Raw genomic sequence first — 72,089 nt, forward strand, 5'->3', positions numbered from 1 at the left:
CTACATATTTCCTACTCCTTTTTTTATTGCAATCCTAAAATGGGGTTTGCAATTAAGTAAATCATGCTATGAGCTGTAATTTGCAACATCCTTGTTGGACCACATGTGGCAAGCTTGTCCATCTGTCCGCCTGTCTTTCTGTCTGTCTGTCTGTCTGTCTGTCTGTGTGATTGTTCAACCGAATGCTTTCTACTACTTTCTGTGCACAAGCGTGCAGAACTTTCGGCAATGAACTTCGAGCGGGAAGCGGATCGAAGAGAGCGGAGATGGAGGCGGAGGCTAGCCTAACATATCCTGGCCAGGATATGCACATGAGTGGCAACTTCTTTACTTCAGCGTGCGTGTCTGTGAGCTTGAGCATTTTGTAAAGCTTTTGTGCCTGCTTAATTGTGCGCAAGGACAACAGCATGGTTAGAAGGGAGGGAGGAGGGAGGGGCGAAGGATGGTTGCTCTTGCATAATTTTTGCAATTGTCGCTAGGCAGAGAGCCGCAACCCATAACATAACTTGCTGCCAGGCAGACAACTACGACAACTTGCAACAAGCAGCATAGCTTTGTCCTTGCCCAGGTGCACATTGCTTGCCGGCTGCTTGCCACAGCAACAACTTCATTTGTGCCAACGTGCAACGTGCAATGTGCAACTGGCAACTTGGCAAAACTTTTGAGTGTAAATAATTGTCAGAGCTCGAGCTCTCTCTTTCTCTTCCCTCTCTCTCTCCATCTCCATTTCCCAAGCTAAAAAGAAATACAACCGCAAAAATTCTGCAGCAGGTTTTTAGCCATTTTATGGTGCAATGTGTGTGTGTGTGTGTGTGGAAAGTGTTTCCTTTTTCTTCTGGGGTGCTCAGCATTTATGGATATTTATATGCTCTGTGGCGACAGCACCTTGCTCTCCTTGCTCCTTTTTGTTGAGCTGTGCTGCAGCTCCAATTAGTCGCGTTGTGGATAAACGTCGTCATGTCAGACTTTTCCCTTTCTCTCTCTCTCTCTCGCTCTCTCTCTCTCTTTCTTGCTCTCTTTCTGGCCATCTGTGACCATCAGACGCAAAACTTGGCCAGCAATTCAATTGTTGTTGCCCACACAGCAGCTGCGTGTGCTTGTTGTGGTATTTGTTATCGAAATGACAGCGAACTGTGCTTTGCAACACTCTTTGCCAAATTATACCACACTGCCAACAGCATAATATGTAAACGTATACCCTATGTGGCTTAACAAGATCTAAAGGGTAGTTTGTGTACATAGTTTTGTAGTTCAATAAGTTGTCTTCAAGCTTACTCTATCGATAAAGCTAAGTAAATTAACTTCAATTTAAAGACACTTATTAGGGTAAAACATCTAAAATAAATACAAAAATTCATCAGGCTTACAAAATATATATATACAAAACTAACAAGTTTTACATTTTATGAGTATTTAAAGAATATGTTAGCTTTTAAATATGGCATAAAAGAAGCAATTAAAATAGTTTAAGAATAAGAAAGTCGAGTGTTCTTGTTTGTAAATAAAATCGGCCCTAAAATATACCAAATGATATACCGCAAAAGTACTAAAATATACCGAAGGTCATAGTTGGTTTATAAATAAATTACCACATACGAAGTATACCATAGAGGTCAAAATATACTGAATTGTCGGCTAAGACGATGCGTAATTTGCCATTCACAAGTTTTTCTTTATCGCAACTTAATTTAAAAAAAAATAGAAATACTATCGTTATTATTGACTGTCAAAATATTTGCAGCTCTAGCTTTAAATTAACGATTGAAATTTGAATTTTATGGTTTTGCGGGGGCGGCAGTGGGCGTGGCAAAATTTGAAACAAACTTGATCAGCGTTCAAACATAACAAATGCTGTCGAAAAAGAATTCTAGCTCTATCTATTATAGTCTCTGAGATCTAGGTGTTTAAACGGACGGACAGACAGACAGACGGATAGACAGATCAAGAATATATACACTTTATGGGATCGGGGATGCCTCCTTTAGCTTGTTACATACATCACAAAGTTATAAAACCCTTTTTCTCTATGGGTAGCGGGTATAAAAATGATTTGCATTGAAATAAAGGAAAAATATAACAAAATTGAAAATACACTATTAAATTAAGATATATTATATATTTTTTGTAGCCTGTAGAAGTCGGGGATTTCTTGGCAACATAACGCTCGATGTCGATTAAGTTTTCTCGAGTTCTCGTTTTACCAAACCCAAAAAAAAACTTTAAAATATTCTATAAAAATAATTTACTTATTTATGTTCAATGTTATCTAGTTATTGATGAAATAAAATTGTTTTAAGCGTATTTGATATGATGATATTAATCGCCTCTTCAGATAAATCTATTTCTTTTTCCAAAATTGAAATATAAAATGCATTCAATTGTCTCATCTCTAAATGAGTATATACTATCTTCGATTATTCATTGACAACCTTTAAAGTTTCTCAGTTTGACAATTGGAATGAAATTAGTTTATTATCGATAAATGACAACAAGACTGCTTTGCTTTTGTTGTCAATTTGTCAAGCGGTGAAAAAATTCTGTTGTGTTTTTTGTCAGGTCGGTGAGATTTTTCGTAATCAGGTCGAAAGATTACTAATTTTCTATAGTGTAGTTCGGGTTTCATTTTTGCCAAATATAATAAAGAATTTGCAATAGCGAATGAAAGTCTGTTCACTTAGTTTTGGTCTCGTAAGTCGTTCAGAAATTGTGTTCGATATCCTAAAAGTTTTTGTCTCTCGTTAAAATCGTAGTTATTTTTTATTGTTTGCATTTTTTTTTTTTTTTTGTACAGTTTTTAGTTGAGTTTTAGTTTTGAGCATTTCAAGAAAAAGTCACCACTCGAAATTCAAGTAACGCAAACAAATTGTTATTTTTGCAGGAGAATTTGCTAAGATTTTTATAAAAAAAAAAAAAAAAAAAACAATACAGAATACACAAGTGAAAGATATCAACGACAATATGGAAGTCAAATGTTCCACACTCAATCCGGAAGCGAAAGTTTTTGAGCCACGCTCTGGCAATGTGTTCACTGATGATGAAACGTGGAAGGATCAGAATGAGGCATTTGATCAGCAGCAACAACAGCAGCAGCAACCACTTGCAATGCAGCCACAAACGCAACCACAATACTTTTGGGTGCCAGTTGATCAGCAATCGGCTATGAATGGCGTCTATTTGCATGTCTATCCAACACTAACAACAGCAGCAGCAACAGCACAGCAATCGCCAACTGGCACCGTTTACTATCCACAGCAATCTGGCGATCAAGTCTTCTATCCACAACAGCAGCAACAACAGCCACAGGTTATCTATCAGCAAGTGGCAGCCCCACAGCCACAGACGGCAGAACCGAATGCTCTGCCAACTTATCAGCAGCAGTGTCCACTGGCCAATGCCTATCAGCAGCAAGAGCAAGAACAACAGAATTTAGCATCGGAAGCAACTCAGCAGGTTTTTCTGCCGCCTTCGTCGACGTCGACGTCTGCGTCAAGCTATCAGCAAGTGCCGCAAGTCTATCAGGCGCTGCCACAGCACATAACCCAACAAATAGCTCAACAGTTGCCCCAAGCATTGCCACAGCAGTTAACACAACAAATGACTCAACAAATACCTCAGCAGTTGCCTCAACAAATGCCTCAACAGTTGCCTCAACAGTTGCCTCAACAAATGCCTCAACAAATGCCTCAACAGTTGCCTCAACAGTTGCCTCAACAATTGCCCCAATCGATGTCACAGCAAGTGCCACAACTATTGCCTATGCAACAGCAATTGCCACAGCAATTAAGTCAACAGTTGCCCCAATCGCTGCCTCAATCAATACCTCAATCAATACCTCAATCGATGCCTCAATCACTGCCTCAATCACTACCTCAATCGCTGCCTCAATCGCTGCCCCAATCGCTGCCTCAATCGCTGCCTCAATCAATGCCACAATCACTACCTCAATCGCTGCCTCAATCGATGCCTCAAGCGCTGCCTCAATCACTACCCCAATCGCTGCCTCAATCGCTGCCCCAATCGCTGCCTCCGACCGTGCCCATCTATCAGAGCATGCCACTGCCTTATGTGGTTGCCCCCACAGCTGATGGAGCTCAGTTGAAGCAAGGCTTTCTCTCCTCATCGAAGCATCGCCAGCAGCCGCCATCGCCGTCAGCTTACGAGCAGCCACAAGTGTTGCAAGTGCCACAACAACAACAACAACCACAGCACTTCTATCAACAGCAGCCGCCATTGCAGACCATTTCGCATGTGTATTGGAACCAGGTGATCTTGTCCACCATGTTGTCCATTCTGTTGGACGAGAGACAACCTCTTTGCTACGCTTACATTCTGCGCAAATTGTCGTTGCGTCTCTGTTGCCACGAGGAGCTGATGAAGCGTCTCGTTCCCTACATCATGTACGAGGCAGCCAGCAAGGGTTATGTGCGTCGTGTCGATGGCAATTTCATTTTGGCCACAAGTCTCCTCGACAACGAGCCAAAGATGCACTAAATAATCCCTTATTTATTTGCAAATGAATGTGATGAATAATAGTAAAAGGCATATTAAAGATCCATTGATTCCAAATAGTTGATTTTTTTAAGTTATGGAATTTTATGGTGGCTATGGCGAGGAAAGAGTCAGCACCACAATGATAGCCTTTTTTTATATATTAATATAAATAATGGATTAGAAATAATTGAGTAAGTAGGTAAGATAATCCCAATAGATTAAGCCTCAACTACAGATATATTTAATAGAGAACAGTAAAAAGTAATTAGTAAGCAGCATATAAAGTTGTATTAGATAATTATTCCCTTAGTACATAATCCCAATTGCTTAAGTATTAATTTTAATTAAGCCGCCGAATTTTCTGATGACTGAGGCAGGGAAAAAAACACCACCTCAAATATTTACCCCACTTGCCTAGTATTAATAATGAAATAGAAAAGTAACCAGTACATAAAGTTGACCTGCTTAATAATTTCTTTACTAAATAACATCCATGTCTGAATCGCTGAATTTTGTGATGACCGCGTCAAGGAAAGAGTCAGCAACTCAATTACAGCCTTTTCTATATAAATAAGAACTACAATTATTTACCTTACTTACTTAGTATTAATAATGAAATTCAATAGTTTAAGCAGTTGATAAATTTAGAGTAGGTATTTATTCTTTTATTAAATTTAATTTATTTGTTATTGAGTAGCTGAATTTTGTGATGACCGCGGCAAGGAACGAGTCAGCACATAAATTACATGCTTCACTAAACTTGTTTTAATAATGAAATGAATTTTTTAAGCAGTAGATAAAGTTAGACTAGGCTCCTTTATTAAACAATTGCCATGGCTGAATTATTTATTTGTATTCAACCGCTGAACTTTTTGTTGACTGGAGCAAGGAAAGAGTCAGCAACTCAATTACAGCCTTTTCTATATAAATAAGAACTAGAGTACAATTATTTATCCTACTTGCTTTGTATTAATAATGAAATTCAATAGTTTAAGCAGTATATAAACTTAGGCGAGGTATTTATTCCTTTATTAAATTTAATTTATTTGTTATTGAGTCGCTGAATTTTGTGATGACCACGGCAAGGAACGAGTCAGCACCTTAATTACATGCCTCACTAAACTTGTATTAATAATGAAAGAAATAGTTTAAGCAGTAGATAAAGTAAGGCTAGGCTCCTTTATTAAAAAATTCCCATGGCTAAATTATTTATTTTTATGGAACCGCTGAATTTTGTGTTGACAGGAGCATAGAAAGGGTCAGCACCTGGATTAAACCCTTAACTATACTACAATTAATTGAGCAATAGGAAAAGTTCAATAAGCAGTAGATAAAGTATGTTAAGATAATTATTCGTTTACTAAATGTCAAGAAAGTTATCTTAGATCCAATCTAGACTCATTAGCGTGTAAAGGTCAACAATTATTTGTGCTTACCCATAATTAGTTTGGCATACGAAATCCTGAAAAGAAAGCAAAATGCATATTAATTGACGTCAACTAGAGTAAAGTTCAAATATAGTATTGATTTAATAAAACTGAGAGACAAACGTAAAATTATTTTATAGCTTTAATACTAAATTTTTGCTTGATTTGTGATAGCCCGCATATTTTGCTCAAATTAACTCGTAAACTTTTCAAGTTATTTAATAAGCAATTTAAGGGAATCTTTTGCCCTTACTTTGTTTACGCCTTCACCCCTTGTCCATGTCATTATGATTAACTAAAGAGTCGCCCAACAAGTTGCTTGGCTGCTTCTTGAGCATCAATCACTTTGCTTAGATACTTTTTCGCAGGTCCTTGGCATTAATTGCAACTGAAATCACTTTGAACTTCATTAAAAAGCAACTTAATCAACTCGAGTCAAAGTTTACCGTGTTCCGCGTGCTTCCGTGACGCACCTGCCAGCAACTCATTCACATTGTTGATTGCTGACTCCAGTTATATTCCCCTCCTCCCCTCACGCCCCCAACACCGCCAACGCCCCCCCGCGAAACTTCATCAATCTGCTGAATGGCCTAAAAATTATTAATTAGCCTCGACGTAGCCAGTTTCCAGTTGTTGCCTACCTTTTGTTTGCTTCTCTCCTGCCGCACCCCAAAAAACAAGATAGCTACTGTCGAGTGTGCTCGACTATGAGATACGCGTTACCCATTTTGGAAAGCAAAACAGCCAGGTATTATTCTTGAAATATACCACAAATAATATTAAAAATATACCCAAAGATATTTTAGGTTTATTGATAGTACGCTCAAAATATACCATAGTGTAAAATATACCAAATTTACATCAACAATTCTAAAAATTTACCGAATTGTGTATTTGAGTACCGGAATCAAAATATACCATCGAGTGAAAAATATACCGAAATTAATATACCGCAAAAATACTAATGCTATACCAAATGGTATATTTGATATATCGATATAGTTTCACATTGAAAATACACCATAAATTTCAAAATATGCCACATTCATATACCACAAAAATACTACAAGTATACTGAAGGCCATATTTGGTATATCGATAATATACAGAACTAAAGATATTTTAGGTTTATTGATAATACATTCAAAATATACCATAGAGTGCAAAATATACCAAATTAATATATCGTAAAAATACTAAGAGTATACCAAATGGTATATTTGGAATTACGTTATAGTATCACATTCAAAATATATCATAGAGTGGAAAATCTACCAAAGTAATATACTGCAAAAATACTAAAAATATTCCGAAAGCTATTTATTCAAAATATACAACTGAGCGCAATATATTCCGAATTAATATACTGTAAAAATACTGAAGATGTACTGAGTGTTTTGTATATCTTTATAGAACTACATTTAAAATATACCAAATAAGGCCAAATATACCTAATTAACATATAACAAATATACTGAAAATATACCAACTACTATTTTAGGTATGTTGATACATTACTTCTTCGACCATTTGTATCTGATGTCAATACAATTCTCAGGAATCATAAGTAGTATATAGTAGTATAATAGTATCATAGTATATTTTATAGGGTCGATGATGCCTCCTTCTACCTCTTACATACATTTCCTGGAGGCACAAAGTTATAATACCCTTCTACCCCATAAGTATGGGGTATAAAAACTTTTTCGCTTGGAGTTGAACGAACGCATGTTGTGGTACCTGGCACTTCTTCATCCCCCACTCCCCTCTCCAATGCCTAGGGGGGGCGACTTTGTTGCTCCCCTCGCAGTCGAGTCGAGTCGAGTTGAGCTCTTAAATATTTCATATTTAATTGCGCGCGTAAGCAACGCAATTCTGTTTTGTTGCCGCCCGTTCAAAATTGGCAACATTAATAAAATTAGCCCGGTCGAGTAGAGCTTGCCACATGCCACATGCCGCATGCCGCCGCACAGCAAGTGTTTTGGGCTTACATTTCTCATTTGATACCCGAGACGCCTTCGTTCGTTTTTGTGTGTTCTATAAATATCCTTTAAAATCTGATTAGCCTCGTCTGATCAAAGCCCGCTTGCTGCCTGCTTGGCCTGCCTGCTTGGCCTGACAAATTGGTGGCGCCTCCAGGTGTCCAAGTGTCGCCGTGTTCCACTCAAGAGCTCCACGCCCGCAGCTACACAAACGCACACACAAAAAAAAGCCATTCCCCTGATGAGGGTTGTGTCTGCCTCAAGTTGGTGTCAAGTGCCTAAACGTTGACAGCGGCAAAAAGCGACAGCCTCAGGGCAACAGAAAGAGAGAGAGGGAGACAGAGCGAAGGCAAAGGCAAGAGACAGCAACAACTCTGGTAATGACTTAAACATCGATTTGAATGGCAATTTTAATTTCCCATTTTATTTTCATCATCACATTTTACAAAGACAACTCAGACGACTGACAACAGCAGCGTATTTAAAGTGAAAATGCTTTAGTTTTCCGCACTTAAATGTCTGTAAATAACTTCTTTATTTCCTACAATAAAAACTCTTTTAAATTTCATTTGATTTGTTTACTTATTATTATTTGGTTTAGTTATTTAGTGATTAACTGAAATCGAATTGGAAATTAAACTTGATTTTGCGACACTTATATATGTTGTTCAATTTTCTTCTTCATTTCTGTAGGAAATATTGTAAAAATAATTGCCGAAGAAAACTAGTAAGAAAGCTGCAGTCGAGTGAGCACGACATTGAGATACTCGCTATCAATTTCCAATAAAAGTATTATTATTAATGAAGTACTAAAACATGATATACCGAAGCGTCCAAAATACACCATATGACGCAAAAATACTAAAACATACCGAAACCTATATATAGTATAGAGTATACATTCAAAATATACTATATATTATAAGCCAATAATGTAGTACATTCAAAAAATAATCTTAAAATATACCGCAAAAATACTTAATGCATACAGAAGGCTATATACATCGATATAACATTGCATACAAAATATACCACAGAGCAAATAATACCAACTCTAAAATATACCACAAATATACTAAAACATGTCGAATGCTGTGTATGGTATATCGATATACTACTAAATTCAAAATATACCACAGAGTGCCAAATATACCAGTTTAAAAATATACCGCAAAAATACTTAAACAGAATGTGTGTAGTATATTGTATGGTACCACTTTTAAAATATATCATTGAGTGCAAAATATACCAGATGTAGTAGGCTTTTTTTTGCCATAAAAAAGTAGTTCTTAGACAAATTGAATTTTATTGGCAAACCCTCTATTGGGAACTGAGCTTTGATTTCTTGTGCGCTTTATTGAGTGCCCACTGTAGTCAGGTCATTTTAATTGCTTTGGGCGCAAAAGCGCATTAGCTGCTAAGGACAAGCTGAGAGGCTCATTTTAATAGAAGAGAAAGAGTAAAAGGCTTTGGCTTTCATAAAATTTGCTGACCACTTTCACACCCACTCAACTGAGTTCGCTCTCTTATCCCTTTCTCTTCTCTCCCCGCTCTTTTTTTTGACTCTCTGATTGTTTGTCTATCTTTATCGCTCAATTTCTCTGCCCAATTTCTTCTCCCTCTCCTACGCTCTACGATCTCTGTGTCGTTGTCACAGCATGTCAATTTCAATTTGACATTTATTGTGTTGTGTGCGTGTGTGTACATATATGTATGTGTGTGTGGGAGTGAATGTGTGTGTGTGTGTGTGTGTGTGTGTGCGTAATAAGCCACATTCGTTTATTTTAAAACCGCTTCAATTGTAACACACACTCGTTGCGATTGAATATCCATTCATCCAGACGATGCCACATCCCTTCTCTATCTCGCCCGTTCCCTCTCACTCTGTCTCTCTTTCTCGCTCTATCTCTGTGTGGTCAGCAATTTGATGTTGCGTATGCCTGGCGCGTATTGTCACCAAGCTGCACCACCCGCTGCATCCACAAGCCTTGTTGCCACGCCACGCAGTCGCTTTTGCCTGCCAGTCCGACGCCAACGACGGCGACAGCAACACAAATAAGCGAAACTACAACCAAGTGTGCTCGACTGCCAAACACTCGCTAACACATTGTGGAGTTGAGCTTTGAAAATGTTTTCATATACAGCAAAAATTGTTATTTGCAATCAAACTCCCAAATATAGTTTGAAGAGCTTGAGAGTATAAACTTGAATAAAATTCGAAACTAGAAATAAATTCTAAAAATTAATTCAAAAATGTACAAAAAAGTGTAAGGAACATACTAAATAAATACTGATACACTTTATACATTTTCTATATTAAGCTATATATATTTAATTTAATATAAATGAATTAAAAAAATGAAAATATAATGGAACATAAAATAAGAAGCATATTTATTCTTAAGAAATAGGAAAAGTTAAAAAATTTAGCATCATAATGATAATGATAATGATAATGATAATGATAATGATAATGATAATGATAATGATAATGATAATGATAATGATAATGATAATGATAATGATAATGATAATGATAATGATAATGATAATGATAATGATAATGATAATGATAATGATAATGATAATGATAATGATAATGATAATGATAATGATAATGATAATGATAATGATAATGATAATGATAATGATAATGATAATGATAATGATAATGATAATGATAATGATAATGATAATGATAATGATAATGATAATGATAATGATAATGATAATGATAATGATAATGATAATGATAATGATAATGATAATGATAATGATAATGATAATGATAATGATAATGATAATGATAATGATAATGATAATGATAATGATAATGATAATGATAATGATAATGATAATGATAATGATAATGATAATGATAATGATAATGATAATGATAATGATAATGATAATGATAATGATAATGATAATGATAATGATAATGATATATATATCTATAACTACATTTCCCTAACTTCTTTACTTCTACTTCTCACTACATCATCACACTCTTTGAAACTTCAGCTACCGGGTATAAACAGCAGCAACAGCAGCAGGCAACACATTTTGTGGTTTTCATAGCTGTTTTCATTGTGGCTGAAATCCTTTTCCGTTCAAGCTTCAGGGATGTGCGGCGACTGTGGTGCAGCGGCTCCAGCTGGGCAGGGAGGCACAGTTCGAGTGGAAGGGGCAGAAACAGGGGCAGGAGGCGTGTGGCACGGTGGCACGCACGACTACATTGTCAAAGTTTTGTGTGTGTCATTATTGTGGCTGTTGGCGGTTGTTGTTGCTGTTGTTGTTGTTGTTGTTGTCCTTCGTTGTCCTCGGACATGTTTGTTGTTGCGGGTTATTAAAAACTTTTACCCAAATACAAGCGGGGGGGGAATGGGGAGGGGCAGGACAGGGATTCAAACCCCGATCCGACCGCTGCACTTGCTCGTTTTCATTTTCATTTTCATTGTGAATGTTAATTACTACAACGCCGACAACTGCCACACAGTCAGTTTTTGTTGCCACCCACACATGACGCTCCCCCTCTTCCCCCCTCTCCACCCACAACTTTCCACACGATGTCGCATAATCAAACTTATTTACTTTATGTGACTTTTATGTGAATTAAGTTGCATGTGGAGCGTCGCTTTGGTGTCGCTGCCTCACTGTGTGGCAGCTTTGTTGATGAGCTTGATTAAGCTGTTGTTGTTGCTGCTGTGGCTGGTGTTGTTACTCTTAATGAGGTGTGACTCATAATCAGCTGCCTATCAGCACCCGCAGCTCATAATTATTATTATTACGCATCGCGTCTCTTTCTCTCTCTCTGCGTCACCTTTCTATGCGCTTCTCAACGAGTTGACATGCAACATGCAACACTCATTTTTAAAGCCAATTAAGATTGATCGGTCAAAGCTTCGACCAGAGAAAATTTGCGTTCTAGAATAACTCAATTTGACAGCGAGTTTGGTGGAGACGTTGTCAATTCTGTGACGAATATTTTCCACATTTTGTTTGATCTTTTTCTCTATATAAAATTTCCCTTTTCACTAGTTTTATATTTCCATTCTTTTCATTCGTTCCTTACTTTGTGAACTTATTAGTTCTATATCGACTTTTTATTGAATTCTACTGTCACTTTTCGGACTTTTCTTTCTTGTTTCTAGCTCTTTCTCTTTAATTCTTGATTTATTTCTCGTGCCTACTTTTAATTTTTGCTTTTTACAGAGCGCTCTTCTTTCTTCTTTATCTTTTCTTCTCTCTCTCTCTCACTCTGTCTCTATTGCTCCTTTCTTCATTTCTTTTTCCATCTCACTCAATCTCGCTATTTTCATTTCTACTTTTCATTTCCTTTTTTATAGAGTGCCTATTCCTTTCTTTCCTTTTCTCTCTCTCTCTCTCTCTTTCTTTCTTCGTTTCTTTCTCGTTTCTACTTTTCATTTCCTCTCTTAAAGCGAGCCTCTTCCTTTCTGTATTACCTTTCATTCTCATTCACTTTCTTTCTCACGACTTCCCATCCCTGAGCATTCTGGCGCCCTGGAATTGAGTTAGTGGCAATCACAAACGCATTTGCATACAGAGCGCTCATTGAACTTGCCCCTGGCAGGGTTCACAATTGCGCTCTGCTCAGTTTCACTTGCCACATGCCACATGCCACTTACCAATTTGCCACACATACGTTTTGGCATGCAGACAACGCAGAAAAGAAAAACAAAGCTTCGTCGGTCGCAGCTGTTTGCTAGCAAATCTCTTGTCACATTGCCAGTGTGCCCATAAGCTGCCAAAGCCAAAGTGGCATCATTCTTTTTCTTTCTGCTTTTGCAGGTGGCAGCGCTCGTCGTCGGTCTTTTGAACGTGTTGTCGACTGGTCACAGCTGCCGCAATGTCTGTTAGCTGTCAGAGTCTACGTTTGCTCTCCCTGTCTCTTTCGGTCTGTCTGTCTCCCTCTCTCCCGCTCTCTCTTTCTCTTTCAATCAATCTTTCTGTCTGTCTCTCTCTCTTTTTTTATCTATGTATCTATCTATCTATCAGTCTGTCTGTTTAGATCTCTTGCTCTATTTTTCTCTATCTTTCTGTCTGTCTGTCTGCCTGTCTCTCTCTCCATCTCACTCTCTTTCTCTCCGTATCTCTCTGTATGTCTCTCCCTCTCTCATTCTCTCTTTCTTTCAACCTCTTTCTCTTTCTTTGTATCTCTCTCTCCTTTCTCTGTATATGTCTCTGCCTCTGTCTCTATCTTTGTCCCTCTCTCTTTAACTTTCTCTCTTTCTTTCTGCCTCTCTCTCTATCTGTCTGTCTCTCTCTCTCTCTCTCTCTATCTATCTATCTTCATATCTGTCTCCCTGCCTGTCAGTCTGTCTCTTTCTCTCTCTCTATATCTTTCTCTCTCTCTATATCTTTCTCTCTCTCTATCTCTTTCTCTCTATATGGCTGTCTATCTTTCTCTCTCTGCCTCTTTCTCTCTCTCATACTCTTGTTCTCTCTTTTTCTCTCGCTCTCTCTCTCTCTCTCAACCACTTTTCCCTCTCTCTCTCTCTCTCTGTCTATTTGCCTCTCTTTCTCTATCGGTCTGTCTCTCTCTCACACTCTATCTCTCTCTCTCTCTGCCTATTCCTCTTTTTCTCTAAGCCTATTTCTCTTTCTCTCTCTGCCTCTTTCTCCCTCTCTGTCTATTTGCCTCTCTGCCTCTTTCTCTCTGTCTATTTCTCTCTGTCTCTGCCTCTTTCTCTCACTCTCTCTCTGTCCCTGTCTCTCTCTTCCTCTCGTTTTCTCTTTACCTGTCTTTCCGTCTCTTCTCTTAACTCTCTTCCCAAACTTTTAGCTTAGTTTGTCAAAACACAAAGTCAATTTATGGCTTAAGACCGCACCGAAGAAGCTTTAACCGCTGAAGCTGAAGACGAAACCATCTTCAGGAAGTGGCTGAGGATACGGCTACGTTCGCGTGTCACATCAGACATTGTCTTCGTTGGTCGTCTGCTTCTACGTCTGTTTTTTCCGGACGTACCGAAAAGTTGAACGCCGTACGCACGTACGAAATAATTATAGCGCAAATACGTGTGCCGCATATGCAATCACATAGCTCAGTCATTGGCTCAGACAGCCCCTCCCCCTCGTCCCACACACACTCCCCCTTTCACCTTCTCTCTTGCTGCTCCTACGCCAAGCTTTCCTTTGACTTTCCTTTCCCAGTTTTGCCATCCACTTCCTTTAGAGTGTGTCCCCATTCTGTTTGCCATATTTATTTTGGAGCAGCCCATTTTTAGGCATATATTTTGTAGCATTCCCGCCCGCACCCTTCCCCTCTGGCCATGCCAAAAAGTTGGCAAGTTTTTTCCCTCGAATTTTGTGCTTTTTCCCTATGTCAAATATTTTGTTGTGTTTTTTTTTTTTTTGAGCCTCCCTCGAGCTGGCATTGTTAACTCTGCTTCTTTTTTTTCTCGTTGTCAAATATTGACGGCTTTTTATTTCGATATTAAGTTCACACACTCACTCATACACACCCACACACACCCACACACACACATGGGGCAACAGTTTCCATTTACTTTTCGGCCTTTTGAAGCAACTTTTTGTTGCCTTTTATAACTTTGCTGTTCTTTTGCCTCGGGCATCATTTGGCTAAGCTGCTGATTACTTAAAGTTTTCAATTCGATTACGCTTAAGCATGATATAATATAGTGTAATATATCATTTGCACAAAGGATATGTGAAATAATGAGAATTTCATTACTAAATATTTCAAATACATCAGTTTTTTTTGGGTCATACTGTAAGCTAATCATTTTACTTTAAATACTCAATATAAATATTTTAAAAAAAAGGTATACATCTTCGCTTTAATACATTTTTAAACCCGCTACCCATAGGGTAGAAGGGTATTATAACGTTGTGCCGGCAGGAAATGTATGTAACAGGTAGAAGGAGGCATCTCCGACCCTATAAAGTATATATATTCTTGATCAGCGTCAACAGCCAGGACAATCTAGCCATGTCCGTCTGTCCGTCCGTCCGTATGAAACACTGGATCTCAGAGACTATAAGAGATAGGGCTATAATTTTTTTACGACAGCATTTGTTATGTTTACACGCAATTTGTTTAAAATTGTTGCCACGCCCACTTCCGCCCCTGCAAATCAAAAAAAATCGAATAACAAGCGTAACTTTAGAGCTACAGCTGCGAATTTTGATATATACAATAATAACTATAGTAGTTTGATTCCTGAAAATTTGATTGCGATCAGATCAAAATTGTCGAATTTATTAAAGAAATACATTTGTATGGGCAAAAAAGCCTACTTACTAGGGGTCTTAGTTGCTTTGGCTGACAATCTGGTATATTATGCCGTCTATGGTATATTTGGAATGCGGTATCGATATATCATTTGGTATATTTTTAGTATTTTTGCACTTTATTGGGCATATTTTGAGAAAAATACCGTCGAGTACACTCGACTTTAGCTTTCTTACTTGTTTTGAAGTGTGATTGCGGGCAAAATATGAAAACAGCGGGCAAGCGGGTATTCTGGCTTTTTGAGCAAATTGAAGCATATTTGTTTTTTAGTTTACTCTTTCTTAAATTTTAGAGATGTTTTCATTGAATTTAATGCCCCTGCAGGCGGTATCGTAGCACGTTCAAGTCGCTCAGCCTGTGAAGAGCTTAGCATATATTCGCTCTGTTCCAGCTTGCACTCGTTGATCACAAGCAGCTGATCCTCGTCCGGTCGAGTTGGTGGCATGCCTAGGGTGTCACTAACACTCCACACCGACTCTTCTTGCAGCTCAGCCACTGGCTGGCTGTTGGCTTGCTCAGACTCAAACTAATGGGTGCTCCATGGATGATAGAACTTCCTAGAAATGGATTGATGACCGTTGGATCTGATGTATGCCACTCGTCTAAGAGCAAAAACAAGTCATATGGCGCTTTTGTAGCAACTATAGATATGAAGTCCTCCACACGATATTTCTCTTCAGTTACTGAGCATATGAAGGGTCAGGAACTGTCTAATCAAATATTAATGAATATGACATGTGCACTAAAGGCATATCGTGAGCATCATGGGAGTTTGTCCGATCGCATTCTCTTTTTCGGCGACTGTGTAGGTGATAGTCAGCTAAATCAAGTACACTTGGTCCTCGCTTAACACGGACTCTTTTAGCACGAACTCGGTCTTACACGGTTACAAATTTGCTCCCATCCCCTTTTAACACGCTAAAAACCTCGATCTTACACGATTTTTTTTGTAAGGAGCCTTCAAAATGAGAAAAATTGTTGAAGTAAACTAACTGTTTTATTCTATGATTGCCACCAAATGCATTTCAAATTTAATATGAATAGAAACATGATCTTCTTTGGAATTTTTTTTCTGTTTTGTTTTCTGTTCTGATAATTGCAAAAATTAACAAATTCGTACGCAAAACCAAAAAATGAACGAATTTATATATTTTATCGTAAAACAGATGAAGTTCCTAAAATCAATCTTAGCTCTAAAAATAGCGCTAATCCAAAGCTTTAAGAATAACCTTCATTTATTTTTCAAATTGTTTTAGTTTATTTTTTTTTCACTGAAAAGCACGCGACATTTACCAGAGAATTACCCATATGAAACTTTATTTTGCGAACGTATTTTGTGTTGAATCCATGTTTCGCTTAACACGATTTCGCTATTTTCGTGTTAAGCGAAGGCCAGGTGTATTCAATATTGAGGAGAAATTCCTCAAAACTCGACTGGACGAGATCTATAAATCGGCGGGAAGAGAGAAAGGTTGCAACTTGGCCTTTATTGTTGTAAAAAAAAGAATTAACACACGTTACTTTGTTAATAAAAAAAAATATCCTGAACCTGGAACCGTCGTCGACGATGGAGTCACTTTGCCCGAGCGTTATGATTTCTATTTGGTTTCACAGGCCATAAAACAAGGTACTGTTTCTCCAACAAACTACAATGTTTTGCATGACAGCATGGGTATGAATGCTGATAAGATACAAATACTAACGTACAAAATGACACATATGTACTACAATTGGTCTGGAACTTGCCGAGTTCCTGTAGTTTGCCAATATGCTAGCTACACAAGTACATCCAACACTAGAACCATTTGAGAATTGCAACAGGCAAATAAGTAAAATTTACTGTTTACGTTTTCAATTTATGTAAACAAACTTGCAAGTATGCCATACAAATTTGTAATTGGAGAACGAAATATTGCATACTTTTAAGCTGATCATGCAAAGAACATGTTGCAGAAATATCTTATGTGGAATATTATAAGAAACGCTACTATAATATTTCACATAAGACATTTCTACATCTTTGTTACTGAATTTAAACATCGGGGATGATTCAAAAGCGACATCATCTACTCGATATGTTTTATTAATGATAAAGGCGCCCTGATAATCATCATGCTCTCGAATGAATTTTTCATATTTCAAACCAATATTTTGATTATTTTGAATTTTTAAGTAATTATAAAAAAAAATTATGCACATTTTTATTAGATTCACGTCCTATTTCTAATAAATTCGATCAATCAATGTGCACAAGCAAGATTCACAAAACCAAGTGACGCATAGAACCCAAAATTTGGGCAATGGAAAACAATTAATGGAAAGCGGATATACATATATATGTAAAATATATATTTTTGCACTTTAAAATAAAATTTGTATATTCAGTATTTCAAAAAAAATGAATAAAGTATATTGTTTGCTCTTTAATATCAAAATTTCAAAAATTTATTATTACGCATTAATATTATACTAAATTTTTATTAAAAATTTGGTTTGCAATGTTTACATTTTCACTGTAAAAGTTGATTTTTTTTAAATTTTTTTCAAAATTAGTTTACACAAAAGAAGTTTATTGACAGCACAGTTTTACAATCTCAAATTGTTTAGAATAATATATGATTAATTTATACTATTATCATATATGTATGTTAATGGACTTTAATAATAATTGGAATGCTAAAAAAAAACTGTAATCCAAATGGCATGAAATTAGTTTCTTTGACTTCTTTATGCAGTTTTTTTGTGGAAGTAAATGAGTCAAGTATTCATAAGACAAACATTCTAATTAAATTGGAGTATTCGCTTTAGTATTACGATAGCAACACAGTCTGTTGTGTTGTGATATTGAAATGTAATCCCATTTGCCAAGTTAAGTTCAGCTCTTCAGTTCTCTCCCTTTAATTCGCACTTGGTTATGCTAGGCTCGAAAACTTTGTTAGTCGCAGCAACTAGAGGGGGAAATTTCTAGTGTTGCAAGAAGATAGCAGGAGGGAGAGAGATGTGTGTGTGTGTGTGTGTGTCACAGCTGTTGCATAGTGCGCCTAAAGTGTGCGTTTATTCAACCGCAGAACGCACACGTTCGCAAAAACACACACACATACACATGATAACCATGTAAGGTGGTTAAGGAAGCCTCCTGCAAATGTTTTGGCCATGGATGAAAATGGGATCGTGAGCAGAACAGAACAGAACAGAACGCGCCAAAAACTCTGAAAACTTTCGTGCCCAAAAGTCCAACATATGTTACTGTTCATGCATGTTATCCCAGTTAGTCAGTCAGTCAGTCTGTTGAGTTGAGTTCCGAACAGAACAGAAGAGGAGAAGAGGAGAAGAGGATAGTTTTGGATTGAGAAGGGAGCTGCTAACTTAGTTTAGTACTCTTATGGTGGCCACCCCACAGAGCACAAGCAGCTGGCTGTCAAGCCAGTGTAATTATAACAAGTTTTCGAGCCATTTTTTTTTCTTCGCTCGTGTTTGAATCTTGCTTAGCTTTGGATACCCTATAGAATATTCTATGTTAGCAATAAGGTAGTTATTTCTTCCATTAAAGAAACTACCATAAAAATATGTTTAAAAATTCAGCGTTTCTTGCATAACATTTGAACTAAATTGAATTTATAAACTATAGCTACATAATAATATTTAACAAAATTTTATATTTGATAATCAAAATGTTACTATATTTAAGTTTACAACTAAACTAAGCTTAACTTTAGAAATTTTTAATCTAATCTCTAATTTTGTTTCATGAAATAACATTTTAATAATAGTATTTTTATTTGTTTGTTATAAGTTGCTTAAAAATTCAATGCTCTAATTTTACAGGGTATATATAAAATGAAAATTATTATTCTTTTTTATAAACATTCGGTTTAGGAAGATTTGCTAAAGTTTCTTAAGTTAAAGTTGCTTTAAAATCGAATGCTCTAAAATTACAGGGTATATATAAATTTAAATTAAATTTTTTCATAAAAATAACATTTTAGTAACAATAATTATAATTTTTTTTTTAAGTTTTAGCAAGTTTAGCTCTAGTTTCTTGGTAATAAGTTGCTTTAAAATCTAATGCTTTCAAATTACAGGGTATATATAAATGAAAATTTCCTTTTTTCATGAAATAACAATTTAATAAAATTTTTCATATTATTTTATTAAGGGTTTTGCCATTTTTCCTATAGTTTTCTTTTTGTAAGTAGCTTGAAATCGAATGCAATAAAATTACAGGGTATATATAAGTTTAAAATTGTAATTATAATAGTTTAAATAGATGATTAATACCTAAGCTGCTAAACTTCATTAAATTTAATATATATAATAAAAGTTCACTATTAATTTATATACATTTATTTCTACAGGGTATTTTATAGTTGTGATATTATTTACTTGACTTTGCACACATGTTTCTTGGCTTTTTTTTGCCTGTGTGCGCCTCTTTTTTGGGTATCTCTGCCGCACTCGCTGCCTCAAATAAGTTTTTGATAAGAAAGTTATGATGAGTTTTCCTCACACACACACACACACATGAGTGTAGGAAAAGAGGATGGTGCAGGCAGAAGGCAGAAGGGAGAAGAGAGAAGGGGAAGGAGTATCACATGTACACACAGCTGTTGATTTTGGCCAAATTAGTGCAAACACGTCTTGTTTTGGAGTTGCGGGACGAAACATGTGCAACTAATTTGCAGTTTTGGCCAAAACAAAATGCCAAACACTGGACGAGAGAACGATTCGTGGCGCTTTCTCTTAAAGCCCTGAATGTCCTCAAGTCTTGTGACAAACTAATTTACATTTCCGGCACAGGTTCAATTGCAGAAACAGAAGAGGAAGAAGCAAAAGCCTCCCGCCTTTCTGTCTGCCGACTGTCAAAAGTTTATTTATTTGACACCAAAAAAGTTGACACAGACACCAGTCGCAGTCGCAGTCGCTTCCCCTTCTCCTCTACCTCCCCCCTACTGTGTGTTGTGGCCGCAGGGCGGACGCGTGCGACGGGGCGTGGCATGTCACAAACGAAATACGAAATCCGATTTATTTGCCCGGCCCAAAATTGGATTACAATTGAGTTGTAATTATGCGACAACAAAACGTTGGGGCACTTTACCGTTAACGCCACGCCCCTCCTCCCCTCGCCCCCCCCTGGAGCCCAGGGCTGCAGGAACATCTTTTGAAATTCGCATTTTGCATTAATTAAAACTGATTTAATTAAAGCCATGTCGTGTCGCTTTTAAGCTTGCAAAGCAAAACACAGGTTAAACATACCAAAAGCATCCCCTAATTCAACATCCTCCCCCGACCCCCGCCCCCTTCTTTACACCTCTGTGTTCTTCTCGTCGTTCTATTTTAGACACAAAGTGCTCTTGACTTGGGCTTCTCGCCCAGCAACAACAACAACAAGAGCACAAAAAAGAAATCATTTCTTTACTACGAAAAAGGTGAAAGTTTAATTAAATATGCATCAAGTGTGTGTGCATTTTGATTAAGGACCAAGTCAACAGTTCCAACAGCATACCAGAAAAGGACAACCAAGTCGTAAATATGTCAGCTACAGTAAGTACTCATATGTGCGGAATGTTGTCTACAACTACACAAGTATTAGTAGAACTCAAGTGAAAGTGTAGCGAACAAGTTGAGAGCAGTGTTAAGCACATAAATCATTTGGGATTAGAAGGATTTAAATGGGAACGATTTGAATTTTAATTCTTGCATTTAAAGCTTTGCGAAAAGGAACAAAATATGCAAAGTAACAAGTTACCAGTCATGTCTCTTTACTCGTTGCATATTCTTACTCGCCAAAGCTGCATGGCTAAGCAAAAACGTTGTGAATAGTGTTAAAAACATAAATTAGATAGGATTGCGAAGAGTTTAAGATGTGATTATATTACCAGTAAATGTTAAACACGCCACTCGTTACTCGTTACATTACCACCATACCAGAAAAGGACAACCAAGGCATACAGTTGAGCACAATTTTTTATTGAATGCTTTGCGAAAAGCAACAAAATATGTAAAGTAACGAGTTACCATGCATATCTCATTACTCGTTGCATATTCTTACTCGCCAAAGCTGCATGGTTAAGCAAAAACGTTGTGAATAGTGTTAAAAACATAAATTAGATAGGATTGCGAAGAGTTTAAGATGTGATTATATTACCAGTAAATGTTAAACACGCCACTCGTTACTCGTTACATTACCACCATACCAGAAAAGGACAACCAAGGCATACAGTTGAGCACAATTTTTTATTGAATGCTTTGCGAAAAGCAAGAAAATATGTAAAGTAACAAGTTACCAGCCTTGTCTCTTTACTCGTTGCATATTATTACTCGCCATGGCTAAGCAAAAACGTTGTGAATAGTGTTAAGAACATAAATAAGATAGGATTGCGAAGAGTTTTAGGTAAATGTTAAAGACGCCACTCGTTACATTACAAATAGATTGAGCGAGATAAATAATTTTAAATACACTACTCGCTATTCTTATAATTCTTCTACAGCCAGCTCTTTATCCGTGAATTTTAAAGAGACTACTCGCTACTCCTTACATTAAAAATAGACAAACGAGTTGTCAAAGGCTCGTTACTCGTTACTTATTAAAAATACATCACTGAATATTAAAAACATTACTCGCTACTCGTTATATTAAAGATAAAAATAGCGAGTGCTTAATCTGCTTAAACATTAAAAATAGACAAACGAGTTGTCAAAGGCTCGTTACTCGTTACTTATTAAAAATACATCACTGAATATTAAAAACATTACTCGCTACTCGTTATATTAAAGATAAAAAGAGCGAGTGCTTAACCTGCTTAATCGTTAGCAACCTGAGTGACCTGCGACGTTTCAATACCTTATTTATCTAGTATAGTATGCTGCTTAGTAAGCTCGGCTGACAAGTTCCAAATTCAAGTGTATATTTTGTACAACGGGAATTTCCCATATTTTACTTATTTTCTTCTTTTTTTGGAGCTTTTAGTTTTACCTCTCTTCTACCAAAATTCTGATTAAAACTACAGAAAAAAACCAAACCAAACCAAACCAAATCAAAAACAGAAAACAAATCACTAAACGAGACAAAATCTATTTCAAAGTCAAAAAGCCAAATTAACCGACGAAAATTGGAAGAAATGAATCCAGCACGAGTGCGTCAGCCACGCATCACGCATCCGCATCCGGATCTGCAGAGGGTGCGAAATGAGGAGCGACCACATCATGACTATGATCGTTTCATACCACCGCTGGTGGCAGCTCGACTACAGCTTGAGAATCCATTGGATGTGGCACGATTCGTGCAGAATTTACGCATCATCTTACAGCGTCAACGTGTCCACTTCGATATGGGCGACGGCGACGGTGTTCATGTGTGGAGCTTGCGGACACCGCCACGTTCCACCGATCAGGATGGCGGTGGCGATGAGATGAGACAAGAGCAGCACAATCCACATCCATTGACTGTGAACGCCGAGTTGAGACTTCTTGTGCAGGCAGACGATGTGGTCATCTGAAGGAAATGTATTTGTGGCCATCTCAAGCGACGTCGTGATGTCGATTTGTGGAGCGACGAGCGACAAGCCGAAACGATACTACAAACTGGCATTTGTTATGTGGATGTTACCGTCGAATATAGCCTATATCTTAACTCTCACTTTATCTTTATCTCACTCTTTTTATATCACTCTCTCGCTCCACATCATCATCATCACATTGTGTGTTTTTATACCCTTTACCAAGTCATAGGGAGGCATCTCCGAACCTTGATCAGTCTTTACGTCTGTCTGTCTGTCCGTCTATATGAACACCTAGATCTCAGAGACTATCATAGATACAGATATACTCTTTTTTCAATAGCACTTGTTATATAATATATCTACGCAGATTAAGTTTGTTTCAATTTTGTAAATCGATAATAAATCGAATAACAAGCGTCATTTTGAAGCTATAACTATAACTGTAACTATAAAAATGGTCTTAAAGATTCGTGGCAAGATAAATTATAAAAGTTATTTAAGAAATAATTTTGTATGGGAAAATTCGCCTACTTACTACGGATTTAAGTTGCTTCGGTTGACAATCTGCTATATTTTGCACTCTATGGTGCATTTTGCATGTAGTAGATTTTGGTATATTTTTAGTATATTTGTACTTTACTCTTAGGTATATTTAAAATGCAGTACTATATCAAAGATACCAAGAGGTAGCCTTTGGTATAAATTTAGTATATTTGTGGTATATTAATTTGGGGTATTTTATTTTAGTATATTTGTATTTTTACTCTATGGTGTATTTCAATGTAGTACTATATCAATATACTAAAGGGTAACCTTTGGTATTTATTTAGTATTTTTGTGGTATATTAATTTGGTATATTTTAAATTCAATACAACATTGTTCTGCTTTCATTAACTTATGATATATTTTTAGTATGTTTGCGGTATATTAATTTGGTATATTTTAAATATATTTATCTCACAGTCGAGCACACTCAACTGTAGCTTACTTGTTATTTTTATTATGTATTATTATTAGTCGTGTGCATCCTGAAACGCCTTCCCTAGCTGGTGTATTGTTTATTTCTGGCTAGCTGATGATGATGATTGTGTGTGTTGATACTCTCGCATCAATTTTGGGGGCGCCACAACACACACACACACACTGCCACGTACGCATACAATAATTTCCTGTTCAATGAGCAATTACCGTAATAAAGATACATCTCGGCTCGGCTACTCTATTATAATACGCATCGCAGCCGGAAATCTATCGTCACCACCAACCAACTGTCTAATATAAACCCACACCGAGGCAGACAGACAGACAGCTGCAGACAGGACTCTAGGACATTAGGGTTCACAACAATGACGTTGCTGAGTTGACTCGCTGAGTGAAGAGACTGACATCAGACGGTCAAAAAATAGAAAGAAAAAACAGAAAATAGCAGCTCAGTAAACAAGCATGAAGCGATTTCTCTCTCTCTCTCTCTCTCTCTCTGTCGCTCTGTCTCTCTCTTGACTCGTATTGTAATTGTTTACCCATATAGACCAGAGAATCGGAGGGCGTGCCAAAAGCATTGACATTACATATACATATATTTCTTTTCTATTTTTGGGGGATAGACCGTAATTGAGCAACAACAAAAGGTAACTTCAATTGACTCGAAAGTCGCAAGAATGACGAGAGAGAGATAGGGAAAGAGTGTGAGGGGGGGGAGAAGAGTCTGCAAAGTGAAGAGCATAAAACGTGACATTAACTTCTTTAATGTCTGCTCTACTTGGTCAACAAGTGAACTTGATGAGTGTGTTTCTCTCGCACTCGCAATCTCTTCACTTAAAGTCTGTCAGCGCCTCTTAAACTCTGTCATTTTTCCTTTAAATTTTATTGAGTTGAACAAAATTGATGTACATTAGTTATGAAAAAAACTTTATAGACTGAGAGAAATACTTCATACTTTATTTATATTCGAGATGATAAATCTTGAATTTGTGTAAAATATTAGTCATTAAATTAAGAGTGAATAATATTTTTCTAGCCTGTCTGAACTCTACAAATATTAATGCATTCTTAGTTATATATATAATAGTAAAATAAGTAAGAAAGCTGCAGTCATGTATGCTCAACCTTGAGATAGAGAGAGAAAGACCGATATTCATATTAAAATATACTAAAAAAAATACTAAAATATACCAATCACTATATTTAGTATATGGATCTACCATATCATTCTAAATATACTCTAGATCGTAAAATATAATAGTGTGGTGTTAATTATTAAATATACCGAATTAAGATACTAAAAAAACTAAATCGTAGCAAATTTAATATTTGGTATATATATACTATTGCATTCAAAATATACCATAGAGTATATACTGTGACATATGCATTAGAATGTTAAATATAACAGATTTTATTATTATATTAAATTTAGTATTCAATACTAAATTTCTTTAAATTTTTTAGTATTTTTGTGTAGTTCAAAACTACTAAGAATTTTTCTTATATTTTTCTGTTCTTTTTAATTATATTTTGTACTCGAACTCAACAAATAATAATTAAACAAATCTTGATTCTAAAATCATATTTTTCTCTATATTTAATATAAAATTGGAATATTACTAAAAATTATTCTCAGATTCTTTTTCCTATATACGAGTATTAAGAGATTTCCTCCTCTTATGTTCTGAACTCCACTTCAACTTAAGACTGTCTGAAATCTGCTTTGCAGCTGTCTATGAGCAACCCTATCTAAAGAATTGCAAATGCCTTTAGACTTTAACTCACACTCTGCTGGCACATTTGATGCTTTTGTAAATTTCATCAGTCATCAATTAAGTCAAAGAGAATGCGAATATAATAAATCCTTGACACGATTGGTAGGTCGAGCTGCTTGACTTATAGAGCTTCGCAGCTGCGTAATTGGAAATGGAAATAATAGTCTTTTTGGGTGGGGTAGGAACACAAAAGAAAAACTAATGTAATTATTATCGATTGCCCCAAGTGAAATAGTACATATGGAGTGCAGCTTTAAGGCTTCAATGGAAAGGAGTGATGAGGAGTTAACACAGCAGTGGAATCCAGTCTGCCATTAGCAGACAATGTCGAGCTGTCAGACAACGCGGTGGGTTTAATTTTTTTTCAGATATGGAGAGTTTGGTTGGTTGGGGGTCTGATTGGTTTGTGGGATGCATGCAACATGCTGTGTGGGGCACATTTTATTGCTTTATGCATTTAATGAAGTGTTGCTAGAGCGAGGAAAGACAACCCTTCGGCTACGGCTACGGCTTTGGCTTACGCTTTCACTTTTCACTCGGCCTGACAGCCCAGCAACATATCAAACATTTCTGACAGCCCAGCAGCAGAAGCAGCATTGCCTGACTATATGACTGTCTATCTGTCTGTCTGTCTGTCTGTCTGTCTGACTGACTGACTGCTTGACTGACTGGTTGACTGATTGATTGACTGGCTGCACGACTTGGAGAGTTGCGTCTCTTGCTCGCATGTAATGCATAAAGAATGAAGCTTAAATAAAAGTTGGGAGATGAGAAATAGGATTAACTTGTCACACAATTGAATTTAATTTTCCATACACACAGCATCTTAAAAACCAGACAGCAACAGCAGCTACTTCAGTTCTGTTCTGTTTTTTGGGGCTGAATTCCAGTTGTTACCGTCGTCGTTGTTGTTGTTGTTGTTAGCATGGTCTATTACTTTCACATTGGGGAATTGAGCAGTTTCATTTTTCTCTCAGTCTTGGTTGGAAAATGCTTTTGTGGTAATCTTGTGCTACGGTTTTGTAATGAAATTACTGGCTCCTCAGATTTGTCAAAGCAATCAATACTCTCTCCATTGGGGTCTCTCTTCTTCTTGTTGTTTTTTTTTTTGGGTGGGGGTATTTCTATGCTCATAGCTCAACCATTATGTGCTGGCAAATTGAGGAGCCGGTTAACCTTTTTGTCGTCACACACATCCATACACTCGCAGTGATTTGCCTGTCTCTGATTGATCTGCCTGTTTTGTGAAAGCTGACGAAATATCCTGGCAAATAATTTACACACATATGCACACACACACACACACACACAAGAGAAAACAAGTACGAAACCTACAGTCGAGTGTGCTCGAGAATGAAATACCCGCTACCCATTCTAAATAAAAGCAAAACAGGACGATATTATTCTACAAAATATACCAAAATATTCTATAAAATACCAATATATTGTATATCGATATTCTAGCTGCTACACATTCTTAAGAACAGCAAACCTGCACGGTATTATTCTGCAAAATATGCCAAATTCAAAACCAAAAAAATACTAAAATATACCGACTACCACATTTGGTATATGGATATTATACCCGATAACCATTTTTTATAAAATCAAACCTATACGGTTATACTCAAAAAAATATACCAAATTAATATACCAAAAAATATACCGAAGACTGTATTGGTATATCCATATTCTACTCGCTACCGATTTTCAGTACAAGAAAACCAGTACCGAATTGTTATAAAATATATACCAAATTAATATACCAAAAATACTAAAATATACCGAAAACTATATCAGGAATATTGATCTTTTATATTTTCAATAAAAGCAAACTAGTATATTACACCAAAACTATACAAAAATAAAATACCAACAAATACCAAAATATACCGAAAACTGTATCTGTTATATTGATATTCTACCCACTAGTCATTTTCACTAAAAGCAAATCATTACGATATTATACTAACAAATGTACTAAATTAATATACCGACAAATACCAAAATAAACCCAAGACTATATCTGGTATATTTATATTATTATTCTAAAATATATACCAAATTAATATACAAAAAAAATTGTAAAATATACCAAGGTCTATATCTGGTATATCAATATTATATTACCTTCAAAATTAAAAAAAAAAAATGACAAATCATATGAAATGTTCATACAGAATCTAAATACAAATTACAACAAATTTGCTGAAGTCACAAAGTTATAATACCCTTCTACCCTAAATGTAGCGAGTATCAAAACACATTCAAGTGCATTTGCTTTCACAAATGCTTCCAAGACAAAATGTTTGTGCATATTTTTGCAGAGCAAATCATTCGCTTGAGTTCGTCCAAAATGCATCGACTCAGAGTTCTCTTATTAAAGTTGATCGATTGTTCAACTAGAATTGCTCAATCTCCTTTATCAGATTAAAGATTTCGTATAATTCTTTTAATTATGTCAACTCATCCATCATTCAGTGCAGCACTGCATCACACCCTTCACATGTGGGGAGCAACAATTTTAAAGGACATCACATGACAAACTATTCCACACGCCTCCCGCCCCCGCATATTTGATCCTTTTGATTAGCGCACAACAAAGAGTGCCAGACGTTCATTAACTGTCACACAAATCGGACAATCACTAGGCCAAAGAGCAAAAAGCGAAAGAGAGACGCTGAAGGGAGAAAGGGTAAGGGTTGTGTAGTGGTGACATATGCCAGGAGTCAGCAGTCGACAGAGTCGACAGAGAGAGGTGAATGGAAAGCTTAATTAAATAGTTGGATATTTGTATAGCTGCATTGAAAATGCTTTTGCTGTTGCTTTTGCTCTCGCTCTCTCTCTCTCTCTTCCACTCTCTCTCTCTCTCTTTCTCTCTGTCTATCACACATAAAAATGTCTAATCCATTTGCCCGATACTTATGCACGCCTGCACTCTGGGGATTAATAAACGTGGCCCAGCTTGGAATTGTATCAACCAAGCAAGCAAGCAGGCAAGCAGCTAAGCAACCACCAACCACCGCCAATATCAACATCACACCGCACGTTGCCAGCCAAATCAATTTCAACTGTCAACTGTCAATCAGGCAACAATTCAATCACGCAACGCTCTGGGATTCCAGCGACTTCTTCTTCTTTTTGAGATGCACAAAAACGCTTTTTGTGGTTCAGCTTTAAAGCATTATAAATTATGAAAGCATCCGAGACACTATATACAGTAAAAACAAAAAGGAAGAAGGCTACGAGTGTGCTCGACTGTGAGATACCCGCTACTCATTTTTAATGAAAGCATAATATTGCGATATTTATTTTAAAATATACCTAATTAATTTACCACAAAATACTAAAATATTATATATATAACTACACTGAGAATATACCACAGAGTGCAAAATATACCAGATTAATATACCGCAAAAATACTAAGAATATACCAAGGCTATTTCAGGTGTATTTATAAATTACTACATTCAACATATACCACATAGCGCTAAACATGCCAACAATTAATATACTGCAAAAATACTAAAATAAACTGAGTGTCATATTTGGTATATATTTACAGAACAACATTCTAAATATGCTATAGAGAGCAAAATATACCAAATTAATACACCACAAAAATACTGAAAATATTCCAAAGTCTACATTTGATATATTGATGCACTCATGCATTCAAAATATACCATAGAGTATAAAATATACCGAAAAAATACATAAAATATACTGATATGTCATATTTGGTATATTGATGCAGTTCTACATTTAAAATATATATAGAGAACAAAATAGACCACATTAATATACCGCAAAATGACTAAGAAATATTCAAAAGGCAATTTAATGTATATTGATATAAGGATATGTCTATGTCGTCTCGTCTGATCAAGAAGATATATACTTTTTTGGGTCTGAGATGCCTCCTTCTGCATGTTAAATACATTTTATAGAGACACAAAGTTATAACACCCTTCTACCCTATGGGTAGCGGGTATAAAAAAAAGGGATATGCAATGCCAGGCAGGATTTGGTTACTGGTTCTGTTTCGGTTTCGGTTTCTGGTTGTGGGCATTATTCATGTCGCAAACATTTGCTCAAGAGATTTTTATGAATTACTCCGGCACAATCGTTACAATTGCGAGCCGAGGTCTCTCCCTTTAGGCATTTGCAGCCATATTTTTGGCCTACACTGATTTTTATTGGTATGTACGACGACTTTTGTATTACCATTTACAACTCAGCGCGACTCTCAATCTTCCTTAAGGGTTTCTTTTTTTTCTGCTTCTCTTTAGCCAAGCAGTTGCTTGAGCGTTTTTACTCGACAAGCTGCTGTTGCTGCTGCTGCGGGTCACAGCTAAAATTCGCAGTCAAAACACATGTCACGTATTCTGCTCGTAATTATGGCAAACGTGAGAAATTTCGTTAAGATTTTGCTTGGCACAGTTTTATACTCTAACTTAGATAGAGCGTATTATCATTTGCATTTTCTTTCCACAAAAAAAATTATACTTATTTAGTTTTTTTTTTTAGAAAATTACTAAGAATTTTTCTGACTCTATTTCATATATTAAGAGATTTAATCTTTTTTTTAGTTCTGTACTCGAATTCTACAAATAATTGTTTAACAAATATTGCTTGTAAAAAAACATATTTTTAGCTTTAGTTATTATAAAATTAGAAAAATTATATTCAGAGATTTCCACATCTTAAATCCAGAACTTTAGTTAACTGAACTCAACTGAATTTAAGGCTGTCTGAAGATTCCTTAAGGATATGTTCTTTCAGAATTGTCGATTTTAAGACTTGTTCAATCTGTATTCAAAATTTGTCGGTAAAGTTCTACGTTTTATTAAGAATGCCAATACATATTTTTTGTTAAGATGGCATTTAAAACATACTATATTATTATATCATATAATTCGATTTAAAATATAATATTTTAGAATCTTTTATGGCTGTTTTTTATTCTTTTCTGTTAACTCTTTCTTCCTCTATAATATTAAAAATCGATTTTCAACATTCTATATATTCGACCAAACTGAACATTTGATAATTTTGTATTTATCTAATTTTAGTGTATTGAAAATTCAATCTTTTCCTAAGTTGCAATTTCAATTCATGGCTTTGCATTGTTTTTGTGTTGTCGTTTGCTGCCAGCGTTTTGCTTTTAGGTATAATTTTTGGCACTTTCATTTCGCTTAACAGTCAGTCAGTGAGTCCTTTGCCCCCCTTTGCCCCCTTTGCGAACGCCCTAAGCTCCTGTGCCCTTGTTAACATGTGTATTCACTTTTAGACTTTTTACATTTGGGATTTGCTTTTCGGAAAATGAACGGCAGGCAAAAGGTTGCGCCCTCTGCTCTCTGCCACCTGCAGAAATTGTTATTTTGTCGCCATCTAAATAATGCTTTGACCTTTGAGCCTCCGACAAACGAACATTAATCATAACCGTAGTTTGGACTTGAAAAGTTCTTCATCGTTCGGCAGACAGCATAAATAATGATTATGCCTCAACATTAAAGGGAATATTAAGCGAAATTTCTTTATTTAAATTCTCACATGTTTTGTTTAAGCGATTACATTTATATTACTGTTGTCCGCTGCTGTCAACTGTTGCACATCTTTTGCCAACTGGGCTATTAACGCATTCACTTGACGCACAAATTCTCTGATCAATCCAGTTCGTGTAATTGGCGCAGTTGTCGTTGCTTCACTTGTTGTTGTTTGAGCCATGCTCCACATAACCAACACTATCCATAAAAAGACCAATAAAGACTTAAATAAGTCGCAATTCAACACAAATTTTATTTGCAAAATAATTTGCTGCTTACATCCGAGTAGAATTAGCAAAAATGTGCATTTGATAGGCATTCTGTTTGCTGGCCATAAACTTGTGTAAGTAACTAAAGTATTTTCGCAATGTCACTGGCCATAAATAGTATTGGCAAAGGGATGTCTACGTGCTCGTTGCGAGACTGCCGACTCACGTAGGATGGCGATTAGAAGCTATAGTGTTGTATAACACTATTAGTTAAATAACTAACGGTGAATGGAATTATAATTTAAAGACACTACAGTGTTGTATAACCCCATTAGGTTTGAAAGGAAAGCAAATAATGATTAGCAATAGAATTTCAAAACGCTACAGTGTTGTATAACACCATTAGTTAATTTTAGTGAACAATCTAATGCTGAGTAGCAATAGAATCTAAAGAAGCTTACTGTTGTATAACACCATTAGGTTTGTGAGGAAAGTAAATACCGTTTTCTCATCAGAATTTAAAGACTCTCCAGTGTTGAATAACCCGATAAGTTAGTTCGGCAAGTCAATGCAGATTAGCAATAAAATTTAAAGATGCTTCACCATTAGATTTGTGAAAGAAGTGAATGGATCGACGCTCCAGTGTTGTATAACACCATTAGTCAATTATTTATACTGATTAGCAATAGAATTTAAAGAAGCTCCAGTGCTGTGTAACACAATTGGTTTTGTGGTAAATGTAAATGCTGAGAAGCAATACATTTTAATTACGATCCAGTGTTGTATAACACCATTCGTAGTATGCACTAGAATTCAATGACGCTTCAGCGTTGAAGAACACCGTAATTTAATAAGCTAATGCTGATTAGAAATATAATTTAATGATGCTCCAGTGCTGTTAGTTAACAAACTAAAGCTGACTCGCAATAGAATTTTAGAAAGCTGCAGTGTTGTATAATATAACAATATAGAATTTAAAGACACTTCATTGTAGTATAACATAACATAAGAACACCGTCGAGAATTGAATTTAAACTGTTGTTTTGAATGTTGTTTCCCACTGTAAATATTTATTGATATTTTCATTTAGTATATATTTAGTATATGTTTTCATCACTATACATAGTTAAAATATTTTTCCGATATTTCTTCCAAGCTATGTATCTAATACAAAACAAAACAAGTGTAAATTCAATATTCATTTGAAGTTTGGAAATCGATTTTATTTATTTTTTCATAATTTTAAGTTAACAAGTTTTGAAAGTGAACATTAGTTGAAGACTCATTTATAGATGGCTTGAATATATTGCTTTGCATTTCTATTTAAATTTAACCAACTGCAGGCAAACCACTAAGTGCTGGTACACCTCCATCAGACAAAAGTGAACTAGCTACTGGAATACCTCTAAGACCACTAGTCAAAACAGTTGCCGATCCTGTCTTTGCCACTTCACCTATAGCACCAGAAACAACGTCAATAGGAAGTTTGGCCACATTAGGACGCGCTGAGATGGCAGCCAAGCAGTAGACTAGAAAAAACTTGATTTTAAAAATACATCGATCGAGCAATTAAAATCGTTTTAACCTACCGCACAGGACGAGAGCGACGAGGATGATCTTCTTGAACATTTTTGCCGTGTTTTTCACGTTGTTTGTTTACGTAGACTCAAAGTATTTCGACTGTTTGTTTCTATCGTCAACACGCTGACTTTTATACCCAAATATAGTTCGCAACTTTGATCTGTTCTAAAGCACGTACTTTCAACAACAAAAATTTAAAGCGTGCTTCAAGCTTAATAGACTGCTCTCCCTTTCCCACTCTCTCACGAAGCTTTTGCAACTGTTGTATCATTCATTAGTTAATCATACAATTGAATTTAATGAGGCTTCAGTGTTGTATAACACCATTAGTTTTGTGAGGAAAGCAATTGCTCATAAGCAATAGAATTCAAAGTGTTTTTGGATTTATTTGCCACTGTAAATATTTTGTATATACTTCAATTATTTTGTTGTTACTTTTATTAAAATATAGAAATTTGACGATACAATAAATTCAATTTTCATTTTATGTTTGCAAATCATTTTTATTTATTTTTTCAAAATTTTTGGATATTTATAGTTAACAAGTTTTGCACAATAGTTACAGACGGTTTGGATATTTTGCTTTACATTTGTTGTTTTTTTTTTTGGTTTTGTGGAATTCTTAGCCAACTATTGGTAGTCCTCCCAGAAGTCCTGGCAGTCCTCCAACAAGTCCTCCAACAACTGGCAGACCACTGACTGTACCTAATAAACCAGACACTGCTCCAGATCCCGCATTAGATGCAGCATCGGGAACAATATTGCCAGCCAAATCGGTCACTTTACCGAGCTGAGGACGCGCTGAGATGGCAACCAGGGAATAGACTAGAAATAAATTTCGTTACAAGTTCAAAAAGTATTGATCGAGGATTTAAAAACTATTTTACTTACCACACAGGACGAGAGCGACGAGGATGATTTTCTTGAACATGTTTGGAGTGTTTTTTCGTTGTTTGTTTAGGTAGACTCAATGTATTTCATCTGATAGTTTTTATCGGCAATTCGCTGTCTTTTATACCCGAATATCGTTCGAAACTTTGATCTATTCTAAAACACGTTTTTTTCACAAAACTTTAAAGCGTGCTTCAAGATAAATAGACTGTTATTCCTTCCCTGTTCTCCGACTCTCTCTTTCTCTAAGCTTTTTCAACTCTCATCTCATTAATTAGTTGGTGTCTAATACTCAACATGCACGTTGCATAGGCGCATAACATAATTGCGTTTCATAATTAGCCACAGTCTACAGACAGATAATGTTTTAGCACCCTGTTGTGAATGCTTTTGCTTACTTGTTTATTTAATTTCATTTTGTTACAGATTTTTGTTTTGTTCTGTTTTAATGACATATGTTTAGGGCGCATTTATATTTGGTCACGTTTACTGTAAATAATTAAATTTTTAACATTCTGCACCACGACAAAACAGTGACAAGTTTTCTAGGTGCAGACTGTGTGATACCCTATTATAAATATTAATAATAATAACAAAAAAAAATAGTAATATGAATAATAATGTCAATGCTAATGCTAATGCTAATGCTAATGATAATGATAATGATAATGATAATGATAATGATAATGATAATGATAATGATAATGATAATGATAATGATAATGATAATGATAATGATAATGATAATGATAATGATAATGATAATGATAATGATAATGATAATGATAATGATAATGATAATGATAATGATAATGATAATGATAATGATAATGATAATGATAATGATAATGATAATGATAATGATAATGATAATGATAATGATAATGATAATGATAATGATAATATATAAAATAAGATATAAGTAGTATATATATACTACATTCTAATCATACCAAAAACATAAAACAACCAAATTGTCAACGAAAACAATTAAGACCCCATTTTTGCCGTTTAATTATTTCTCGAGTAATTTTTAGGTAGCAACCTTATTACTACACATTACAGGGTATTCAATTGTTGTGCGACATTCCGTAATTGTTACATTGTAGAGTCAAACTAATCGCTGGCTTAGTAAGCAAATACGTTTCACAATTATTACTATAGAACGTGAGCTAGGAAGAAAACACTAAGCGAATTATCTAGCGGCTGTTCAATAAAACTAAATACAAATAATAAATGAACTAAAAATAGCTAATTGCAAATCGAATCAATGTTTTTTAAGAGCAGCTAATTTATCTGTTCGATGCTGAAGAAGTTTTTAATTAAAAACTCTGCAAGATTTATTCCCTCGATTATGTTTTTTCACCACCTTCCACTTTTGATGGGTGCTCAATCACTGCAAGTGCGACATGCTGACAAAATGGCAAACGCATCTTGGTGGCATCGGTTGCTTGTTGTTGTTGTTGTTGATGTTGTTGTTGCAAGTTTACGTGCCTCACCCAAACGACAAGAAAATGGAAGCAAAAATGGAAGCGTTGGCTTCCGTTCAACACGTGGTTCAGCTATCGTGTCTTTCCGGTATCGAAAATGCTACCGGCAAAAAGACATCGACAACAACAACAAGACATCGACAGCAATTGCATCGCTTTGTGCGTGTTGTAAGATTGTGATCTGGGCATGATAAGTAAATTGTGGAGCTCACGTACATTCCACACGTTTCCGTGTGCGACGTGTGCGTTCCACATCAATATAAAAATCCATCAGATGAGCACAACGCAAATCAGTTCAATTAGCCAAATTTATAGTGCAGCATCGCAGCAACTTCCAACATCGAGAGACTAATTAAGGAATGACTAGAATGACTAGAATGTCGATGTCGATGTCGATGATGATGATGCGACCAATATTGCCAGCACGTCGGCAATTAATTGCTCTCGTTGTGGTGACAACATTAGGTAATTAGTGTGCCATGTGGTCGACCTGTGGCTGTGGCCTACTCGTAATTGATTTTCAGTTTCAGTTTTGCCTAAAACTAACCCATTTTGACAAACATTTGCAGCCTGCTGTTGCCTGCAGTTAACGGCGGCCCAGCAGAACTCCACGTTTGTTGCAACAATTGTCAGCTCGAATAACACGTTGCAGCTGGCAAATGAGACGCGACTCAATGAAACGATAACCATCAACATCAGTGAGATTATTGCCGCTGCTGCTTCGGATGATGATACAGCGACAACAGCATCGACATCGAGTACAACAGAAGCGACAACAACAGCAGCAGCATCGAGTACAACGGTGGCAACCACAACAGCAGCAACATCAACCACAACAGCAGCAGCAACAACAACAGAGTCAGCAACAGTAACATCTTCCTCCACAGCAGCTACAACAGATACCTCAACAACATCCACAGCAGCAACAACATCCACAACAGAATCCACAGCAGCTTCAACAACAACAGCAGCAAGCACAGACACTTCAACAACATCTACAGCAGCAACAACATCCACAGAATCCACATCAACATCCACATCACCAACAACATCCACACAGTCCACAGCAACTTCAACATCCACAGAATCAACATCCACAGCAGCCGCAACATCCACAGAGTCCACATCAACATCCACTAGTTCCACAACATCCACAGAGTCCACATCAACATCTACGCCAGCAACAGCATCCACAGCTTCCAGCACGACATCCGCAACAACAGAAGCAACAACGACACCAACAACATCCACAGCAGCAACAACATCCACACAGTCCACTTCAACATCCACAGCAGCCACAAATGCCACAGAGTCCACAACAGTTGCAAGTTCCACCGAGTCGACATCCACAAGTTCCACAACGTCCACAACGTCCACAACAACGCCAAGCAGCAGCTCAACAACGTCCACAACAACAACGACAACTCTGGATCCTTATCCATTGGCACCTTATCCCACAGTTTACGGCCAGGACATTGCCAAACAGTATCGCAAATATCGCAAGGAGCGCAAAGGACGCAAAGGACGAAAGGGACGCAAATATCGCCGACGCAGCACAACAACAACAACGTCGACTTCAACGACAACCACAACATCAACAACTCCATTGCCCGATGACAACAGCAATGAAGATGACAACAACAATGATAATAGTAATAATAATGGTAATGAGGATGTGAGCATTTCGGCTGATGATTTAGTGTTGTTGGAGCCGCTGCCAGAGTTGCCACTTGATCTGGGCAACATTAACAATCAGCGCATTGCTCCATAATCTCAGTGAGAACCAACAGAAAACAAACTCATTAATTAATAAACAAAAAGACAGACATACATACTTATATATAAACATATTTTATACTTTTTAAATAAATAAATAAAACAAAAAAGAAACTCGTGTATTTTATCACGACGCAGCATTTTCAGTTTTGTGCTGAATTAACGTAATTTTTGATAAGCGTCACAACAAGCTGAACAATTCATTAACAAGCTTAAAGACACAGCGGAAAAGATATGAAATATCAGCAAAGAAATTGTTGTTCACCTGGGCAACAAAAACAGTGTTAAAGAAACTAATAAAGTGTCGAGTTTTAAGATATGAAATTCTGAATTGAATAAGAGATTAAAAAGAAAATAAATAAAGAGAGATTTAGAAACTGAAAGACTGAAATATAAGTAAGAATATAGAATATGGAATATGGAATATGGAATATAGAATATGGAATATGGAATATGGAATATGGAATATGGAATATGGAATATGGAATATGGAATATAGAATATAGAATATAGAATATAGAATATAGAATATAGAATATAGAATATAGAATATAGAATATAGAATATAGAATATAGAATATAGAATATAGAATATAGAATATAGAATATAGAATATAGAACATAGAATATAGAATATAGAATATAGAATATAGAATATAGAACATAGAATATAGAATATAGAATATAGAATATAGAATATAGAACATAGAACATAGAATATAGAATATAGAATATAGAATATAGAATATAGAATATAGAATATAGAATATAGAATATAGAATATAGAATATAGAATATAGAATATAGAATATAGAATATAGAATATAGAATATAGAATATAGAATATAGAATAGAGAAACTGAAACTGAACTTTAGAAACTGAAAGACTGAAATATAAGTAAGAATATAGAATATGGAGAACATAGAACATAGAACATAGAACATAGAACATAGAACATAGAACATAGAACATAGAACATAGAACATAGAACATAGAACATAGAACATAGAACATAGAACATAGAACATAGAACATAGAACATAGAACATAGAACATAGAACATAGAGTGTAAAACATTAAACACAGAACATAGAACATAGAACGTAGAACATAGAATGTAAAACATAGAACACAGAACATAGAACGTGGAAGTGTATCGAAACTTTAAAGAAAGAAAAATTACGAAATTATGGGAAATCATATATCTTTTGTTTTTAAAAGTGAAACGTTCTTTCTTTTGACCAAACACAATATCGTTTGATTGCTAAATATATTTGTATGGGGAAATTTGCTGCAGTTTGCTTCTATTAATTGCACACTTTCAATATGCATTGAGATGTTTAGGCAAAAACAACAACAACAACAGCAACAACTGGTAAATAACAGTTGGTGTGCAATTAATTTAGCAAATTGTTTGCTCAGCACAAATATACACACACACACACACACAGACACGCATACACACAACATGCAGCACGTGAGGCAAGCGCATGTGGCACATACAACTCGCATATATTTGCTTGAAGTTCGAGGAGCAGCCATTAGATGGGACAGAAGGGGAAAAGAGGGGAGGGAGTGGTGAGGAGGAGGCAGCAGCCGGCGCACGTTTCACTCTCGACAGCCTTTGCCTGGCCTCCTCCTCCTCCTCCTCATCTCTTCCTTTGCTGCCCAGGCGCACTAAACAAATACAATTTAACTTCCACTTTCAACACATCAACACACACACACCCAACTACACACACACATACAGTTTTACCCCTCTTGCAACAGCATCTCCCTGATAATGGCCAGCAGCCAAGTCAATTAGCGCCGCTGTCAGAGCGTCCCAGAGTCCAGGACACGGCGGCTAGTGTCGAAAGTCCTGCGAAAACGCATTCAATTAAAGTTGACCCCAGTCGAAACTTTTTTGGCCCAGTTGGGCAGAAATTATTGCTACCCAAAGAAAGCAAATAGGCAAGCTGCAGTGGGGAATGCTCGGCTAAGCGATACCCGGTACATATTTGTAAAGATTACAAGATTATAATAATAATATAATATGCTCTAAAAAATTGTTTCTCTAATCTACTCTACACAACTCTACACACCTCTACACTACTCTACTCAACTCTACACTACTCTCTACTAGTCTACACAACTCTACACATCTCTACGCAACTCTACATAACTCTGCACTACTCTCTACTACTCTACACAATTCTACACAACTTTACAAAACTCTACACAACTCTACACATCTCAACTCTACTCTACACAACTCTATATACTACTCTACATAACTTTACACAACTCTAATCTACTCTACATAACTCTACACTACTCTACACAATTCTATTCTACTCTACACAACTTTTCACATCTCAACTCTACTCTACACAACTCTATATACTATTCTACATAACTTTACACAACTCTAATCTACTCTACATAACTCTACACTACTCTACACAATTCTACTCTACTCTACACAACTCTACACATCTCAACTCTACTCTACATAACTCTATATACTACTCTACACAAAACTTTACATAACTCTACTCTACTCTACACAGCTCTACACAACTCTACACACCTATACACTACTCTACCCAACTCTACACTACTCTCTACTACTCTACACAACTCTACACATCTCTACGCAACTCAACATAACTTTACACAACTCCACAAAACTCTACTAAAGAAGATTACCTATTAATCACATAGTGATAATACCCTTCAACACTAATGTTAACGGGTATTAAAAGCACTGAGAGTGTGAGCCATATTTAACTCATCGACTAATCAAAGTGACAGCTGACCAAGAGGGTGCATTGAACTGTGCGGCTTAAGAGAAGAGGTGGAGAGCGGGAGGAGGGGAGAGGGTTGGGGTTTGGGTCTTGGCTATCGAAGTGCTTGCACCTGCCGAATAAGTGCAGATTGGGCGCAGAGCGCATTCAAATAATGCACACGTGCTTATCATCTCAGAGGCAGCACGTGCTCCATGTGGGCCAGAATGTGATGGAAGAGCTGCTTAAAAGACGCTAACGGGACTGCAGCAAAATACACAACAAGCGCAGCAACGCATCGAGCAACAATGCATGCAACAATGAGGCAACAATTGGCAATCCTTCTGCTCGCCAGTCTGGGTAATGCAACAAATGCAACAACAACAACATCATCGCTGTAAAGCACATATTGAATTTCCCTTTCTTTCTTTTAGCATTTGAGCTAAGTTCAGCTTGGCTCTTTAAGCTGCCCAAGCTGGAGGATTTGGTGGAGAAACTCGATGAGAAGAAGCAGAAAGAGCAACTGAAAAAACTCGATTTTCTCAATTGGTTTGCAGACAAAGAGGAGAAGAAGGTGGAAGAATGGGAAAAGCTCAAGCAATGGTTTGAAGATAAAAAGCTCAAAGAGCTCGAATTCTTTGAGAGCAAAAAGGAAAAGCTCGACGATGAGATCGAAGGTAAACTGCTGAAGAAGAAGAACAAGATAGGAAAGAAGCAAAAGACTCGAACCACAACCGATTGCTATGAAGCGACCACAGAGAGCACAGGATACGAGGAGAAATCGTATCAGTCAGCGGAACAGCAGGAGGATGAGGAGGAGCAGGAGGAACAGGTGGCGGTGACGAAGCAAGAGAATTGCGGATGCAAAAAGAGCAAGAGCTATGGGAACAGTGTGCCCACCGCGTACGATGTGCGTGAGGATTACGAGGATGGCATTCGTTATTTCACATAACATGTTGTGCATAATTACCATTTTTAATAAAAAAAAATACATATACATATATATACGATATATATTATGAAAATACTTACGCATAGCTGAAGCCATGCCCACAAAAGTGGCTGGCATATTATGTGATATTTGTCTTGACGCCTGCATATCATTTGCATATAAATTGAATTCCCAGCTTTCGTTTCATTTCGTTTCGTTTCTCACTCACACACACACACACACACACAGCCAATATTTTATATGTACATTTTATGTCAGCATCGCGCTTCAGCAACATCAACATTGTCCTAGATCCATCAAACCTCCCCCCCCCCCACACACTACCGCCGCCACTCGCCGACAGGTGGCGTTTGCAGCCGCAGCTTTTTGGGTTCAGAATCATTCGCATCGCATCGCCACAGCGACGCTTCATCAAAGTTGTCAGCGTCGGCAATGACACATTGTGCCCATTATTTGCATAAAGTAAGAGACTCCGCTTCACTCCCACTCACTCTGCATATATCAGTATGCCACAAAGTGGTTTATCCTGTCGTTAGGATAGACAACCGAAAATGAAATAAGAATTGCAAAAAAACAAGCCAATACCTCATCTAATAAGAAGCTGCAGCGAATGCACCTTAAGTCGATCTCGTTTGTAAGAGCAGCTCAGACTGTCTGTCGCTGTATGCAAATACCAGTCTAGATGCCATTTCATTCACACATATGCAAACACATATGTTTCCATGGAGGAGCAGCTCAAGCTAGAGCTTTGAGTAAATTCGGTGACAATTCACAGAGACAGCTTTGACTATCGAAAGCTCATTTAATTTTTTACATATTGGTTCACTTTGACGCTGACAATTTTAATTAATAAATTCTGGTCACTTACCGTATGCCAATTGCAGCAAATTATTTATTTTATTTACTCAAACACATTTGCTTTTGCAAAAACACAAAAAAATGCAAAAAAAACACTTATACGCTTTATTTATTTCATTTACTTTACTTTTCAAATACAGCAGCTTGAAAAAAAAAAACAACAAAAAACACACACACTTATTTCCTTTCATTTATTTGCTTTACTTCACTCACCCATACATATGCGTGCGTTACAAGGAATTGACTTCAACTTAAAAGAAAAAACACACACACATTTGCACTTTCTTTCCTTTTATTTGATTTGCTTCACACGCACACACGTAGGCATTTGCTAGAAGGAATCGGCTGCAGCTTGAAAAAAAAACACACACACTTGCACTTCTTTCTTTTCATTTGCTTCGCTTCACACATCCACACGCGCGAGCTGTTGCTCCATTTAAAAGCGAGAGGGGAAGTGGGGATAGAGGTGGACTTTTTTCAGCATAGACGACGCGGCGTCACTTTTCACCTTAACCTCACCTTCGCAAATTGCACTCGAAAAAAATTTAAATAAATGCACTTGAACTATTATAAAATGCATTATTTTGCAACTAATTAGGTAATTAAAGATTCGGCGCATATTATTTAATAATATAAGCAGCTTTTCCTGCATTTTCACTTGCTTGCATTTAACTGCATGCAACTTCAACATTGCAAAACACAAATGCGGCTCAATTCGAAACTTTAATTACCAAAAAAAAGAATATTGATTAAAAAATACATTTTGCACTAAACACAGCACATTTAAAACACAATTTAATTAACCGATCACGAATTAATATTTAATATGCGCAGCTTCCACGATTTCCGACCGTTTTCCATTGACGCGTTGCACAAACTGCTAAAATTCAGGACTGTACAATTTGTGTTCTCTTTTCGCATCCTTCTCTGCTGATCCTCCCGGCCCCCGCCACGACCAATAACACCCATACAACTCACAAAATTCCTTGCTCCGAAGTCCGCTTAAATTTACGACGTACAAAATAGCCACCCGAAGTTGTACTCAAAAGCCGATCGCCACCAACGAAGTCGTCGCACATAGCAACAGACAGATTGGCGACGGCTGACAGAAAAGCAAACCTACATCTTCTCAACTCTTCACACTAGTCAAACGATATTGCATTGCTCAAAGCCTCTCTGCTACTTGCAAATTGTACCACATTTAATACAAATGTACCAAATGTACCCAAATTAGAAGCATTGCTAGAATGTACCGAAAAACGAAAAATGTACCACTTTGGTAACAAATGTACCAAATGTACCACTAGTTGAATGCGGGGGAAGTGCGGTGGGGATCGGCAATATGCAAAACGAGAGAGAGCGAGACTCGATGAGCAAAGGACAAGCTCTCAAATTCATAGGCTGACCAGTTAGTGCGTGGCGAGAGCACAGCTCAGATATCGGATGGTTAAACTGTGCATTAAATTAATTCGCGTGATCGGTTTGATTTATTAATAGTTAATATTAAAAGTTAATAATGCTAATTGTGCAAAATTGGCATTCGGTTCGTAAATTGCGTTGTTTTTTGTTTAATATTTTTGTGCGCAGTGCAAATGCAGTAATTGCCAATTGGCAACTGCTTTAAGTGTGTGTGTGTGTGTGAGTGAAAAAATATTTAAAAGTGCTTTATTTAGTTTAATTAGTATGTGCTGCTAATATGCAAATGCGTAAATAGCAGCAAATAGTAAAGTGTTGTGTTTTTAATGTTATTAAGCATTTTTTTTAATTTTTTCGCGTGTGCAAAGTGCAAAAGTGAGGTTAAGGTGAAAAGTGACGCCGCCTGTTCTTCGCTGAAAATTTTCAGTCAAGCCCTCTCCCCGCTACCCCCCGCGATGCTGCTTGGGGCTGCAGCTAATTTCGTCTAGCACACGCATCTGTGTGCGCGTGTGTGTGAAGCAAAGCAAATGAAAAGAAAGAAGTGCAAATGTGTGTGTGTTTTTTTTGTTTCAAGCTGCAGTCGATTCCTTCTAGCGCACGCATACATATGTCCGAGCGTGTATTTGCAAAGTAAATCAAATAAAAGAAGGAAAGAAGTGCCAATGCTTTTGTTTTTGTGTTTTTTTTTCTTCAAGCTGCAGCCGATTCCTTCTAGCACACGCAAATGTGTGTGTAGCAGTGCAAATAAAAGAGTGCAAGTGTTGTTTTTTGGGTTTCTTTTTTTTTCATTTATTTTTGGTGAAGCAAATATTTGAGTGCATAGTGAAAGTGTTTGTGTGTGTGTAAATGAGTGTCAGTTGCCGATGCCTGTGTTATTCATTCATCAAGCGTAATGGACGCTGCTCTTGCCAACGGAAATGCTTTTTGGTGAGTGACCGTATTTTTTGTACATATTTAAAATAACTTTTGTCAACTTTTGTGACCAAATTATATGAAGAGCTTTTGCGGCGCTTTTAAAATTTAATTTTCTTAAATTGCATTATGGTATTTTTGGTTTATGAGATGTGTAAGATTTTGAACAAATTCTTATTATATTACATTATTCTACTTTGAGAGGGATATAAAAAAAACTTTTAGCGAAGCTGTTTAATTTGATGGACAGCTTTCGAAACGATTGCAAACAGCAAAATCAATAAGCAGCATTATTGGATTTTATTGCTAGCAATTAAAGAGCAGTTGCAGGGTGATTTATACAAAGGGGGGATGCTGCATAGACAAGTTCTATTAGCTTATTTCTCACATTGTTAGTAGATTAGAGCTGCAAGTGCTTCGTCCATTGGCCCCAAGCGGCTGTTTGCAGTCCCCAGCATAATCAGAATTCTTTTTCGTCGTCGTTGTTGTTGTTGTTGTTGTTGTTTTTGCTTCGCCAAACTATGATTATTTTCCAATTGTGATATCAACTGAATGCGAAGGCTGAAGAAAAAAAAGGGAGCAGGAGAGTCAACGATGAGTACGATGTCATTCTAGTCAACTGTTACAAGAAACTTTTGCGAAAACTTCAAGACCCCAGACACCGTGCTAACGAAATTGGGGGGAAGGGAGACAACCAAATGGACAACAGATCCAGCCTATGAGCTGAAATAGTATAAATAAGAAAGTATTGCTATGAATGAACGACTGAACAATGCCCTGCAAACATATCAAGTTGGTAGAATTCCATTAAATTTATAGATCACATATTTTGCGAGTACTGAGAATGTTGTAGCAACATTTAATTTCTTGATGTCTTATTATAAACGAGTATATTTTTCTTATGATATTATGTAATTTAGAGAACTTGAACCAAACTCAACTATTCAACGATTTTAAATGGAAATTCCAATTAGTCTATTTATAAGGATTCTTTATATTATGACTTCTTGTTATATTATTTCTATTTATACAATACAATATGGAAATTCCATTTATTCTGTTGATTTATAAGTATTATAATTTCATTTTAAATTATTTTTATTTATATTTTTCTACTAAACAATTATAGAAATTGCATTTATTCTGTAGAGTTGTAAATATTCTATTGTTCTTTTTATATTATCTCATTCCTTAGTTTCTAATATCTATATACCCAAAATGTATACCTAAATTTCTTACAGGGTATTTGACCACATGAGTTGGGCAAACTTTTTCTGCAGCAGCTTTTTGATAGCCCAATTTCTTTCATTGCTCGTCCGCAATTGTCTCTCTCTTTCATTGCTCGTCCGCAATTGTCTCTCTCTTTCTCTTTCGTTCGCTCTCTCTTTCAGATCAGGAGACGGGGGTCAATCTTGTTAATTTCGATTGCGTTGGCGAAAAGGGGCGCGGGGAATGGGAGAATGTCTAGAGTTGTCTGCCTAATTTCAGTGCGTTGGCGTTCTGCGGTCTCTAAAGCAACCATCCCCATCTCCATCTCTATCTATGCTATCAATCCCATCTATCTATCTATTTATCTAACTGTCTGACTTGGAGTTCTCTCTGTCTGCAACGTCTGCTTGCTTGTTTTGGGGTTATGCACGCATGTGGCGCTTGGGGAGAGAGACAAAGAGAGAGAGAGAGAGAGAGTGGGGGGCCTGAAGCTTGGCTGATGATGGGGATGGGTTACATAGTCCCGTAATCGCAATTAAGATAATCAAAAAAGTTTTGACTGTGGACTGACAGTGCGGTGTTTTTACTTTCGTCTGAGACTTGCGTTTTCTTTACTTTCCCACTTCTTCTTCTTGTTCTTTTTCTTCTTCTTCTGGTTTTTTTTTTTGTTATTCTTCCTTGTCAAACTTCTTGCTCCAGTGGCCCATCGTCTTTTTTTTTTGGGGTTAAGGAGCTGCGCCGCAATGTATGCTACAAGTTTTTGCAACGCTCAGAAAACTGTCGTCCATGGCTAAAGTCGTTGTTCAATTGCCAGAGCGACGAAAGATGCTGTGATGAGGACGTTAAAAACTGAAAAAAAAAACGTGGAGAATAAACATTGCATATACACTAGATACCCTGTAATTAAGTCACTTACAAAATTTGCTTAAATTGCAATCAATTTTAGTATTTTATATATATTAGCTGATTATATTTCGATGGTGTGTCAACTCTACGATGTTAAAGAACCATTTATATTAACTCATTATCGCATCTTATAAAATGAACTGTGTAATTAAGTCACTAATTTAATATTTGCTTAAATTGCAATCAATTTTAGTATTTTATATATATTAGAAGATTATATTTAGATGGTGTGTAAACTGTACGATTTTATAGAATTCTTTTTATTGCTCATCTCATAAAATGAACTGGAGAAACTTTAAAGTGTATGCGTTGATACCCAGTTGGAAGAGTTTTATGCGCAAAGGGTAGGAAAGGAAAAGTTTGTCTGGTCAAGATTGTTGGGCTAGCAGTTGTTTGCTAGGATTTGCGCCAGGGTTACCAAGGCGCGTTTACTTTGTGCGCAAGTTGATGTCCAACAATGTTTTTGTTATTGCATACTTTGCGGCTATTACGAGCATTTGAAGTTCTCAGCCAGAATTTGAAGTTTTATTGCGCCCCAAGAAGAAAACACACCGAGACCAACCAGCAAAGAAACATCACCAACAGCAGCATAAAAGCTGTGGAAAAACTTGAAGAAATTGTCATCATTCCATGCTTCAGCTTTCCTTTTCTTTTCTCTCCATTCTTTTTCTCTCTTTTTTTTGTGATTACAAAAGTTGGCAATTAGCGCTGTGGAGTGAGAGAATTCTAAATGGAGCAGGCAGAAGGGGGAATAAAAATGGTCAATAGTTGTATGCAGTAAATCTGACAGAGATTTTCCAACTCATGAGCAACGAAATCAATTCAAATCAAATAAGGCAACGCATATATCACAGTCCCAGCAGGTGAAAGTTTTAACACACACACACACACATACACACGCACACACATACGCACACGGAAGCGGCATTTAGCTGAGCACACAAAGCGACTTCCGGACTTGCGGACTTCACTTTGGATGCGGATGCGAGCCAAACGAAATGAAAAGCCCCAAACGAAAGTTGGACATGAGACCCAGCTCAAAGCGAATGCGTTGCGACAGGCGTCGAGACATCGCACAGACGTGCCACATTATGTGGCAGACAGCGAACCAGAGGAGTAAAAAGAGGAAGAAGCAACAGCAATGCCAAAAGCAAAAGCAAAAGATGAAGACAAAGCCAGCTAAGGGTAGCAACTGTCAATTGCTGATTGAACACTGTGCTACAAGTTTTCGATTCGTTTTAATTTCATTGAAATATTTTTATAGAAGTATATAAATATATTATATATATATTTTTAAGTACCTAAAGTAGCTTTTAAAACATCTGAATATAAATCTAAATAGAAATCAAGAATAGATTTAATGACATCTAACAAATTTGAAATATTATTAAAGTTTCAAAAGAAGACTTTTGAAACAATCTTTATATATACCCATAATTTAAAATTTCATTATATTTTATTTATTTTTTCTACAGAAGGTTTTTAAAAATATCTCTTTAAAACACATTTTTTCATAGTTTCATAAAATTTTTAAGTTTCTATCGAAGGGTTTTTAAACATCTTATTAAAAATGTAAATACAAAAATATATAAGTATATATATTTTTTTCTATTTACCAAATTTTATAATTTGAAGTTCCCTAAATTAGGTTTGCTTAAAATATCTTAACTGGAATTCATTTAAGATAACCTATTTTAAAAGTTCCTAAAGCAGGTTTTCAAAATATCATTGTAGGAATATATATACATATTTAGTAAAATTCATTATATTTTAATGTTTTTATGTAGGTTCTCTGAAAATCTTAATATTAATGTAATGATAGATATATTTTCTTTAATTTCATCTAACAAATTTAATAATTTATTAATGTTCCTAAAGTAGATTTGTTTAAAATATTCCAATTTAAATATGTGTATGCATAGTTTTTTAATTTCATAATTTATTAAAGTCACTTAAAGAATATATAATATAAATATATATTTGTTGTCAATTATTTGAATTTCCCATTCAATTATAAAAAAAACGTTAAATAAATGTTGAATTTGACAGAATCACAAAAAAACCAAATTGGTTTAATAATAAAGCCAATAAATAAATAAAAGCCAATTAAAAAATACTAAACAAATACTATTACAGAAAAATAGTATTTAATTTTGAGATCCCTTTCTTTTTGAAGCGTAGGTATGAAATGTTAAAGTATTACAATATTACAATATAATATAATATATCAATAAATATTGGAATATTATTATTATTAGAATCGACTTTTTTATCCGCTTGAATATTGTAATATAATACGTGTAAATATTGAAATCGATTCTTTTATCCGTTTCGCAGTTTTGTAGACCAGTTTAAGTCGTGGGCAGCATCAAAGGAAAGGGAGAAAATCAACAGTCTGAAGGGGTCAGCTGAGCATAATTTATGCAAAACTAAATTTGCACTTTAAGATGCTATTCGAAGCTGTCAGACAGACGTTCAGCGAGAGTGGAGCAAAGAACTATCGCAATGCATTTCTTTTCGGCCAAAAAATGCCGGCAATTAAATGGAACATGAAATTCTCTGGCCAGACAGAGAAAGTACTTGGCATTATTTATGGGTCTCGAGTAGTTAGTTTTGTCGAATGCAGGCCAAAAGCCAGAAGATAGAAGACACAAGACAGAAGTGAATTGCTTTTCAAAGGGAAGTATCTAGAGAACCATTCGCAATTGCAATTAACGAACAGAGTCAACAGAATCTGGAATCTGCAAAAAAGTGGAGAAAAGAAACCGCTTGGGTCAACAGAAAATTTCATTGAATACGCTTCGCTGGTTCGCTTCAACTTTCGCTTTTCCCGCCCCCTTCGATGATTTCCATTTCCTTTGGCTTTGGCTTTCGTTTTCGATTTGCATTTTGCTGGGTTATCGCCATTGAAGCAAAGCAAACAAATTAAATAATGTTAATAACAAAATCTTGTTTTCAACATAAACAGCCAGATATGCAAATGACTTCATAACATTGAAACATGCTGACTCGATGGATGGATGGATGAAAGGGGAGGTGGAAGGGGTGCACAACAAACGATATGGATACGAATTTGATGCTGGACAAGACACGTGCCACAACAAGCCGCAACGTGCCACAACCTTTCAATGTAAATACTCCTACCACAAACAACTTCCTGCATACTTTGCATTATTTCTTGTCGTTGAAGTGAATCAAAGCCAAAGTCTGTTGCCACCCAATTTGCATAGATCTGCTTTTGTTGAGGGTCTCTTGAGTTGACAGTACTCGAGCAGCTCAATCAGTCAGCTACACAATGAGTAGACAAAGATCAAATTCAATCAACAGCTCACTAAACTAATGCCACTTGATGTGTCTATTAATTGCATTAAGAAGCACATAAAACTAGATTAAAAGTTGAGCTTATAAAACCATAAAATATGTTTGGTCTTTAATTAATTCTTCTTATCATTTAAAATGCTAAAACAACTTCAAAATGTCAGAAAAGTTTCAGCATGAAATGTTATTCAATTTATATTAGGAAATTTAATCTTCACCACTTATTTCTTATAATAACATGATCTTTAGTAAATTATTTATATATTGCAATCGGTTAGAATGATTTCAGATACGTTTTGAAATGTAATTTAATTTAGCTTTACATGAGATCTTAAATCTTTACCTTTAATTTTAAAAATTAACAACCTTCAATCAATGTTGTATATTTTGTAATCATTTAAAATGATTTTCAAAAAGTTTCTTCATAAAGTTTAATTCATTTTTATATTAAGATCTTAAACTTTACCTCTTATTTCTAATAATAACTCAATCTTTACTAAATTCTTTACATATTGCAATCGATTAAAATGATTTCACAAAAGTTTTTGATATAAGATCTTAAACTTTAGATCTTATTTCGTAATGAAATAAGTAAGATCTTAAGTTTTACCTTATATTTCTAAGTATAATTCCCCCAACATTTTCCACACTCATTTTATTTCCTTACACAGAGAAAAAAAATTCAGATTGAAAAATCTTAAATTGAAAAATTTTCCATCTTAAAAACAACAATCTCGAAATAATTTTTATGTTGAACTAATACCAAATCAAAATGTTTGTAAGATTAAAAACATCCCATTTGATGATTAAAATCTTTATTCAAGAACGTTTTATTGTAGATTGAGAGGAAGATTGCAAATCTTGATTGAAAAATTGTTCGACCTTTTAAAAAAAAACGATGTTTTTTCTAGATTTTTTTTTATAGAATTTTGATTTTGAGTTGAGGGTCAACATTCTCGGTTCACTTTTGATATCAAAGAATTTTAATTCAAGACTTTATTCTTGACTTTCGCACGTTTTTTTTCTTTCTTTGGGGATTTATCAGTTTTCATGCTAAGCTATCTTTAAATGATAAAAGGCATGTACAGTACTTAAATTTATGATATCATATGTACATAAAGTCTCCGCTTCATCGTTGATTTCATTATTCAGAAAAATATTTTTGAAATATCAAAAAACTTTTCAAAATAGTTGACTTAAATGTTTCTCTAGTATCTACTATTTAAGTGTTTCATTATTTATTTTTAGTTATTTGTAGGCACAAATTTATATTCCATTTAAAGCTAAAATAGTATACTATCTTGCGGTTGCAACCCTATCTTAGTAACGTTCATGTCAAGGGCTCAGACAGGCAGAAAAAGAAAAAAATAATACGAAAAACCAAAAAAAAACTTTCGACAGCAACCAGCAAAAGAGAAGTCTAAGCATTATTTGGTTAACTGAAATCTCCCTTTTCTTCGCTCCCAGTTGGATTACGGACATCATCTCCGCATCATGATGGACTTATTCGCTCACAGTTTTGTTTTTGGCCTCCCCTCAAATGAAATGGCAATAAAGATGTCCTGGCCAGGTAAATGCGGTTGGAAGGTCGGTCTCCATGGCTCGTATCACGGCCTAAATCTGTCAACCTCAATCAGTCTCAATCATGCGCTTTAACCACACATATTATTTAACCATTTCTGTATTATATGCTGAATTAATTCTCGTTGTGGTTAGCTCGATAGTTTCGAATGTTTTTCTAGCCTTTTTTTGAGGTATGTTTTCTAGAAATGATGTTTGGGAGTTAGTTGACTTACATCTGGAAAATCTCGCTGTTAAAGATACACATTTTATAAAAGTTTCTAAAAACTTAAAAAAAAAATAAATTTAAAGAATTTACGAATTTACAAAAATTTCTCTTGTGAATTTTCGATAGATTATTTATTTGATGGAATACGAAAAATGACTTTGGTAAAAGTTTACTTAGAGTTGTGAAGCTTTTTAAAGATTGTTGATTTTAAGCTGAAGATTTTAGAATTTTATATTTGTTGAATACGTTGATTAAAAATATAGATGAAATTCTGAACCAATGTCGCAAAGCACTGGACAAAGTAAGTGGCTGGTAATCAACTGATATTCTAATTCACTCCTACAGTAAATGGAATTTTAGCACACACTTCAAGTTGCTATAATCAGTTGAATCTTTAGTCACTTTGTGAAAGCTTTAATTGATTAAAGTTGTCAAGCTTTTCAATGATTGTTGATTTTTAGCTGGAGATTTTAGAAATTTATATTTGCCGAAATATAGAGATGAATTTCTGTAGCAAAGTCGGAAATTACTGACAAAGTAAGAGGTTGGTAATCAATCTATTGGTAATCTTTTCAACTCCAGCTGTAAATAGAATTCTAGCTTCAAGGTGTAATAATCAGTTATAAGCTAAAACTAAAGCTCACTTTGTTTAAGTAATAGAAAAAGTTTCTTCCAGAGCTTTTTAAAGATTGTTGATATTAAGGTGAATAATTTAGGAATTTATAATTATAGTAAGAAGTGAGAATATGTCTATGTAAGTATAGGTATATATTTATTCAAGATTTTCTTATTGATTTTACCACATTTTGTCTTCCTGTGTAGAAAAAGAAACTTCGAGAAGAGCTTGATCAGAGCTTTTGAATGTTTGTTCGAAATTTTAGAAATTTCTAATTATGGGAAGAAGTGAGAAAATGTCTATGGATTTTTGTATTATATACTCAAATTATATTTATATTATCTCTCAATCAACACGCAATGTATAAACAATAAGTATCACAATTACCTGCCCTAATTTCTCTCAGTGTAGCGCAGTTAGCTGCAAGCTAGCCTTTTCTTACCTTACCTGTATATATTGAGGTAGTATTGGTGGCGCGGATAATGCGAATTGCATTTTGATATGTTCAAATCAAGTTTGCACAGACGACGAAGCTGAAGATGGAAGCGTTGGCATTACACGCTGTAATCCCTGGTCGACAGTGTGTACAACAAGCAGGTGGACAGCGAGAGGAGAGGAACGGAGGGTGGGTCAGGATATTGGAGGGGGGCTTGTGTCCTTTGGGCTGTGAGTCCGTTGCCGGTGCGCATCAGTCAGTCAAGTGTAAAATTAAAAAATGTCAACAGGAAATTCCGTTGGCAGTGCTTCAATTTTTCGCATTTTCTGCTACAAAATTTGTCCCCAGCTGAACGTTGTTGTTGTTGCTGTAGTTGTTGTTGTTGCAATCTCGTCGTGGCAACAACAATGGCCAGAAATGCAGGCGACGCTTTTCACAATTAGCAGGCTCAAGCATTCAATGCTGTCCCGCTTTTTCCTCTTCCTCCTCTCTATGTAAGCCAAAAGCCACACGGCTCGCTGCTCAGGTAAAGGCATAAAGAGAGAGACAGAGAGAGAGAGAGAGAGAGAGAGGGAGTTGGATAAAAGTCCTATGCTCCATAGCAAATCTGGGCAATTTGTCAGGTTTTTTAGCCGCCATGACAAATCGCTGTGAATCCCCTTGACCAAAAAGGCAAAGTCCAGATGAAGATGGAGCGCCTTTAAGAGGAAGGAGAGAGAGAGAGAGAGGGGGGGCAGCAGAAGGATGAAAGACCAGGAGTGACAGCATACAACTAATGTCAAAATTCAATTGGAATTGACAATATTTGCACGAAAAAGGCAAATAAAAACAAATAAGAAATAATATTATGCAAATGCCGAAGCTGAAAGTAAAAGCAGAGTAAGGAAGGGAGCGAAGGAGAAGTAGAAAGAGAAGGAGATGGAGATGGCTGTTAAACAGGACCACAAAAAACAAACACAATGCACACATGGAATGGGAACGTATTGGGGATGATATTGGGTTGCCTTTTTGGGTGGTTTTTATACCCGCTACCCATAGGGTGGAAGGGTATTATAAATTTGTGCCAGCAGGAAATGTATGTAAAAGGCAGAAGGAGGCATTTCCGAACCTATAAAGTATATATATTCTTCATCAGCTGAGACGATATAGCCATGTCCGTCTGTCTGTCTGTCCGTCCGTTCAAACACCCAGATCTCAGACACTATAAGAGATAGAGCTATAATTTTTTTTCGACAGCATTTGTTATGATTGCACGCAGATGAAGTTTGTTTAAAATTTTTGCCACGCCCACTTCCGCTCCCGCAAATTGATAAAAAATCGATTAAGAAGTGTAACTTTAGAGCTAGAGTCGCGAATTTTGGTATATACAATAATAACTATATGAATTGTGATTCCTAAAAATTTGGTTGGGATCAGTTAAAAATTAAAGTTATTAAAGAAATACTTACTAAGAGTCTTAGTTGCTTTGTCTGGCAATCTGGTATTCTGTGCCGTCTATGGTATATTTTGAATGTGGTGCTATATCGATATACAAAATATACCATTTGGTATAGTTTTAGTATTTTTGCAGTATATTTGTTAGTATATTTTAAGAATAATACCACAATATTTTGCATTTATTCAAAATGGGTAGCGGGTATTTCACAGTCGAGTGTGGTCGCTTTCTTACTTGTTCGGTATGGAAATGGAGGAGGTCTCTCAACATTCTTATCACATTACGTAACAGGCCGCAGACTTTGGCTCGTATAACATCACGAAACACAATGCATGCATTGGGGTATATGTATATCGGTTGTGTATATCTTATATGTTATGTATATATAGCTATGCAATTTCAAGGGGGGGTTGTGAATGCGGATACACGCATCACCATCATTCATTTAGTTTGAATTTCCTTTCGGTTTCGTTTCGTTTCTTACCATTTTTTTTTTGCACACTAAAGCAAGATGCGTTCGCTTGATAGTGGGCTTTGGTATTTCCCCATTGTTTTCATACATTTTAATGCGATTCTTTAATTTTCCTATGATTTCAAAATGCAAATTTCTCGCACCAGCAACGATGGCAGATAATCGATGAATTCGTTTGGGGAACTGAGAGAGCAAGAGATTGATAGGAACGAACAGCGGTTGAAGTGCTTTTTGGCAAAGATGAAATTGTGATTAAAGGGGAGATATGTAATAATCTAATGAAAGAGAGAGAGAGAGAGAAAGGGAGGGATAGAGAAGTCCTTCACTGTCTTCAAAGCTAGACATAAGGAACTTTAAAGTGACCAAAAACAGAATCAAAAGAAGTTGAGAAGGTCAGCAGAAAGTAAGGAATATATATATGAAAAGAATATTTAGTAATCCGACAAAGAAAGTCAAGGTAGAAAACTGTAGAACAAAATGCTACAGAAATAAAGAAACATCGTTTGGTAGCTTTTTAATAGACAAACATTTTCACACAAACAAATTTCTATAATCAAAATGTATTTAACAGTTAAGCATCTCTAAAAAAAGCTCGTTGCAAGGAAAGTCAAGGTACAAAAACGAACAAGGAAATGTTGGAGGAATCAAGAAGCAAAGTTCGGTAGTATTTTGGTTTCCAATTTTGAAATATAGACAACAATTTTTATAGAAACCATTTTCTTTAATAAACATTTATTTTCTAGTTGAACTTCTCTAAAAAGAACTCGTTGCTTTCATCTTGTGAAATACTTATAGCTTTTTTGTTGAATGACATTTAATAATTCTAACTTCTAGCTCTGTAAAATTGAACACAAAGTTGCTTCTCTCTTTATCATTTATAATTTTTATTCTCTTTACTTTTTTACCCGCTGCACTTGGCTCTTAACTTCCGAATTACTTCTCGGCATTTGATTATACATTCTTTCATTTTTTTTGAGAGGCTTCTGTCAATTTATCTTGTCGCTCTTCATTTGCCTGGACTTTGGGTATGTGGCTATTGGCCTCTGGAGTGCATTTAACCCTCTGGCGTATTTCCGACTACTGAATGTAGTACTGACTTTAATCCAGTGTTGTGTCCATAAAACATAAATGAATTCCTTTGCTAGACCAAACTGACAGCGTGCGTCATAATTTTCAATTTGTATGCCCCAATATTAATATCGATTGTGTGGTGTGTGTGTGGCAAGTCTGGTGGAGGCATTAACATAACCCACACAGCAGCAGCTCAAAACACATAACAATAAAATATATTTTTACGCCGCTACGCGAAGGGGGAAACCCTTTCGTCGAGTGAGCGAAAGGGTAGCAGAGAGGAACAAGAAGAACTACCCCATTGAGGCGCCCCCTTTTTTGTGTTGGGCCCTTGTCATTTTAGACACAATTTAAGTAAGCGTAAAACTGCAAATTGCTGCTGGACGAGCTTCCACACGATGCGTGGGGCGGGGGGATATAATAAATTCAACAAGCACGCGACTCGCACTGCAAATGCAACATGAAGACAAGCACGCAAAAAAAAAGAAATTGGAGTAACTTTTGGATGAAGGGGTTTTGGTTTTTATACCCGCTTCCGAAAGTGTAGAAGGGTATTATAAGTTAGTGGCGGCAGAAAATGCATGTAAAAGGCAGAAGAAGACTTCTCCTAGCTTATATGTGGTGTTTATTTTTTTTATCTTTATACTAAATATAGCTTTTAGTATATTTTAGTATTTTTTCTGTACCAATATACCCAATTCATTTGCGGTATTTCAGTATTTCAGTATTTTCAGTATTTTTTCGGTATATCAAAGACTATAAGAGATACGTATACATCTGTTTTGTCAGCACCTATTATATCAATATATGTTAGTATTTTTTTCGGTATATCGGAGACTAGAAGATATAAATATAATTCTGGTCTGCTAGCACTGTTTCTACAATATCAATATACCAAATATAGCCTTTGGTATAATTTTTTTGTATTTACCTCCGTACATCACAGAGAATAAAAAATATATAATTTATTTTTTTTCATCACATATTTCAATATACCAAATATATATTCGGTAAATTTTAGTATTTTTCCGGTATATGAGAGACTAAAATATATTAATGCAATTATGTTTTGTTAGCACTCTTTCTATTAGTATACGAAATGTTGCTTTCGGTATATTTTAGTATTTTTCTCGGTAGATCACAGACTATGCAAAATATCATACCATACCAAATATATATTCGGTATATTTTAGTATCTTCGGTATATCAGATATTAACACTCTTTATATCACTAAAGTAAATATAGACTTCGCTATATTTGATATCTTTTGGTATATTTTAATAATAATACCGTACAGTTTTGCTTCTATTGAGAATAGAAAGCGAGTATCTCGCAGTCGAACCCACTCGATGGTAACTTTGTTACTTGTTCTTTCTTTAGGACATTGTCTCATTGTCACGCTCTGCCCCGACGCTCAGCATAATGAGATGAGACCTCAGCCTCCCTTTCAGCGTTTAAAGCAGAGTTGAGAGTGCGTGCAACAATCGAGGAATGCGATTATCGATAAGTCGCATATTTTCAAAAATGTACGAATAGATGTTTCTCTCAGAGAGCTTTAAAACCCTTTTTATTGTTGTTGTTGTTGTTGCGGTTGTTGTAGAGGGGAGGTGGTAAAAGGATTGCCATTGGCAAGTTAAAGTCCTCAGCTTGTAATCGCATTAGTTGCACATTTTATTGCCTCTGTTCGACAAGGTGCAGAGCTGTTGACATGTGAACGGAACAGAACAGAGCGAAGAGCAGAAAAATACTGTAAAAGCATTGCCTGACAACTTGTAATTGCCGCCACCAGATGTCGCCACTGTGCACTCTATCACCTTAATGGCGCTAATAGGCTTAACTGTCCTTTCGTCCCCCTCCTTCCTCCCCCGCCCTCTTGTCCACCGAGCACAACTCAACTGATTGTCTTTAAATGACAGCATTTATTTCCTTCCTCCAAAGCAAAATCAAAGGTATCCCATTAGGCAGTTGTGTTCTCGTCGTTCTCGCTTGTTAGGCTCCGCCGAGTAAAGAAGCTTTGCTGCTATTAAATAATGGAAATGTTTTAACGGTATTTGCTTTATTCTAACCTAAAAGCGGATCCGTCTGTCTGTCTGACAATCGATTTAGTTTGGATTTTCACTATAAGTTTTAAAGTGATATAGCTGAAATTTACTTCACATGCATCTTTCAGTTGTTTACGCTTTCCCTATTCAAATTGAGCGGATCCGATAACTATCTCTATTTGATTTGAGCTATCATCTAAGTTCGCATATTCTTTAGAAAGCTTTGGAGTCATGTCAAAACTTTTGTTCTGTACATTTAAATTTGTTTTCAAAATCTGCTTTATACACTAATCTTTACTTTTCTGTAACACTAGATTATTTTTCACTTTTTTTGCAAGCTTAATGCTTATAATATCAAGATCAGTTAAGCGTATACACTGAGAAAAACAAGTACTAAAATCACTATTCTAGTCTTAGTACTAAGAATATTAATGCGTCAAGAATCTTAAGGCTAGAAAAAATCATCTTGAGTTCAAAAACACTTGATATGAAACCTAAGTTCTATTAATAAGAGGAAAAAATCTTTTAGTTTTCAGACCAAAAATTCTTGAATTAAGACAAACCAATTTAACTCTAGCATTTTTAGTATTTTTTTTTTTAGAGAATTATCTAATTTTTAGGCAAATGTTCTTAGTTTTTCGAACTTTCGACTTCAGAAATTGGTATGTTTTTAGTGAATGATTTTGAAAGTTATATAGTAAGAAAACCTAAGCTGGCTTATTTTGGCTTTTCAGCCTTAACACATTAATGAGAAAAACAGTGTAAGGAATAAATAATACGATCTTCAGGAATCTATAACTTTAATCTATCATTTGTGTAGCCCAATGTCAATTTCGCATTGACTTAAATTGTTACAATAAAATAAAATAGTTCTCTATTCTAATTTATAATTCTATTCTATTAAATATGAGAAAACTTTTTTATAAACCAACAAAAGCGACACCACTGAACTGAAATTTGCTTAACGGGTATCTTCCGGTTGATCTCTTTAAATCTGCTTATGGTTTTTGTGTTGTTTTATTTATTTTTGCACAAATAAAAGTTTATCCCCAATAACAAGTTGTCTATGGGGAAAAGCCGATGCTGTTTCGAGTCTCTGCAGGCTCCCAAAAGGGGCGGGGCAGGGCGGGATGAGGTAGCTAGACATCAGAGGTGAGAGAAGGAGAAGGAGGAAGTTCCTCAACTCGTTGCCTTTTGTTGTTGATGTTTTTGCTGGACTTTCAGTCTGCTTACTCATTAATCTTGAACACAAAGCGGTCGAAAGCGAAACACAGAAAAACATAAGGAAAGCGGTGCACAAAAAAAAAACACAAAAAAATAGAGCAGCAAATAAATAAAACCAATGGAAAGCCCGAGGGACGTGGGGTGGAGGGGACTAAGAGAGGAGGTAAGAGAACTTAAAAATAAATGTGAAAACAAAGAGACGAACAAAACATGAAATAAATTTAAATCTTCTTTACAAGCAAAATCTAATAAAAATCCATTTCATTTGATAACAAACACAGCTCAACGAGAAGCTGCAACTTGGCAGACATTCCCCGCCCCCACCCCCCTCTAAAACCTCCCAGTGTACACGCCCCATGCAGCTTGCAACATGCAACGGCAGCAGCAGCAGCAACAGCAGCTGATGCGCCTTGCAAAATGGATTACAGCAATTTGCTTTGTTGCGCAAACAGCGAGCAACAAGGCGGGAGACGAGTCGACAGCAGTTGCAGACTGCCACGCCCCTTCCCCAGGGGGCCAACGGTCTCGCCCACTGCTCGACCTGTGGACACTCTGAGGTCCGCTAAGTTACTCGAAATACAATACAGTGCTGTCTGTTGTACAGTGGTGTCTTCAGTAGAGTAATGTCTATAGTTGCAGTACAATTATATCTGCATTACAGTGGCGTCTCTAGTACAGTGTCTCTAGTACAGTGGTCTATGCAGTACAGTCTGTATTACAGTTGTGTCTTTTGTACATTGATGACTTCAATAGTGGTGTCTTCAGTATAATGGTGTCTATAGTACAGTGGTATCTCGAGTACAGTGATATCTTCTATATAGTGCTCTTTTCAGTACAGGGGTGTGTGTTGTACAGTGATGTCTGTAGTACAGTAATATTTCCAGTACAATGGTGTCTTCAGTATAGTGGATTCTTCAATAAAATTATGTCTGTAGTAGAGTGGTTACAGTGGTGTCTGCAGTACAATGGTGTATTTAGTATAGTGATGTCTTCAGTAGAGTGATGTCTGTAGTACAGTGATGTCTACAGTACAGTGGTGTCTGAAAGTACAGTAGTGTCTGTAGTACAGTGATATCTGTAGTACAGTGATCTCTATAGTACTGTAGTGTCTAAAGTACAGTCCTGTCTGTTGTACAGTGATGTCTGTAGTATAGTGATGTAGTAGAGTAATATTTCTAGGATAATAGTGTGTAGTGGTGTCTTCAGGACAGTGCTGTTATAAAGTGGTGTCTTCAACAATGATGTCTGCAGTACAGTGATGTCTGTAGTACAGTGGCGTCTCTTACTTGCCACAGTATTAAACAGCTGTGGTAGTTACTCTACTTCGAGAATATACCAATTAACTGTTGAGTGAAAACAATAACATCCTCATAAGTGTGTATGGTGTGTAAACAGTGGCGACTGAGCCAACAATCATGGCAGCTGAGCTGTTAAATTGTCCAGTCAAAGTCAAAATATAGTTTTAATCATGCTTGTGCGTTTTAAAGCGAGTTGACAGTGACGTTTAAACAATTGTTACCGCTTAATCTCCAGCTACAATGGTGTCTTCTATAGCAACACCTCCAGTAAATGCTTTAACATGTTATAGTGGCCTCGATAATAGTGTGTTAGGTGTCCAAAAGTGGCTGGTGTCCAGCTGTGATAAAATGTGAATTCCACAGTAGTGTCTTATTCAGGGTGTATACCACCAAATGAACTTAAATATAAGGTTTAGTTAAATAAATGAGCTGAGAACGTGTTGCAACTCTAAATAGTAGCTGCCAGGTGAGTTAGTACACTTTACAGTGGCTGCCAAAAATGTAGTTAATGCTATGAATGACAATTATTGAGGAAAAATTCCAAAGAGTAGCTCCTAGAATGAAATTTCGAGGAAGTTCATAAAAGTAAAAATAATTCAAAATATTATATCCTAAAAAGATTTAAGGATAAGCCATAAATCATAAGTTGAGCGCTATCGAATGTTGAAGTGACTTACTTCAAACTTTATTAAAGGGTCTTGGAATGAAACTCTAGGAAAAGTAATCATAAGAAAGAAAAATGCCGAATACTATCCTTTAAGATTTTAAGGAGCACTGTAATACATAATTTTTAAAAATTCCAATGTTGATATGACTCACTTAAAAACTTTGTTACAGGGTCTTGAAATTAAACTCTAGGAAAATTGATTGAAAGGAAGAAAAATGGAGAACACTATCCTTTAGAATAAAAACTTAAGTTGAGTATAAAATTTCCAAGACTCAGAAGTTCAGCGCTTTCAAAAGTCTATGCGACTCGCTTTAGAATTTACTACAGGGTCTCCAAATGAAATTTGACGGGGAGCAAAGGATGCAAACTGCGGTTGCAAATGCGGATGCGGCGACTTGATCAGCTTATGCATAATAATAAATAAATAGGGATGGACGCGAGACAAGTGAGAGAAGTCCAAAGAGAAGACAGAAGATGAAAGATGTGGAGAAGTTAAGGGGAGCGGGAAGTTGGGGTCAACTATTAATAGAGTTTTGGACTGTGGGGAACTGGGGGAAAATTTACATAATCAAGAAATAATTATGCGGCAGCTGACGCAGAGTTGCCGCATGCGGCAGGCCCGACGCCAGTCTAGATGTGCCACATGCCACATGCCACATGCCAAGTATCAGGGGCTTAATGGCCAGACACTGGCCTCTCTCTCGGTTCTCGATGGTGTAATGCCAAAAGTTGCCGGCCAAGCGCCACATGCGGCTCCAAGAAGAAGCCCCAAAGAGAGCGAGACAGAGAGAGGGAGAGGGAGAGAGAGGGAGACACACACACACACACAGATATACGCACGCACACTAATGGACAATTGACCCTCATCAGGCGGCAGCATGCGGTTACATTTGATGTTGTCCTTGTCAAAAGTGGTTGTGGCAGCAGCCCAGCCCACAAATGATGCCATTGTACATGACAATATGTGGTTGCCACACACACACACACCTACATCTCTCCTTCTCTCTCTCTCTCTCTCTTGAAGTTGAAGGCAGTTTGGGGCGCTTTTGCTTTCAAAGTAATTGCGCATATGAAGTGTTGGCATGAGGGGGCAAGCCAAAGGCAAAGAGAAGAAGAAGAGCGGGGAGTGGGGAAGCAGAGCGAAAAAAAGTGCAACAGCCGCTGCGAGTGAAAGGCAGCCATAAACATGCAAACTCAATTAAAACGATTTCTCATTAAGAGCATTCAGCGTCACACAGTCGCCACTCATCGATATGTGTGCGTGTGTGCGAGTGTGTGTGTGTGTGTGTGTGGGTGAGTGTGTGTGTCTATAGACACTGTCAGATTTCATTAATTATCGTTTGTAAAAGTCACCACCAGCCAGCCCTGAACGCATTGAACGCAGCTCTGAGTTGAGTTGATAAATGCAAATGAAGCGAATGATTTACTTTGCGGCAGGCAGAGGACATCTCTTTCTACCCCTCTCTCTCTCTCTCTCTCTCTCTCTGTCTCTTTCACTTTCTTGTCACTGGCCATGTCCATGTCACCAGTTAAGCAGATGTCCACTAGATCAGTGCAAAAGCAAACGCAAAGAGTTGGACTGAAGTTGAGTCAAGTTTTCTAAAGCAAAGGAAGCTGTCAACTTGCCCATAGAAAAGATCAAACAGGTATCTCCCTCTCTCTTTCTCTATCCCTCTCCCTCCCTCTCTCTTTGTCTGTCTGTGATGGCTTCAAGTTGTGTCGGAAGCTCAATTCCGGCTTGGACAAGCTGCAACCGGGAAAACGCAGTCAGAACAAGTCGCTTGTGTGCATCGATTGAATAACCAATTTACCATCGAGCAAAGAATTTAAGCTGCTTTTTTGAAAATGTTCATTTTCATAAATAAATTGGTAATATTTTTGACTGCTTTTTGCTTAGCTGAAACTACTTTTGAAATATATATTTTGTTAATTAAAAATAATTAACTTTTAAGTAGAAAAACTGAAACAATCTTTTTTTATTGTTGCAGTCTTAAATCTTAATACAGAAGAAACTTGAGGACTTTATTTAATGCAGAGTTCAGAAAATATATATTCATAAATATTATATTAAAATGTCATTTCAATTTGTGTGTTTCACATCTTTATTCAAAGAATCTCGGAATGTTGAGTGTCCTGTACGGTGCGGTATTATTAAAATTGAAAGTTAAATTTTACCAAATTAAAATACCGATAAAATACTTAAATAAACCGATTGCTTTGTTTGGTTTATTGGTATACTATTGCACACAAAATATACCATAGACTACAAAAAATCAATGAAAATAATCTAAATATACCGACAAAATACTAAAAAGTACCAAATGCTGTATTTTATTTTACGATTTATTATTACACACAAAATATACCTACTCGATGGTATACAAATATACTAAATATATAATTTTGAAATTTTAATCTCAATGAACTTCAGCTTCATATAGGTATTTGGTATATCAATATACTAGTGCAAACAAAATATACCATAGAGTTCAAAATATACTGAAAGTATAATTTACTTTATTCTATTGAAATTTGCTATAATTGCATTATTTGTTAGACTTTCGATGAGTTTTAAATGTAAATACACTTTTATTTTAGTTGCATATTGTAGATGGATATCTAAATTTGCTTGTAAAAATAACATATACTGTCATAGTCATTAAAGGTAATCGTTATGATTATAAAATAAAGTATGATAGAAGTTGTTTCGCTTTGCAAATTTATTGTGTAAGCAAAAAATATGAATTCTTATAAAATTTAAACTAAAACTTAAAAATTTTCGAACTTATTCATTGTCGCATTTTAACATAATTCATCATCTGCAACTAGCTGTGTTACTAAATATTACTTTTATTATGAATTCGATTAGCAAGTGAATCCCAATTCGATGCACTTGCTACGAGTATTTCGCATATTGCCGAATTCCAGGCCAAAAGGCAATTATTTGCAATATGTGCATGAATTGCTGCTAAAGCTAAGAGCGAATTCACAATCGAATTGGCGAACGCTAAATTCAAATATGTGTTGTTGTGTAGATTGCTCTGTCTCTGTGTGTATGTGTGTGTGTGTATATAACACAGAAATGAAACTAAATAAAAATTGTGCATAGCTCATGGTAAAGTTGATTGTAAAGTTGCAAAAATGCGGCAGCAAAACAACATAGAAAACATGTCGCTTGGCGTTTGCCAATGATGATGGTCGACCATTCGTTTGGAAACCCCAAAAAAAAAGAAAGGAGAAAGTTACAGATGAGTGTGATCGACTGTGACATATCCGTTAGCATTGATATGCATAAAATATACCAAATAAATGCACTAAAAATATTGAAAATATGCTGAAATGTATGTTTGTTCTCGACTGTGTAAGAAATATTTCGTATACAGTATATTAATATACCAAAAAATACTAAAGATATACTGAAATATATATATCGAATAAAATTATCGCAAAGAATACTAAAATACACCAATTACTAAAAATTCCTAAAATATACTACTATATAAAATATATGTTTAAGCTACAGACGAGTGTGCTCGACTGGGTAATAAATATTAGGTAATTAGTGTATAAATATACCGAAAAAATACTAAAAGTATACTAAAATATGTGTTTGATTATATTTAGTCACTGACGAGTGTGCTCAACAGTGTAATACATATTACAAATTAATATAAATAAATTATACCAATTAATGAAATATACTAAAAATATACTAAAATGTAGGTCCTATAAAGCTACAGATGAGCTTGCTCGATAAATAGTTGATATATAGTAGTAAATTTATATACCGAGATAATACTGATAATATACCAAACTAATGCCGTTGACAGTATTCAATACAAGCAAAGTCTACCAAATTAATATACAAAAAATACTAAAATATACCAAAATGTATTTTCGGTATATATCAAGCTACAGCCGTTACCCGTTTTCAGTATTATTTTTAAAATCTACCAAATGAATATACCAAGAAAATAAAAACATATACCAATTTGGTTGTTTAGTTTATTGATATATCAAGTAATTTAATTACTTGTTAGTTCTAGATCTCTCTCTCTCTCTCTCTTAGTTTCGAGGTGTCCATATCTCGGGTCGGATGCCTCCTTCTACTCTATTTGGTAGCCGGGTATAAAAACGAAACAGAAATTGATAGCTCCACATGCAGCGACTGATTGAGTTAGCTGAAATCGAAATGGGAAGCCAGCGAGGCAGAAGCCAAGGCAGAAACAGAAGGGATGAGTCGAATAGTGTATATTATTTATTTAGAAAGTTCGTTTTTTTTTGTTTTGTGTTTTGTTTCTTTGCTTTTCTTTTATTTTGGTTTTGTGCCATCAATTTGATGGCCACATGTTGCTGCTTCGACTGCCGCTGCATGTTGCAAGCAAGCATTTTATGGTGCGGTTGCTCAAATTGCGTGCCCACCTCCGGGTTGTCTTTGTGTCTAGGATATGCTTTTATAGTTGATTAAGGCATATCAAATGTCAAATGTCACTAAAGACGACGGCAATGTCTGTTGTAAAAACTAAACAACAACTGCGGGGCGAGGGTCGTTTGGGGTTTTTATGGTGCGGTTGAGTGAACCTTCTATGCTCCACGTATAGAACATATATATAGACAGGTAGTCAATGCAGCAAAGCAGCAAAGCAGCAACCACCAGCGAAGTTAGAGGTAATAAAAAAGAGAGAAACGAAAACAGAAAAGAAATACACTTTTATGTGGCACACATTGAGCATTGTCAGCGGCGTACTTGCCACACGCCTCCTTCCCTGCTTCCTCCCTCTCTTTACCTCCCATGCAACTCAATTGGCAATGACGACGCGACGCGACGCGACGCGTGATGCTCGCTTTACAGGAAGCGGAAATTGAAGCATAAAATTGCCAAGCTGCAACGGCAGCGAGTAGCGAGTAGCCGTGGCAAGCAACACAAACGTGCCACAGGAATTGCAGAGCGGAAATAAGTTTGTTTAACGTTAAAACGTTGTGTACATTATCTTTACCTTATACCAACATAATACCATATATACTATATACAGAATTTCACCAACACTATCCACAATATCAAATGTTGCAACTGTTGCAACTGTCAATTATAAACGAGACACGCGCAACGAGCAGCGAAATTACAGAAATTACTTAATATATATTCAACTTAAATGCTCGACTAATCAATACCCTTTCTCCATTGTTTCATCAGCTTTAACGACTGTCTTTTTCAAATAGGGTATTTCTCATTAATATTTCGAGACTTGTTTGCACAATTTATTATGCAAGCATTCTTTATTTTTATTTGTTATTTGTATTTATAGGGTATCGTGGGTTATGCGACAGCAGTAATAATAGCATATAAATGGTTGACAAATGAAAATAAATCGCATTTAAATCGTTTAAAAGCCAATTATGAGACTTGACATTGCCATTTAATGCGTTTATTTAACTAATTGCAATTTACAGGGTATAACGACAGCAACGAAAATAAATAGCAAATAAATCAATAAAATTGCACTGTTCTACTAGCAACTTATTGACAAATTATGCAAATTAAAGCACAAATATTTGCCTCAAATCAAATGCAATTTTAAATCTTGATTTAAAACCAATTTGAAGAGTTTATTTAATGCAACGAATGCAATAAATAGTTATTAATTAATAATAATATGTCACTTTATTTTTATTTACAATTTTTATTCAAAGAAAGTGGAAAACTTGAGTATGATCTTCGATGCGGTATTATTTCTAAAATATACCGAATTAATATACCGAGAAAATACTAAAATATACCGAATACTATATTTTGTATATGGATATACACAAAATATAATGTTGAATTCAAAATATATAATCAAAATGTAGTTTCGAATATATGGGGTATTATTTCTAAAATATACCGAATGAAAAAAAATACTAAAAAATACCGATTGATACTTTTGGTATATTGATAAGTTATTTCACACAACATCAAGTAAAAAATATACTGAATTATTCAAAATTAATGTACCAAAAAAATTAATACTAAATTTTCCCGAAAGCTATATTTGGTATATTGACATACTATTGCACACAAAATAAACCATCGTGATCAAAATATACTGAAAATATAATTTTGAAATTTTAATCTTTATGAAAATACTGAGAATAATATACTGAGAATATACTAAAATATACCGAAAACTGCATTTCGTTTACAGGTAAACTATTACATGCAAAATATACTAATGAGTACAAAATATACCGAAAATGTAGATTTGAAATTTTAATCTTAATGAAACTCATTTCGAGTTAACATACATTAAAATTAATATAATTCCACATATCAAATAATAACTGAATTTTATGAATTCTTTGGTTTATTTTCATTTTTTCTTCATTCGAATTTCGTTTTGCACAATAATACCAAAAATATAATTACATCATTGGAAGCGTAGTTCGCACTTTGAGGTCGTAACAATTTCAATTAAATTACGTATACGTCAGAGGTGCAATTGGGGTTTTCTACGAGCCAAATAATAAATGTCAAATATGTGTGCTTAAAACAAAAATAAATATATGTAAGTATATATAGAAAAGGAATGAAGGGTGAATGGCGAAAGGAAATATTACAAGAAGCAAAATGTGAAATTAAATAAAAGCTCGCGCTTTTCAGGCAGCTAGCTGAAAATTTTAATTATATTTGCAATTGCAATGCTATAAATTTCGAGCACACGCACACAAACACACACACACACACATACACACAGCCGCAAGTTTTGCTTGGAAAGCATGCAACAAACAGCGAAGCGAGAAGTTTTGTTGAAGGTGGAAGGTGGAGAAGGACGAACTGAACACCTACACAGGACGAGGACGAGGACGAGGATGAGAACAAGGACCAGGATCAGGGCCAAGGCAAACCAAATATGTGGCAAGATATTTTAATATGACCAAGGGATGGGGGCGTGGCTTAGAGAAAGAGAGAGAGAGAGAGAGGAGGCAAAAGTAAACCTTAAATTAAATTGCAATTTGTGGCTTAATTTATTTTTATCGCACACACAGAGACTGAGAAGAAGACCGAAAACCGACAAAAGTTAAAGCATACTTAGTGGCTGCACACACACACACGCACACACAGACAGAGAAGAGCAAACACACACACAGACACACGCATACATTGACACCTGCGGCTGTCGAGCTTCTTTTTGTAATGCTATTATTGGAATTTTAATTTCCTATTTTAAAGCTGTCGAGAGGCGCTCAAGCACACAAATAAACTGCCTACGTGTGAGTGTACGTGTGTGTGTGTGTGTGGTACTTGTGTGTGTCTGATACATTCGCATGTGTGTGTGATACTCGTGTGTGTGTGTGTGTGTTTTGCGTGCGCCATGAGTGCTTCCTTCCGCCGCTTGTGCATCGGCTTTGTTTTTGGCTTTGTTTTTGGTTATTCAAGTAGCTGCCACATTCACATTCACATCCACATCAACTTCCCCACTTCCTCATTTCCCGTTCTCGCTTCCCCTTCCACTTCCGTTTCCACCAACCACTGTAAATGTCCCTTTTCCGTTTTTGGTGTGCAATTTCACGCGAAGTTACAACGCATCAATCAAAGCGCTTACTCTGTGTCGCTATCAAATTGTCTGTGTGTGTGTGTGTGTGTGTGTGTGTTTGTGAATGTGTGTGGGTGCCCCCTTCCCCTACTCTCTTTGCATAGCAAACAGTCTTCTTTTGCCTAAGAGCCAGAGAAATTCACAGCATTCATTTTTACAATATTCAAATCAAATTCACATCCTAATTAGACGTTATTTAAAATACTAAATCTTGAAGTAAATGAATTTGGTTCTCAAATTATGAATAATTAAGGAAAATAATAGAAATTTAATAGCCAACAAAAAATATTACAGTCCATTTTAGTATATGCCGAAGCAAGAACAGAAAATGTAAAAATTTATGATATAAAGGGAAAGAATAAATATTTAGAAAACAATATATCACATATATAAAAAAAATATAATCTACAAAAAAATCAATCACATAAAAAACAATTTAAAAAAAATAGTATTAATGGAAATAAAACCCATTTTTAATAAATATACTTAAAGTATACCACAAAAATACTAAAAAATACCAAAGTGTGATTCCAATTTTCAATAAAATCATATTCAGAAAATATACTAAAAGTATACTTTACATTTCAATAAAGCCATATTCGGAAAATATGAAAAATATACCACAAAAATACTAAAATATACCAAAGTGTACTTCCGATTTCAATAAAACTATATTCGACAAACACACTAAAAGTATACTAAAATATACCAAAGTGTTTTTCCTCTTTTAATAAAAGCATATTCAACAAATATACCAAAAATATACCAGAAGCAATATACCGAAGGCTATATTTGGTATATCGATAAAGTATTACATTCGAAAAAGAAATCAAAATATACCAGATTGTCAGTTTAAGTATATAAGATGTTTAGTAAATTGGCGTTTTTGCACATACAAAAGTATTTTGTAATTAACTTTTAAAATTTTTATATGATCTCTGCTAAGTTGATGCGAATTTTGAGTAGTGTAATTATTATAGTATGTACTAAAAGTTTGCGTCTTCAAAATTACGCTTGCTATTCTTTTTTGGTTAACTATAAGCTATCACCTTATATGCCTTAAACTACAGTAATCTAATTAGTATTTAAATCAATTTTAGTATTTTAAAATACTATATTCATATTTAAGCTGCAGTAATCGAATTATTATTATTGTTTATATCAATTTTAGTATTTTAAAATACTATATTCATATTTAAACTGTAGTAATCTAATTAGTAATTAAATCAATTTTAGTATTTTAAAATACTATATTCATATTTTAGCTGCAGTAATCCAATTATTTTTCATATGAATTTTAGTATTTTAAAATACTACATTCATGTTTACAAGCTACTTACTCAGAGTGTATCTTATAGACATAGATAGCTGACATCAAAGGAGTCAATCGATGACAAGTTTTTAAAATCGCTGCGACTGAAGCAATGATTGTGAGTTATATACTCTACAGATATATATAAAAACAGACATGTGTATGTGTGTGTGTAGCTTGTGTGTGTGTGTGTGAGGTAGAGCTTTAAATAAAGACAAATAAGTTAACGGATGAACGGCAGATATTTCAGTGTCAAGTGGCAGCCGCATTCACATCCTGAGCCGCTGTGTTCGATGCGTGCTGAGAGGATGCCGAAAAACTTTTTGGGCGTGAAAAGAGGAAGCATGCTTCACTAACGCACACACACACACACATACACAGAGACTCTGAGGTTGTGGCAGCCATGTGGACAATGCCGTTGACTGTGACACCTTTTGTGGCATATCAAACGGAACTATGCGGAACGAACACGTGAAAACACGCGGCGACGACGACGACGACGGCAACATGCCAGGCACAATAACTTCATCTAGAGAGAGAGCGAGACAGCAAGAGGGAGAGCGAGAAGGGCGACACAAAGTTGGAGGCAGACAGAGAGAGGGAAACAACGGCTTTATACTTTGTAATTTGATGCCAGAGTTGAGACGAAGCGATAGACAGCAAAGGGGGGGAGTGTTGGCTGAAGCAAGAGTTTGAAGAGTGGGGAACAGAGAGAGGTGGAGTAGGGGGAGGGGAGGGTGAACGAATATACAAGGCTGCCAACGGGGCATAATAGGCGTAAACCGGAAGTTAAGTGTAAAAATAATAATAAAGGTGTGCTCCTGTTTTTTGCAATTGTTGTGCGCCCTTCTATGTGTGTTGCCCCGCCCCCCCTCCTCCCACTCTAATGCCGCCCCCGTCCCCGCACTCAGCACCCGCAATTTTAAAGGCCCGCACTTTTGACTTTTCCTTTACGCCGTTTGCTATTGAAATTTATACACAAGCTTTAGCTGTAGGTGTGTGTACAGCTATGTAGGTGTGTGTGTGTGTTGGTGAGTGTGTTGGTGTGTGTGTGTGTTTGCCTGTGTTTCGTTTAGGGTAAATGTCTCCCCAAGGATAATTCGGGCATGAAATTACAATCGAAGTGATGCAAAAGTGTTGGCGTCTTTTGTCTACCATTGTTGCGACCCGCAGCAGCAGCAACAACAACAACAATGGCCATTAAGCTGGGCAACAACAACAACAGGAACAACAGGAACAAGAACTGTAACAATAGCAGAAAAAGAAGAAGAAAGAAAAAATGCATAGTCCTCTGCCTTTTTTTGCTGTTGTCTTCTTTTAGCTATTTCTCTGTACCGAGTTTCCTGCAGAAGATTGTGAGTGTGAGGGGGAGGGGGAGTGTGGTTTAGGGGGAGTCATGTCACGCCCACAGGTAAACAGTGTTACGTCTCTCTCCCTCCCCCTCCCCCGTCTCACAGGCCGAGCTTAGATTCGCGCTAGCGTGAAAAAATGCCGTAAATAAATACCGTTCGTTGTTAAATTTGTAACCGTTGCCGGTTGTTTTTTTTTCTTTCTTTCTTTTTCTGTTTCTTTTTTTTTTTTTGTTTGACCTCCCAAGCTGTCTTTGTGTAGAGTCGGAGGCTACTGCGTAGTAGGAAATCCATTGGCGGAGTTTGCTGGGTTTGCAAAGTTACAGCTTCACTCTATCAGAGTGATATTAGAGAAAAGAAAGAAGAAATACAATCAAAATTATTTAGTATTCATAAATTTTCTTTTAATTATTTGTAAATTTCGCATATTTTAGAAAACTCTTTATTACGACATAAAGTAAAGTGTTTCTATAGAAAGATTTCGACTTCTTCAATTTTGAGGTTTTTCCATTCCTAAAACAAGATTACAATCTTCAATCTTCAAAAATAAGCAATCTAGTATTATTGCTGAATTTCGATGTTGGTATTAGATTTTTGTATTATTATTATTATTATATTATACACTCGAATACAATTCGGTATTGCCATGAGACGATTTAACGCGTCTTAACATTTTGCCTTTTTAGTTCCGTTTTAACATTATATAATCTTGATTCAAGACAACATTTTTATACCCGCAGGCCGTAGAATATAGATGTTGATATACCAACTATTGCTATTGCTATATTTTAGTATCTTTTCGGTATATTAATTTGAAATTAATATAACTTTCGGTATATTTTAGTATTTTTCGGTATGTCAATTCTGTATAAAAATCACATTTGGTTGGTATATTTTTGTGTTTTTGGGATATTCATTTGGTAGTAATATTAAATTCGGTACACTTCAGTAACTTTGTGATATATTCATTTGGTATTATTACAACATTTGGTATATTTTAGTATTTTTTGGGGATATTAATTTGGTATTAACACAACATTCGGAATATTTTAGTATTTAAAGACAAGCACTGAAGTTGTAAGTACAACTTAAGCTGCAATTCAAAAATATAATTTTGAATTTAACATTTAATGTAATCTTTAAATTGAATAAAAAGGCAAAGATATTGCGAATAAAGGGATTTCGTCATTTCTGGGTTATCGTTGAAGATGCCAAGATAAGAAAGCTCTCTATAGCGATGTGGAAAAAAATACAATTTGGTTTCCGCTTTTTAATTTTTGCTTTATTGTGCGCAAGTTATGGCCTTTCCCTTACCTGTATCTCGACTCTTGGCTCATAGCTACCCCATTTTGTACACATGCCCTCATCTCCCTTTGCTCCGTTTGCTCTATGTATAATTTTCGTTGTGTTCGTTCTCCCCCCGCGTCAAACAATTCGCACACAGCACGATTTTTTTGTCCCATCCAACAATATGTATCATGTTTGAACATGTTGTTGTTGCTGTTGTTGTTGTTGCTGTTGCTTTTTAA

At 35.9% G+C, this 72,089-nt stretch overlaps 5 protein-coding genes and 1 long non-coding RNA gene across 8 annotated transcripts; 5 read left to right on the plus strand and 1 right to left on the minus strand.

Moving 5' to 3' along the window:
* Positions 1-2,686: 2,686 nt before the first annotated feature.
* LOC133848663 (bromodomain-containing protein DDB_G0280777-like) lies at positions 2,687-4,566 on the plus strand. The gene is made up of 2 exons (XM_062284318.1): positions 2,687-3,916; positions 3,989-4,566. The coding sequence occupies exons 1-2, from the start codon at positions 2,959-2,961 to the stop codon at positions 4,489-4,491; spliced, it is 1,461 nt and encodes a 486-aa protein (XP_062140302.1). The 5' UTR covers positions 2,687-2,958; the 3' UTR covers positions 4,492-4,566.
* A 10,815-nt stretch (positions 4,567-15,381) lies between these two features.
* Positions 15,382-16,985, plus strand: LOC133848806 (protein aubergine-like). The gene is made up of 3 exons (XM_062284500.1): positions 15,382-15,402; positions 15,664-16,005; positions 16,563-16,985. Exons 1-3 carry the CDS (start codon positions 15,382-15,384, stop codon positions 16,983-16,985), a joined length of 786 nt encoding a protein of 261 aa, XP_062140484.1.
* Positions 16,986-22,048: 5,063 nt separating this feature from the next.
* Positions 22,049-22,817, plus strand: LOC133848931 (uncharacterized). The gene has a single exon (XM_062284681.1). The coding sequence runs from the start codon at positions 22,295-22,297 to the stop codon at positions 22,670-22,672; it is 378 nt and encodes a 125-aa protein (XP_062140665.1). The 5' UTR covers positions 22,049-22,294; the 3' UTR covers positions 22,673-22,817.
* An 8,134-nt stretch (positions 22,818-30,951) lies between these two features.
* LOC133848453 (uncharacterized) lies at positions 30,952-31,446 on the minus strand. The gene is made up of 2 exons (XR_009895267.1): positions 31,267-31,446; positions 30,952-31,185 (listed from the first exon to the last, which is right to left on the minus strand). It is a non-coding gene; the product is annotated as an uncharacterized LOC133848453 (long non-coding RNA).
* A 3,380-nt stretch (positions 31,447-34,826) lies between these two features.
* On the plus strand, positions 34,827-37,009 carry LOC133849065 (uncharacterized). 3 transcript variants are annotated; one of them, XM_062284915.1, is made up of 4 exons: positions 34,827-35,623; positions 35,728-36,231; positions 36,265-36,297; positions 36,412-37,009. In XM_062284915.1, the coding sequence occupies exons 1-4, from the start codon at positions 35,518-35,520 to the stop codon at positions 36,927-36,929; spliced, it is 1,161 nt and encodes a 386-aa protein (XP_062140899.1). In that variant the 5' UTR covers positions 34,827-35,517; the 3' UTR covers positions 36,930-37,009. The 3 variants fall into 3 exon arrangements, with proteins under 3 accessions (XP_062140899.1, XP_062140898.1, XP_062140897.1); XM_062284914.1 differs by having other exon boundaries at positions 34,828-35,623; positions 36,265-37,009; XM_062284913.1 differs by having other exon boundaries at positions 34,829-35,623; positions 35,728-37,008.
* A 2,958-nt stretch (positions 37,010-39,967) lies between these two features.
* Positions 39,968-40,713, plus strand: LOC133848713 (translation initiation factor IF-2). Its single transcript, XM_062284370.1, has 2 exons — positions 39,968-40,063; positions 40,138-40,713. Exons 1-2 carry the CDS (start codon positions 40,012-40,014, stop codon positions 40,653-40,655), a joined length of 570 nt encoding a protein of 189 aa, XP_062140354.1. The 5' UTR covers positions 39,968-40,011; the 3' UTR covers positions 40,656-40,713.
* The last annotated feature ends 31,376 nt before the right edge of the window (positions 40,714-72,089 follow it).

This window comes from Drosophila sulfurigaster, chromosome X (assembly GCF_023558435.1).
Source record: "Drosophila sulfurigaster albostrigata strain 15112-1811.04 chromosome X, ASM2355843v2, whole genome shotgun sequence".
Taxonomy (NCBI): domain Eukaryota; kingdom Metazoa; phylum Arthropoda; class Insecta; order Diptera; family Drosophilidae; genus Drosophila; species Drosophila sulfurigaster.

Excerpts from the sequence above, each read along its gene's own strand:
- LOC133848663 (XM_062284318.1), top strand. The coding sequence starts at position 2,959 with ATGGAAGTCAAATGTTCCACACTCAATCCGGAAGCGAAAGTTTTTGAG. Across the intron at positions 3,917-3,988 it reads ATCGCTGCCTCAATCGCTGC|CCCAATCGCTGCCTCAATCG; the intron begins CTCAATCAATGC and ends CTCAATCACTAC.
- LOC133848931 (XM_062284681.1), top strand. The coding sequence starts at position 22,295 with ATGAATCCAGCACGAGTGCGTCAGCCACGCATCACGCATCCGCATCCG.
- LOC133848806 (XM_062284500.1), top strand. The coding sequence starts at position 15,382 with ATGAAAACAGCGGGCAAGCGG. Across the intron at positions 15,403-15,663 it reads TGAAAACAGCGGGCAAGCGG|CTCAGCCACTGGCTGGCTGT; the intron begins GTATTCTGGCTT and ends CTCTTCTTGCAG. Across the intron at positions 16,006-16,562 it reads GTGATAGTCAGCTAAATCAA|CGAAGGCCAGGTGTATTCAA; the intron begins GTACACTTGGTC and ends TTTCGTGTTAAG.
- LOC133849065 (XM_062284913.1), top strand. The coding sequence starts at position 35,518 with ATGACTAGAATGACTAGAATGTCGATGTCGATGTCGATGATGATGATG. Across the intron at positions 35,624-35,727 it reads CGTTGTGGTGACAACATTAG|CCTGCTGTTGCCTGCAGTTA; the intron begins GTAATTAGTGTG and ends AAACATTTGCAG.
- LOC133848713 (XM_062284370.1), top strand. The coding sequence starts at position 40,012 with ATGCATGCAACAATGAGGCAACAATTGGCAATCCTTCTGCTCGCCAGT. Across the intron at positions 40,064-40,137 it reads CCTTCTGCTCGCCAGTCTGG|CATTTGAGCTAAGTTCAGCT; the intron begins GTAATGCAACAA and ends TCTTTCTTTTAG.